Genomic DNA, 72,089 nt, shown 5'->3' on the forward strand with positions numbered 1-72,089 from the left:
GTATATAACACTGCAACCAAAAGGAAAAAGTTCAGTTTAGAAGACAAGACTACAGAAACCCATGCCAAAACATACATAAAATGTTCCCCCAGATCTGTTATTTAATAAAATCTCATGTGTCTATTAGCTGTCATAACTCGTCCTTCAGAATCTGTACAAACACATGTCAACATGTGCGCTCCCACTAGAAGTAACAAGGCTTTCCAAGGGCTGATCATGACCAACACCTGGACCTTCCCCATCCTTTTAACGTGCTGAGTAATTAGCTTCATTATGGGTCCTCTTCATAGATCTAAAAGTTCACCACCTTGTAAGCATTTTAAATATGGCAGTCAAGTCCTTATAAGACGGTCGCACAGGGATACGAGTCAAGTACTGCTGATAATCTCACCTGGTGGGCAGACTGGCCAGCATCGATGCAGAATACATTACTCTTTCTGCTAGACAACTGAAAACGTCCCCTTAAACTGCTGAAACGTTTTGACAGAAAATCACCTTATGCTTGTCTTGTTTCCCCAAGCCAATATGAGAGGAAATTGGGGGGGCACAAGCTGTGGGTGTAGCTCATTACTGCTGTTACAGCTTCAGGTATTCAAATAAGTGCCTGATCCAGCCTGAAAAGAAAGTTAGTCTCTGTATATGAATTGCTCCTCTTGCAATGCGCATAGTAATTCCAATATTCCCAAACCCTGAACAGTTCCTACAAGAAAAGGAAAGAAAAAAGAAAAGGCCTTTCACAAACACATTAGCCCCTACTGTGAAATTGGTCCACTCATCACTAACACGCAAAAATATCAGAGAAAGCTAAATAGAAAGGATCAGATGGAAAATTTGGCAGGTTTTTGGAAAATAAAATATGTAACAAAGATTGGGAAATGCCAGAGCAAGAACTAGGAGTGCTGACACCCAGTTTCAGCAAAGCTCAAGGAAGGAAAAATGTCTGTTATGAGTACTATGGTTGATTTTAACTAAAATAACTCACCCTCTCAAACTTGTCTGGGTCATTGCAGAAAACATATCCTTTGGGGGTGTTTGAGTCTGACAATGCTAATTCAAATAGATGACAGCACCTGCATTTGGGAAACATACACCATTGTAAGAAAATCAAGAGGAAGATCAACAGTACAGGCATTTTAGAAGATAGAAATTCTCTATCATACAATGGAAGGAATACCCCACACTTCACATGATTAGGATCTGTGTGAGTCAAGGTTTACAGTCTTGTGCCCAAGCCAGCCAAACATTAAAAGCCTGTGACTAAACAGAGGGGGGGGGAAAAAAAAAAAAGATAGCCCTTGCAAACTCAGTTTTCTTACTGTGAATGGCTCGTGTTGAATCATCCGCTTGGGCCAGATAATGCTTGCACAAGTTGTCAGATAATGAGTTAAGCGCCACAAATGGAAGGCGCAAACCTTTGCGATTAGTTGGGGAAAACAGTGGAAATGAATGAAAGCGAGGTTTGTTGCCTCCCACACCAACCACACAGAAGCTCGTCTGTTTTGCGGATTCGTGACATCTTTGAGTGCGGGGTGCTCTGCCCACAGCACTGGTCACCTGCTGAGAGCTCGCATTGAATTAGGTTACATTATAATTGGATTTTCCGAAGGCACCACATTAGCATTTTCCATGATCTCACCCTTATTAGCCAAATCACTACTCGGGAGTAGCGCAGTTATATTGTTTGCTGGTTAAACTATCTGCTGCTATAGTGTTTGTAAGCCAGCTCCAAATTAATGCAGAGATAAAAACTCCTCTCTCTCTAAAAGAGACTCGGGAGTTTATTCTGCAGCTAATTTTGCAGTCAAACTCTAATTTTCAATAGTTCTTGAAAAAGCAATTTCTCTCCAGAGGACGGTTCTCCCAGTGCTTTGCTCATGTGCTTCCTGAGTCCGTATCACAAGTTAGGAGTGCTGTTTCTTTGATCAGCGTAGGCAAAAGCAGCATCACTGTAAAACGTAACAGCAGAAAAATAATTTCCCATGGGCTGTTCCTCATTGTGTCCAAAATCAAATGCTGAACATGCTTAATCCTGTAAGGTTATTATTTTAATGCACAGGCCTTTGTATATTGATGGGAATAGAAATACCTGTTCTAAAAGCAGAAATGACACACACAGGCAATCTCATTAACTGATGACCCTGTCTTTGTACAGCTCAAAAAGTTGTTTGTGTGAGAACTTAAACTCATATTTACTACTTCTGCGCTATAAGGAAAGCACACAGGACATCTCATGCAGTCTTGTGGTGCTAAAAATCTCAGTTCCTTCTTTCAGGTGGGATCACAGAGGATTTGGATACCTGCCTGAAGGGAAGGGGCAATCTTGCAAGTAGATTATCAGGTAATGTTTGCTGAACATCCATTCACCACAATTTTCTGAAAAAAATTTCATGGTCTAAATGCAATTTCATTTAAAAAAACAGGTTTTATTCTTAGGTTAGAGGCTACACAATGATGTTCAGATTCATTACAAGAATCATTTGGAAATATAAAGCCATTTTCACCGAGAAGTTAGATCCATTAAATATTTCTACTAAAATTCTTCTGATACAATTAAATACACACAGAAAAAAAATGTGATTACATTTTTCCTGTAATTCTAGAGCCAAAACAAAACGAGAGCTGACCTTGACTCAAAAAGGGGAGTAGCCACCTTCTACCTGGCCTGGCATCGTCGGTACCCTGCTTACAATTACACAAATGCGTTAAAACAGCGAAGCAGATTTCCTTTTTACCAAACCACCAAGAAAAAGAGTACATAATTCAAGATGGTATATCAACAAATCATTCCCTGGAATCAAATGAAAAAAGACTATAATTCTCAAACAAAAAAAAAATCACAACACTATTGGGTTTATAAGCTCTTGAATTCAAACCAGATGTGGCTGTCGCTGAACCCCCAGCAATAGCTGCATCTTTTCTCGTAAGGCTTTTTAACAGATTCTCATAGCACAAACAGCATCTTCAGAACAAAGGGCAATAAAGCTTCCCAGCAGAGTTTAACTGGATCCTGAGGATCACTACTCTGTATGATCTGCTTTTCTATTGTCCTCGCAGGGATTTCACCAGGCATAAATAACATGCACTGAAGAGATAAGGAGCTAGGGGCAACCCCCCCCCCCCCCCAGAACAAAACAGCATAATGAAGTTGCAAGACTAGCTTGCAGCCTTTGGTCTACACTTCTCCAGGTCATAGGCTGTCAGCGACGGGCTCCCTTCTCCAAGGATGAGTCTGCAAAAGTAAATCAATACAAATTATTTTGACATTGAGAGATACAACTCACTTATGATTAATTTCCTTCTATTTTGTAACACATACACACACACACTCCCCCCCGGAGCCAATACTGTATGTTATTACAAGTCTGTAATCAATCCAATACAAATGGCAGTAAGTGTGAAAAAGCAAAAGAGGGTAGGGATATCATACTGTGCACTAGTCCGTCTCTCAACTGTCATCTAGTCCTGATATTTGATAGAGAGCAAACAGTAGGGTCCAGTAACCAAAAGCCCCCATGTAAAATCTTTCTAGACCTCTAAAGAGAACAGCTGACATTCAGCAGTGCTCATAGGTATACATTAGCGTTAGGTGCACCCAAGAGAGTAGGTAAGTATGACAGAGGGAAGAATTAGGTAGTAGTATCTACGGCTAAGTAGGTGTCTGTGGTTCAAAGATGTGTTTGATAGTAACTCACTCAAGCTAGGAAAACAAAATAAAATTGAAGAAAGGAAATATACTATTGCCAGTGTAACACATACTTCCTTCCTGAAATTTCAAAAGATTCTGGAAATGCTGTAACATGTCGCTAGTAGCACACACACAAGTGCACACAGTATTTCACTTACAAGAGAAACATTAAGAGTGAAATATTTCCAGCAGGGTTTTGAATTTGCCTAGGAGAATTGCTCTGCAGCTGCTACACAGTAACCCCATCAGTCACTTCCAAACCCCCAGTGCTGATGTTATCCAAATGTATATGAAAGAAAACTTGATCCAAAAGGTCCGCATTCATAGCAAGAGGCAGTTCCATGAATCATTGATTTTGGTGACACCTTTTCCTTGCAGGTAGTATCAGAGCTAAAATTCATGTTATTTTTTCACAAAAGGCAGGAAGAGCAACAAGTAGAAGACTGGTTCTTTGTGCAAGAAAGATGAATATAGGTATTTATGTGTTCATTTCATTTCACGTTAACAGACCCCTTTAACAGCAAAGGGGGTGGAACAAAACTTTTCTTCCAAGAAATGTGCTTCTAAGCATCACATCAAATGTCAGTATTCATATAACAAAATAATGTGGGCGTAAAAAAAGAGAGAGGACTTGGATATTCAAACACCTCAGACAGCTATACAGCAGGGATGTCCTTCAACTATTTTTTGTTCCTTCCCAGTCCCAAGTCCCACTGGGACAAACTGAGGAAAACCTGCTCTATGTCAAGATGCTTTTGGCTCCTGAAGTTCTTGCCCAGCTGGTGCAAACCAGCAGATACCAGACTGGCACAGTCTGCCAGAGAAGAAAGGCAAACATAATATAACATGTAGTTAGTAAAAACAGAGTGCATCTCACTTAGGATGGCCTTAACCATTCAGAAAACCTGGATATTTCAAGTATGAGCAGGCTTCAGAGTCCAGCGCAGAGTACTTTGGACTTAAAACACATAAAACTCGCAAAGGAAGGTTGACTCTGTATAACGAGGGTAGGTAGCACTTGGCTGCTACTTTAACAAGCAAATGGCACAGAATGAATTTTTACATCGCTTCCTTAGATGATCAGTGAGGAACTAAGGATATTTCCAGATAGCAGATGGATGCTTCATCAAGTCACCAGGAAAGAGAATGATTTAATGAAAACAGCCACCACATCACCTATCACCAGAAGACCACCATAGACAACCCCTTTCAGGCAAGTTCCCTTAAATGCCTTGATTCTTTCCTGTGTTTCATTCTCAACGGAAAAAAATGCCAGTGTGTGTGAAGCCATTTAAAATCAGGTACTGAATGATAAATCCTGATATGTTGTTTCATATAAATACAATATCAAATCATGAAGCTGTTTAAATTACATATCCTGTTCCTCTTCACATGAGACTTTTTTTGCCTGGTTCTCTGAAAAACTACAACACATCCTGTGATCTTTAGCTTAAGTTGACTTTTAAAAGCAATACCTTTCTAAAAAAGGCAACTTCTCATGTTCTGGAGTTAGAAATTAAAGGTGTGCTAATGGCCTTTTCATTACATTGCAGTAGCAGAAATCAAGTTGTATCAGTAAAAATCCTGAAAATAATGACATTTTCATTCCCAATGGGGATAGCAAGCTGCTAATTAAATGTCTTGACTAGTTGGGAGCACTGATAATTTCTAATGTAATGTATGCACTGAAGACAGGCTAATACCAAAAATGTTTAAGGTCTGGGATTTTTTCCAGGAAAATTAAGATGTCAGTTAATTGACTTTTTTCTATCTGGTTTTCATTGTCGACCTCCACAGATCCATTTTTTTCAGTTTTTCTCTCCCCCCCACCCCCAGTGTTGTTATTTTCAGTAGAAAACCCCACACTTCTCCCTCCTCTTCTTCCAATTAGCTATAATTATAACAACATTAGCAGCAAAGTAGGTACCTTGCGGGCAAAAATCTGGAAAGCAGCAGAGAGTGGAAGGGAACAAGAGATGGTATTATAATGAAAGTAAGTGGACACATCACGCTTCTTCATGTGCTTATGCAGGCATCCTTAGGGCTTTGCATGTTGATTTCTGCTTTCCCTAAGTGTGCCAAGATGAGGTGGTGACCAGCTGCTCTTGCCTCTCCCACAAGCCTCCAGAGCTACCCCTTGAACTGAGAGGTATGTGAAGGGCTATGTTTTGGCTTCTCCCTGTGCCTGGCATAACTGGATCCAAAATAAAAATGTACAGTTTAGGTCAAAGAAATCCGGTAGTTATATCTGATGTTCTGAAGGGGTAACAGGGGTTCTTAAATACATGTACCAGGAATCTTTCTGCCAAGAAAACAAATACAGCAAGATTAACTTTGGAAGTGAAAAAGGCAATACATGCCAGCAGTTGTGGCATGCAAAAGGGTTCTTGCTCTGAGTAGGCTTTGAGCAATAAACCTCTTTTCCAGAGAATTTTTCATTAAAAAAAAAAGGGTTCAGGGAAAATCTCCAAAATCAATCTTTTTTTCAACTGTCTTTTCAATTTTGCACAGTTGGATAAGGAAGGAAGTCAATGCTGCTTGCCAAATAAAGTGAGGTTAAATACACTTGCTGGAAATCTTTCTGCCTTGCTCCTTAAAAAGAAAAAAAAAACAACCCCACACAACAAAAGCCAAAAAAACCCACAACCAAGAACAAAAAGATCAAAAACCAGTTCCAGGAACGCTGAGTGACAGAGCACAGAGAGACTTAGGAGCTAATGTCCCTCCAAAGGCAGTGTCACTGGTCAAACAAGGCTAAGCTGGAAGAATTTAAGCACAGCTTAGGACCAAGCTTTCTGTATAGCAAAGTACCTGGGGAGGGACCAGCCCAGAAGCAGGCAGGAAAAGTTATTCTCTTGGAAATATATTTGCCGATGCAGTGAGACAACATCTCATCTCATCATCATCTTTAATCTCTACCTGCCTTCCATCACTTTACCTTTCCACATTGCCATTCTCTCTTTATTGTGACCTTCAAGGAAACACCTTCGCTTTTTTGAAAGCCTGCCGATTGCCCCTAATCCTGCTTTGCAGCTAGGCGGTTGCCCTGTGAGGACTACCTGAGTGGTCCTTCTCTGGCAGCCTGATCTCCACTGCAGCCCACCTATGGAGCATGGCTGGGCACAAAATGTTCCTATCCATCTCTTTGCGCTGCCTGCTTTCAGCTGGAGTATTTCGTGGTTGGGAAGATACAGAGAAGAAATACTTATGTTCACAGACAAGCTGAACTCTGGTATTTGTTATCTGAGTTTTTAGGCAGTTTAACAAGAGGTACAACATGAAACTTTCTGGAAGAAAATGCTAGTAAAATCAGACCAATAAACTTGAATACAGCCCACACCCTCCTATTTGCAAACCTCCTGTTGAATATTTCTGGATTCGGTTCAGATCCCAGTGGTGGTGTTGAAAACTGAACTTTTGAGGAGATTGCAACATGAAAGAGCAGGAGCAGAGGAACCAGGTTAAACCCTCACCTTCCTGTGGCCATGCAGACATACAGATGGAAGGTAACTGCATCCTGCAGTGCAGCCTGGCATGAAAGTCACCCCAAACCATGGGCCTGCCTTTAGTACCTGTTGGCACTACGAATGTGCAAGGGTGTAGAATACGTCGAATCACTAAACACATCATTAGGGACAGAATTATTTTCCCACCCTTTTTGGAAAATGGTATTTTACATGGTTAGTAATTCTTCACTGTCCCATGCAACCACTGGGAGGTCAAAGTTGTCTCCATGCTTACCAATGGAGAGGCTGTGTTTTTTAACCTAAGAAGCCTACTAAAACTATTTCTAGGGTCCCAAAGCCAGAGGAGCCTGAATGGTTCTTTGTCAACTTTTAAGTAAACTCCCTAAAGCCAGAGACATGTTTTCATAAACGAGTTGAGTGTCTTTATGCAGCCAGAGGGATCATCAACTTCTGGTTAAAGAAGGCAATTCAACAATAACTGTGGGCAACTGCAGACAAATTAAAAAGTAATCGATAAAATAATTTAACTCTTGATTACTGAATCAAAAATATAAAGAAAGGCCAAGTCTTACCCACAGAATCCCTTTCTGGATGCCAGAATGTGTACATACAGCCAGTAGTTTTTATTGTACTTATTTAGGCATACAGAGGAATAAGAATGTTAAGTAAATGTAATCAAACACACATACCAGGATTGCTAGTTGTGTTTGGTCACCTCCACTTATTCACACACACACACTCCTACCATCACATTTCCATGCCCTACATGAACCAAGGCAGGGATAAGATACTCAAGCATGCTGTTGCATCACACTCTGAACCCTGTGCTCAAGGGCATGCTGATGTGATTCAAGGCTGAGGACTGGTCTCTCAAGCCCCAGTAGCCAGCCTGTGGCAACTCTGGGAATAACTGTCTCCCCCTATAGCGCAACTTCAGCCTTACATACCACAAGGGCTACAAGACCCTTCTCTTCACCCAGATTCTTAACTGGTCCATAAATACTTAGCTGTAAAACAGAGAGGTAGATCACTAATACCAACTCCTCATGCTCTTTTCAGTAGGATTAAATCCTTAAATGGCCCATAGATACTCTAGCTGCAAAATAGAGAGACAGTGATTACTTCACCAACAAGTAGTGTAGGGTAGCTCTGGGGTGTTTTAGTCAAGGAACCGATGACTGCTGAGCACATCGCTGATCACTTAACTGACAAACTTCTTGGGAAAGCGGGAGCTGATGTGGCCCTGATGAAGTAAGCGATGTTCACTACTCCAAACTCTGCACAGACACATAAGGTTTTTGCATAAAGCCATACTTCATAGCTGTAATCTTAGCAGCTCCCTTTAGCTTCACTCTCTTAATAAAGCTAAACTGCAAGGATTTAATTTAGGTAAGTACCATTGTCTTGCTACCATGGAACATCTCTTGTTCATTCTCATTTTGGAAAGAAAGGCTTAATGGAAAAAAAAAACAGATTTCCCCCCCCCCCCCATTTTGCCCCCTTATTCCTCTCATCCTTCCTATATTCAGTTATTTCCAGGCTAACTAGAAAGGGCTCCAATCAAGAAGTGCCAGATCCAAACCATCACACTACCGCAAAAGTTCAGTGCTGGAGGCAACATTGGTCCTCAGAGTTGTGCATAAATGGTCCTCTGACAACTACCAAAAAACAGATCTGTGGGGGAAAATAACAGACTGGAGTAGTATTTGGAAAATAGGATCAAATAGGATTGATCAAATTTCTGTAGCAGATTTTGTTTAAATTTTTAAAATATTTCAGTGATTATCCTATTTCTGTAGATACAGGCAAAGAGGAGTTTCTTGCAGAAAATAGAAAGACAAACTAGGCTTCACAAAGGCAGAAGTCCTTTAAGATAGCCTTCTTCGAACATGGGAGCAGCTAAGAAAGCTGGTGCCAGTCAGAAGAAAAGTACAGATACGATTACACAATAAGCAGAGTACATGAGATTACAGCTGGTTACAGAAGGACCTGGAGAACTTAAGTCAAATGCCAAGGCACCTGGGTACAAATAACTTCCTCCCTCACAAAGGAGGGCAGAGAGGGAGGAAAACACAATCTAGGTACATCTATACAAAACTGCAGAAAAAATTCATAAATCCTCTCTGGTGACAATATGCCTTTTCAGTGCCAATGACATTATAGCAAACTAGTTAGCGTTGACATAGAGACTCTCATAGATCTCAGACATCTTTAAAACAGGCTTTTTTGATGGTATATCCTAAAAAATATCAGTTCCCCAATTAATTTCACTTGTGTTCAGCTCTACAGTTACCACCTGTGACCTGCATTTTGTAATTATTTCTTAAGAAAAAATACCCAGTGTCAAAGGAAAATTTGTTCAGATAAGGAAAACTTAAGGGTTTTCCCTAGAAACGTCAATCTACTGAAATAGCCTTCTTAAAGGAAACTGCCTCATGCTTAAAAGTTGCTGCACTGCTGTTTTGTTTTTCTACAATGAAGACCTATCTCAGAAGGGATAACATTTATCAGTCAGTTTATCACCTAATGAGGAAATGAAAGATGAGAGATGAGATTCAGGAATGCTGCTGTACATACTAGCTCGTTTAAACCCACCACTGTAATTAGCACTCATACAAAATAGAACAAAGAAATTGGAACATCAAGAACACTTTCATGACATATTCTTGGAGTTTCTATCTTTGAAACCTTTCTCAAAACATTTAAATGCAGATTTAATATAGGTGACTTTATATAACATATAAACCCAGGCTAGTGCCTTTTAATTGATAGTAGAAGTTGGACTTCTCTGTGATCAATGGCTAATAAAATAATCTTTGTTTTATCCGCAAAGATAAAAAGAATAAAAGCCCCAAAGATGTTAAACAGACATCCTACACAGTGCTATGATGGGGCTTGTTGAGAATTCCTCTTTATGGGGACTGAAGAAAAAAGGGAAAGGGAAAAAAATCTCCAAGTGTCCTACTCGCTGTCCCATTGAGAAGGAGGTATTTTGATGTTCTGGACAAGGAACAGTAATAGAAAGACAGAGTATGGATTTTTAAAAAAGTTTTTTCAGGGAGCCAGAAGTCAAGTCATATAATCAAGCAGGGTAAAAGAAGAACTCTCTTTCTTCAGATCCCCTAAGTGTACTGCCCTGGACCACAGCTGCAGTTGGTGGCTGGACTTGCTTCATTCACTGTTATAAACATCCTCCCTGTATTCTCTGGTGCAGTAAATCACTTTGAGTTTAAGTGGGAGGAACTATAAAATTAATCTCCTGTCCTCTCTTGCAGTCACAGCACTACTTTCCCTACAACCACATCAGAACCCTCCAAACAGTTACCATGTAATTATGGGAGGCTCGTCCTCCATTTCAGCGAGTGATGTTCCCACCCTACCCTCTCTTCTGTGCAAATGTGGACAACAATAAATAACAGAATAGTTCCTCTGTAGCCATCTTCTTCTTCTACATGTTACAAAACAGCTTTTGGTGAATAGTCCCTGCCACCCCATATGGTGCCCACTTGCACTGTGAAATGGCAGACACATGAAGCACACACACGCCTGCAGTACACACCAGCAAATTTTGCTGGTCCCCCTGCACCACAGGATGATGCATCGTTCATCTGAGATGGTATCTCTACAAAAGGGCCATGGGACATGAGAACAGAGCAAAACACAATACTTTAGGTGCCATAATTCTCAATCACTTTTGAGAGAAAAGGGCTGGTTTAGGGGAGTTTCTGAAGGAGAAGATCTGGAGGGGCAGATTCGCACCCAGAACAACATCCTCTCTTCTCCTTGTGCTCTCTGTCACTCATCTTTTGAGTGGTCTGAAACAAGTGCTTTGAAACACCCAGGAACTTGGCATGATTTCAAATCCAGGTACAAACATTAATCACTCCTCCCGCTTTCTGAAAGATAGTTTGCACCAACACTTGGCAACAAATTAACTTTGCCCATTTACATGGTTTTGTTTTCAGACCTGGCACCTTGAACTATCAGAGCAGATCAAGAATAGCAATGGGCATTTTGCCTGTAAGGTGAAACATCATCCTAAAGCCTGTACTTTGTTACAAAGGAGTTCTAAAATCTGCCCCATCTTGGCCCCCAGGTTTGGCACATCATTAAATTTAGTCTTAGCTTGAGCAACAGAAGCTCTAAGGACAACTCTGAGGATATCTTCTCTTTAGGACTATTACTAGGTGTTTAATGAGGCAAACGTGTGATCCTATAATGTGTAATAGAGACATTTTACAAATTGCAATGAAGCTGAAAGCCGTAATGTAGATGGTATTAAATTAGAAACCTCACCTGTGTTGCACATACACCAACCTCGGTTCTCTGAGCCAAAGCTGCCACTTACGCACTCAACAGATAAATAGGAAAGTTTACGCTACATCCCTCAAAGACCCCCATTTTAAAAAGTACATTTAAAATATGCTCTGTACAGCTGTTGTCTTACCATTTGCCTTGTGCTGCACATCTGGCGGAAACTGGTCAGGAACATACCACTGATAGTCTGGCTGCACAGAACAATAAAACATTATTACAGCAATATGGACTTCATAGACACTTCAAACAAAAGAATAGTGACATGATAAAAATATAATTATGCTGTGAAGTTTTTTACTAGTCATACAAAAGTAGTTTACCAAAAAAAAAATTCTCATCTTTAGCTTTATATTTCCACTGACTGGGTTTTTCAGCTTGCTTTCTTTTTTATGACATGTGGTTTAGATGCTACACTCATTAGAAATATTGGTGTAAACCTTTCTAGATCCCACAAATTAAAAGAAACATTAACAGAAACCAATCAGATTTTAAAAGGGCTAGGGAATAAAGTGCACCAGAAGATACCAGCAGACATCACGTTCTCTGTACTAAAGAACCCCAGAGAAACCTGGTACACATCGACCTGACAGGTGAAGCTGTTCCAGTTTGAATATATTTAAGATCTGTAACATGTTTCAGTGTGACAGGAATAACCTATTTAATAAAGTTCTCTCCCTTCCTCCCTTCTCCACAGGTTAGCATTAGTGCTAGCTATAACATTAGCTGTTATGAGATAACTTCTTGAAAATACTGTGGGATGGGAAAAAAATCCCATCTTTCTTATGAGAGGATGTATTAGGAAGGTTATGTTCATGCAAACATAGTTTTGTCCAGGGAAATCCTGGAAGAAAGAAATACTGCCATTATAGTTTATACCACACACTGTGGTAAATGAGTAGCAAATTACCACTAGAGAAAACAATTTTGGGACCAGACATTTCAGCTGAAGCTGTATTAAGCTGTTTATCTGGTTTAAGTAGTACATGCAAGCTTGTAAAATTGCAGGTAATTACTGCTTCAAATTAGTTAAACTGGGAAACTAATTCTTGTTTTGCAGAAATTACTCTGACAAAATCCCAAGTAGTCCCAAGGAGACTCACAGATTTGAACTTGTAGGGAAAAAACTTCATAGACTTCTAAAGAAGTTTCCCTAAATTAAGATGGCAGGATGAAGCTGTAGATACAGAAAACAGATTGAACATCTATGTATGCTGTCATTCATAGTCACATAGCGCTAATCCTTCTCATACACTGTCAGGAAAAAAGGACCTATCCTATTTTCACTTAAATTATAAGTGAATTTATAATCCACTTACGAATCATCCACAGGAATTATTAACTAATTCTGTGCCTGTGGGCAAACAAAATACACTTTGATACAAAGCAAGACTCTGTTTTGCTTTAAGCACAGGTAGCTTTTCCACCGATGGCTCAAAATACACTTATTTGCATTGCTTTTTTGAGTTTCTGTTGAATTTTCTGTTCTCTGATCTACTCTTCTATTTCATACGTACTTACACTATGGAAACTTCAATGAATTTCAGAAACGAGAGGTGTATTTCATGTGAGACTAAACAAAATGTTTCTACTAACAATGTAAAAAGGAATGAAAAGGTGCAAGATATAAAAAGAACGGAAAAGCAAAAGCACAGACTAAACACACAGGATTACGTACGTTAACTCAGGACACTCATTAAATTCTAACACCTTTCTTCATTGCTAAACAAATTGCTCAGGGAGGTATCAAAAGCTCAGAGCAGCAACGCTGCACTCACACAGACAAAGAATTTAAAAGAAAACTGAGAATGAAATTGGGAGTTACAAAGCAACCAGTCAAACTGACCCTAGTGCTCCGGCAGGAATGGCAAAGTTGTAAACCCAGTGATCCCTCGCAGAATTAGAAACCCAGATGATGAAAGTTCAGGGAGAAGAGCCAAAATAATCTAGGACAGTGTCCAAATTGCAGTGAAAAACATTCTGCAATACTTCTAACTCTGATAAATAGGCAGATAAGCACACTCCTGAAGCATAGAAATTACTTGTTTGACCACAGCTTTTCCGCTGGATTTCTACAGCCTGAAAGTCTTATATGCATTTTGCAAAAAATCAGCTATAATTTCTCAAATAATGAGCATCTTTCCATACATGACAGCTTTATAGCCAGAAACAGATATTGTGTATTTAAAATGACATTCACCGTGTCTAAATGCATTCTCACTAGATTTGAACAAGCACTTAGATAACCCAAAGCACTTCAAAAATATCATTCTCTGAAGCATTATTTTCCTTGAAACAGATAACTCCCCCTCACATAACCTGCCCTGGTGCAAAGCTATTCTCCTCCATGCTGAGGAAGACAGGACCCTGTTATGTACCAGGAAAAAAGGCAAATTTTCCATTGTGTCAGCCACACTCAGATATAACTTCCACTTCTGATGATTTTGGTTTTAATTTTTTTTTTTTTTTGGCAGGGGGGAGGGTGGGCCAACATACAGGCTTGCTTGGGAAAATTGCATTCCTAAAGCATTCGCAGCCCGAGCGTCTCACACTCAACAGAACCTTATTCCTCACTTAATCCTGTTTCACAGCAGCATACCAGAGGAAAGATACTACTGGGTACAAGAAACATCATCTGGGATTTTGCCCTTACACTTTAATAGCAGCATTGTGAAACCTGCCCATAGCTTGTCTGCCTGCCCCAGAAGGTGTAGAGGGAACCTGGGATTGCGCAGTCTGGCTGCAGCCTATTGCCTGATAGCAGGACAGTTATGTTACCTATGAATACAGAAGATGTAAGTAAAGAAGGAAAGTCATTTCTCCAAAGATGGGGACAGAGAAAGAAATACCCAGTGTAAGACATGGAAATAAGACATATTAGCCAACAACCTTTCTTAGACCAAATAGAGGGAAGAGACAGAATAAAGCTGACCACAGCTATATTCTCATTTTTGTCACTATCATTTATGCTAAAGTCTCAGAACTGGGCTCCAGAGAGCAGATCTGTATTTATGAATTTGGGTAACTGTATACCTAGAAAGGGCTCTGGATGTGTGGTGTGGCATTAAATTAATCGGAGAAATCAACAAGAAACCAATCAAACAACCTTATTTTTTTAATTAAGGAATGACCACCAGTATAATTGAAAACAAATGTATAATAATCCCCTTTTTCTTCCTAGTGGTATTATAGATAAATAGTATTTGCCAAAGTAAATTAAAAATATATAAGAATATATACTTGAAGTATAATTCATCGATCATATATTTAAATTGCTGCAATTTTTCCTCTTTGTGCACAGATTTCTGTTTGTTATGCTTTGATTTGCCCATGGCAGCACTCTGTGCAATTCAGTCCTGAAGACACTGGAACAGCAAGGAACAAAACTGCCAAGAGAAAATCAGCATTTTGGGGAAGATAGTAAGGGAAGAGAGACTGTATAGAGTGATTTCTGACCTAGGGCTAATTCTAAAACCAGTAGAAAATCTTTATCTGGAAGCAACAACAAACTGGGAAACAACAGATTTAGTTACTGGTGAGGATGGCACTGTGATAGCACCAGGTTATTCTCCTGTGGTCACCATGCTGTGAGAAAATCAGTGCCCTTGTGAAACGGGAGATGGTGGGAACCTTACTAAGTGCTGATGCTGCTCATGTGCCCTGCGAGACGTTGGATGTACTCGAGGATCTTGATAGTGAAGAACCAATCCACAACTCCCATAATTAACACACGGTGAGAGGAAGAGTGGAGGTGAGTAGCTGGGTCTCTCAGGCTGTACTTGGAGGTCTTTTGTCTGTCAAAAAATAAGAAAAGCAAGAAGAAATGCATCAGCAGCAGGATACAATGACCAACAGAACATTCATGTACAAATTTGTCAGTAAAAAGCAATGGGGAAGAAACCCTGCTCTCTCAACACGGGTTGCAATGCTGCTTTTTAGCTCCTTCAGACTGTCCATGATTTAAAAAATCATTTAAGAAAGCTGATTGTGCCACACCAGACTCTTGACACTTTTTATGTGAGAAAATACTGGTTTCAAGATATGGCAAGCACATTTCTGGGTGTTTTCTACATTCAAGAAACATTTTCATTACACACAGTAGCTTTCAATAGTTTGAAGAACTACATGAACAGGCACTTGCATAACAAGAAAAATAAATAAATTTGGTAAAGGACCAAAGTTGATGCCTCAAGATTTGGGTCTGCCTTTTCTTAGGGCCTGTGTCACAGCAGAGTTAACAGGAATTCGCCTAAGGACAGAGCAAGGAGGGGTGAAAGATAATTAACATTCTATGATTCTATTCTATGCTTCTGTGAGTGACGACTAAATATTTTGACTTAAGAAAAACAAACTAATAAATATTCTATGTGGTTCCTCTCACGTTTAAAATCCTTTGCAAGCTCTGTTTAATCAAATCCCAAGGCAGGAAGAGACAAACAAGATCTCTAATGTAAGCTGTCGATGCAATGCAGGGACAGTCAAGTGGTACATACACATTACACGGGACTTGTACAGCCCTTTGGGTATGTTGTACATGTGCAGTGCCACGGGTGTTTATCCTGGTCCAGAGCAGCTGGGAAGAGTGGGAAAGGCCTTGTAGCCCCATTCGTAGTCCCCCTCTTCACTGTCACTGCTGTGAGAGGTTCTCACAGCATCCATTGACCAGTTGGGGTTGTGCAAGAAAGTTAGTCTTTTACAGGCCCTGGACAATGCAAAAATATATAGAAAGAAGGTGTCTGAGTACTCTGTTGCCTACAAAAAAATTTCTTTACCTTATTGAACCACCCAGCAGTGGGGGGTGAGGGGGAGGGGGGCAGAATATACCTGAAAGTTACTGCATGCAGTGCTAATAGATTTGTCCAAGGTATTTCTATATGCCTGGGATGCCCTGAGTGGCAAAATCATGGCATTCCTTATACATATACATGCATACACTTGCATGAAATGCTCCCAAGTACCAGTAAAAGCACTGACAAGCCTGGGGCCTCACTGCAGCAGCGCCCAGCATCAGCCAGCTCTCCACTCCTGCTGAAGCCGATGGGAGTGAGGGTCGCCTGATGGCACCTTGCCTCTGATACCATTGCAAGACCCTACTTGTATTGATGCACGGGTTGGTTGAGGCCAAGCCAATCCTGAAGTTTCTGTTTCACAACAATGTTGGGGAGGACAATAAATCATCACTGAACATTTTGGTAATTGGCCATTCTTTTAAAGCATTGCACAATTTTGTCATGACAGGAAACCTCAAAATTTCATCATTTTAAATGGGGATTGAGAAAGCTCAGAGTTTGCATGCCATGATTTTACTATGGCTTCCTGCATGTCTGTGAACAGGATACTGACACTACTGTGAAGAGATAAAAAGGATGTTGCAGCAAAAAAATTATTGCAGCAGCTGCTCAGCTAATTTGGATGGAGACAATTTTTTTCCTCAGTGATACTAACATTACTCTCTAATTCCACTGCAGAGGTCAGGATTAATTACAGAAGCTTTTTATTTCAAAAGCTGGTTTGATGTTACAACTCTTATATCAAGTGCCAGTGAAACAATCAACAGTCCTCTGGATTTGTTTTTGGTTCCCCCCCTCCATTTTAAGATATGTTTTAAGAACTTTTGCAATAAATACTCCCTTCATCTACTTAATTTGGAAGCCATCTCAAATCGTTTCTCATCCTCTTACTGCATTACTTCAGAATGATTTCATCCCAGGTGGTGACCTCATATAAAATCCAATGTCAATTAATGGAAGCCAGAAAGCTTTGGGTTGTGTGGAAAGTGAGAAAATAAAAATAAAATACACATGTGCTGGCAATAGTAACTTTCTTTTGACTCATACCTGAGAGTTTAGTTTATTCAGTTGAGACTGTAATCTCTCGTTAATTTTCTGCAATGCTTCTTTCTCCTCATTAAGTCTTTCTCTGTCAGATCTCTCCTTTCTGAAGTCTTCTTCATATATTTGTACCTGCAATAATTATGACTGAGTATGTGAATTTCAGCAGAGCCACAATGGAATTTTTCATCCATTTGCTGTTTGGTTGCTTTTTAAACACTGGCCAAGCAGCAGGGTGCATTCCAAAGGGATCCTCCCTCTTTACAATCCTGCAACCAAAAGTTTCCCTTGTCTTTTTTATGACCAATACAGAATGACAAGCAAAAGCTATTCTCCAATGGCATCCATCAGTCGAAACCATCCACAGCTTCAGAATTCAGAGACCCTTGTAATTTAAAAGGCTGACAGCAGTTTAAAATATTATAAATAAGATAGCAAATACTAAAGATATCTGTGTTTTTAAGGGATGAACAGTAGCAGAACAAGCATTTTACCAATTTTTTTTTTCCAGTTTTCTCTTCAGTTATGAGCGCTTTTAACTCCCCCCTGCCTCTCAGATGTAAGCAGTTAGTGTCCTGGTGGAGGTGGGAGGTACTGGTACAACATGAAAAAATAACTTCTAGCAAGCAGTCTGACAGAACATTATCACCTTATCTAACCTAATGAGCCACTATCATCAAATTACATCCTGCCTTTTTATAGCCCACTGAATACCATTGGCCTGCTTTGCTTTACGTCTTTTCATAGTTGTCTGCAGCTTTACCTTACCTACTGCGCTAGCTGTCTAACCAAGGTGTGGCCCAAAGGACTAACCTGTGCAGAGCAAGGGACAGTATTTAGAGCTGTGGTCACATATTAACGACCAGAAGACTTGCACTAGTCTGAACTGTCAAAGAATTTAGAACTTGGCTGGAATAAATCAATCAATCAATCAATCAATCTGTAGGAGGCTATCGTGTCCCAGATGTTAGAAACATATGGAAGAATGTGGAAGAAATAATTAGTCCATGTACCTTTTGTCTGCAATACAGGACTTCTAATTCATCCTCTCAAACTGCAGCCCAAAGACCCTACCCATCCCAGTGTAGAAGCAGGGGGAACATTATATACACAATTCAGAACAGAAATACAGAGGTATGACCCTGTCACCTAGAAGATAAGCCGCCTTTCAAATACTGAAGGATGCAATGGCTTAGCTCTTTTTATGTCGCCAGGAATCGTAGCACTTCATCCCATTAAAAAAGGCTGGCCACCCCAGGCACGGGCAGCGAGCGCACAGATTCAGAAGTAAAACAAAAATCCCTGAATTAATTGGCGCTAAGCTGACTGGCTTAATTCTTCAGCTAACAGGCAGGCATCCACCTGGTAAGAAGCTGGAGATTTGTGGCACTTCTACTGAAAAATAACAGCAAAAGCACCTTGAGGTGGGAACCACCACCAGCACTTTCAGAAGACCTTTCATGTCCTCTTGGCCGGTCACTAAAGCCCAGTGACAGTCTATTTCCAAAGAACTTGCTTGCTGTGGCTCATGCCCTGCCTGTCATACAGATCCACTTTTCATTTTGCTGGCAGCAGCACTATGACTTTACAGCAGGACTAAAGAAATGCTAATACCTCAGGGGAAGAAAAAAGTCAACACAGGGCTCTATAAATTATTTTCACGATTTGCCTGTTATAGCTAATTTTTGCAAGGTTTTTTTCGGACCCGATGGTCCCCCACTAGATATAACCCCCTTCCTGAATAACACTGTGTAAAAGGAACAAAGGCTTTCTGTGTGGCCGTGTCGGGACTCAGTTCCACAGCCTGTGCCTGGAGGAGGATGTGTGCCTCTGACCCTCCGAAGCAGAGGCAAAGCTATCGCTTGCAGAAATCCAGGTCTCTTGTATCCCTGTCCATCTACACACTTCTCTGCTCAGTATTTCCTCATTTCTTCTCTCCCAATTCTCTCTCTGCTCTCCTACCTCCCTCCCACTCCCCAGCTGTACGACCTGCTGAAGCTGCAAGGGAACGACTTTGTCACAATTTGGCCATACATTCTGTTGCCCTGAGAAAGAGGGGGACACCTCCCAAGGAATGAATGCCTTCATTTCGTCTGTCATGGCCAGGGATGGACTGATGACAGCCAAGCTCTGGCGAGACTCTGTCACGTCGCTGTTTGTCCCAAGAGTCCCTCAGTACAGTTAGAGCCTTCTGCTCCATTTCGTGCAGAAGGAAGTCTGGGCTTACGGTACTGATTTATACAACTAAAAAAATACATTCATAAAATGGATACCCCATGAGAATTCTGGAAAAAAAAAAAAAAAGAAAAAAGGTTTAGTCTATTTTATTGTGTAGAATGAAATAACTCATTACTGTACAATCAAGTGCAGGATTTTATTCTCCAGCATGTGGCAAGCATTACATTAGAGAGCAAAATCTGGCTCTGCTGTCAAACGTGACAGAAACAAGTATTTTATTCCCATTGAATAAAATTCCCATTCTGATCACATCCATTTGTGTGTCAATAATGTTAACCCTAAAACTGTCCAGGATGACAGACCTAAATGTAAAATTATCTGAAAAGTATCATGTTTTTAAACAGATTCTTTCATATGGAAACAAAAAGAGTGGACAAAGCACCTGAATTGCTCAGAACAAAGATTAAAAAAAAAATACACTTTTCTATAGCGATTGGTATGCAGGGTATGGATGCAAATGTTTTGCCTCACACTTTGAAAAATTGCAGTGCCAGCACTCTGGTCTTCCAAGACTAGGATTCTTAGATAATTCACTAAACTTTCGACTTCTAAGAAAAAAGGTGCAGAAGACACAATCAGTAACTCATGAAGTTTGGCATTCCCTCTGGATGAAATTCAGCCCCCTAGAGCTGGCAGTATGTCTCCAAGAGTCAGGAGAGCCATTCTGCTGCTTTGAGTCCTACACAAGTCCTTGCTCCAGTCCTTTGCAAGGACTCAGTTTCAGTTCATGGACACTGCTGTGGTGACAGCATCTTAGAAAACACCATTTGAATGGGCTACGGCTAAACTGGTTCTTCCTTTCAAAAGCTCTACATCGTCAAGTCTGCCAGGTACAACTCTTGGGAGAGAAGGCAAAATTATGCTGCACGAAATGGATCCAGGCTTACTTCCAGCTGTTCTCACCTGCTGTCTGAGAACATCGAGTTGAGTTCTCATGTCCTCAAGGCTGTTCCTGTCACCCTTCTCTGAAGGAGTCCCAAGGACAGGTGCGTGCTGCTTTTTCAACACATCTAGAAGTGCCTGAAATGTCAAACAGCAAAATTACTAAACAGAGATTCACTACATTAAAAAAAAAAAAAATCCTTCTAAATTATTAGGTTTGCTCTTCTCTAAATAAACAGATTGGAGTGAGTCATAGACTTGTGGGTGTTTTCCCTTCACTTCCAGTTGCTTCAATTACATAGACTGGATATAAACCCCATGAATAACATATATGTATGACTAGGTCCAAATTTTCAATGTGCCCACACCACATCCATGAATTTGAGACGCTGTCACTTAGGGGACTGTGCTTTTACTTATAACTATCACCAACATTTACCTATGGAAATCACAGCTGCAAATCTCATTCATAAACACCACTTCGCTGTGCAAGTCAGAATTTGGGAAAACAAAGACAGGTGTCTAAACTCAGCTGAACAAGCAAACAAAAACCCTAAGAACATAAAAGTGATATTCAAAGATGGCCTCAAAATGTAACTACAGTAAAGTCTGACGAAACATTTTGTGTACTAAGAGTACAATTTTCTTCAACTGGAACTGAAGTAAAGCCTCTGTTGAGAGGAAGTTATGTAGTCTCTACAGCTTGTCACTAGAGGGAGTTATGAATACACACATGACATTGGTAATGCTCTTATTCTGTTTTTCAGCCAAATTCTGCCATAGTTCTCTGCAGATTTTGTTTATTTTTAACAATATTACACAGCTATCCCTTGGACTGGAATAATTTTTTAATCACTCTTATCTCTCTCAGTCACCCACAAATTACACTTTTATATACACTTTTTTTTTTTACTCTAGCACAAATACTCACCATTCAGTACTTTTCAATGTCTCTCACATAAGATATGGACTCAGTTAACTTCATCCATTTTAGAAAGCTCAATTCCTGCTAATGATCCCCAGGTCTCCCTTGCTGACCACACTCTATTCAGGCCGTAAGGGAAGGAGAGAAGATAATTTGGAGCGGGAAGAGGCAGAGGGGGAAGTGGCCAAGCAGGAGAACCAGTATCTAAAGTAACCCAACCATTAGTATTATCAAAAGGCCAACAAAAAAGAAAAAAAATAAAACAGCACTTTCCATGAAGAGCACAGAAGAGAAAAGGGAGGCTTTTTATTTGATAAGCTGCTGTCCTTAAGAACTGTGCAGAAGAGAAATTGGTATAATAGTGGCAAAGTTTGTGTGCCAGGTCAATACATAAATAAGGTTGAACGTGAACTTGGGAGGATGAAGATACAGATAGCTTACTGATTAATCCTCTTTTTGCCCCTTTGAGCCACTGCTAATCCCTTTTAGGCTATAACATTGCAGTGCTCTGCAAAAACAGTAAAAGGAATAGTAACAATGAGTTTCACATTGGCGTTTAGATTGGGCACGGATCACCAGCAGCAGCAAGAGTCAGTGAAGTTTGACAATATCACAGTAGGCATGACGTTCCCTGGCTGACTGCAGCCCAGATCCTTTCCCAGGTGTGTGGTTTGTTAAGCATACTGCTGAGGACAAAGGAAACGTGCTTTTCCTCTTCCTGCTGCCTATGTGCGATACGTCTTGATCTTGCTGACAACCACAGAATGACAAGACTCATTTGGGTGGCAGGGGACCTCTGGAGGTCCAAGCCCTTGCTCAGAGCTGGGCCAGGGAGGTCAGATTGCTCAGGGCCTGTCAACTGAGTATCGAGCACCTCCAAGGAGGGTGATTTCACAGCATCTCCAGGAAACCTCTTCTAATATTTGACACCCTTCAACAGAAAGTGCTTCAGATGCCCTAATTCAAAGACAATTGAGTGACCTGCTTCCTTCACAACATACTGTTTTCCCAGTCATTTGCTGTGCCTAGTTTTTATATATGGCTCTGTCTTCCTTTAAAACTCCTTCAGCAGGATGTATTTTACTGATCATGGCCATCCTGACGCTACCAAATGGTAACACAGCTTTACAACTGAAGTATGTATATTCATAAGCTGTTGATGGTTCTCCTAATTCTTCAACAAATGTAACTACATTGACTATTCTTCTTGCAGCTCACTTCCTAGAATCACATTGCGATATAGTCATATTAGGTATTTGGGCAATTCTTCAGTTTTTCTTTTTATTTGGGTTTTTTTTGTTTTTTGTTTTTTGTTTTTTTTTTGAGGAGGTTCTACATCTCAGAATTATGAAGGAAAAAAACCCAGAAAAATCCAGAAAATTCAATCTCCAAAAGGTTAACAGCAGAGAAAACAAGAAACTGCAGCATGAATAAAGTTGAATTGGTTTAGCATCATACTAAACCCAGATCAAAATCTTTGAGGAAAAATTGTAAGATACATTCTGAGAAGTGCTAGGTATGGGGGGGAAAAAAGTAAAATTTTGTAATGTTGCTATTACGTCAATAGCAAGTTATTGAGAATTATGTCATTATAGGAGATTTGGGTTCCCAAGTATAAAATGGAAACTTAACACTACTAAAGCTAATACTCAAAGATATAACTGGAATATTTTTCTTTCAAAATTCCCATCACACTGAACTGACAAAAGGTGGGGCTGTTTTAGAGAATTTTATGGAAGAAATAATGATATTACTGTTCCACTGGTTTTAAAAAACAGCTGTGAATAAAATGATCGTTAGACACTTGAAATTAAAAGTAAATAAGCTATTTTAAATATGTAACTAAGATTCGTAATTTCAAATCAGCAAATCTGAGAAATGACAAAGCACTTCTAGGCACCATCTATAATTGGTCGTGTATGCAATTTTTCCAGATCATTTAGCTCCTCCTACTTTACTAAAAGTCAAAGTACAAAAAAACCCAACCAACCAAACCACTCCCTACCCCCCAGAAAATCACATCTCAAGGAACCTGAAAAAAATTATATAGGAAAATGTTTGAGGGACAGCTAGATGAATAGTTTCAAGAAGAAAAATTAAAATGCCTGTAGGGACTTGAGAAAGGATTTCATCCCAACAGAAGCTACCACTTTTGGTGGTACTACTTTTTGTAGCTTTTAGATGAAAGTGCAGGGTAAGAGAGACAGTCACACTGAGCTGTATGTTACAAAAGAAATTAAACTATAAAATATATATAAAACACAAATTTTTTTTTTCACTATAAAAATGAGTGTAAGAAGGAAGGCATTACACGGGAAAGGAAGATTAAAGACAGTATTTCAATAAGAAGGATAACACAGAGCACTGTGGCAGTGGCAGGATGGCTAAGAGCAAGGAAGATGTACCAGCGAGAAAGAGCTCACAGCGTGCTGAGTGAGTTAAACTGAGCTTAACTTCATGTGGTGTTAAACAACATTGATTCAGAAGTACTGGGAACTGAAATCTGAAATTGCAAGACAAGCCACACAGAGGTTTTCTGAATTCTTCAGCCTCAGAAATGGAACTGTATGACTGAAACATGAACTACCTTGGTTTCCAAAGCTACAAAATGGATTAAGTGGTCCATGTACCTAGAAACCTCTTAGTCTAACCTCAAGAGTGTGTTAGGCTTGGGAGAAAATTTTGAAGAGAATTGCCTTATAGATATGAGAACGGGGATTAAGTAAAGCACTCTGTAACTTGATGACTTTCATAAAAAATATTTTCTTATTGGGGAAATACATTAGAGCTTATTAGTCTATGTTTTAATAACAATTGAGATGGTGCTGCAGCAAAGTTGTGAAATAAGTCAGAAATTTGGCTTTTACTTGAACTATATGAACAAGGAAACAGCCACAGGAAAGCCATGGGATATAGCATTGCAAACTGTTATGGCACTGCAACATCACTTTCATGATGCAGACATCGAAGTAGGATCAGATCGGACTCTATACTTTGGGTACTCCGGATGACCAGATCCAAGGTGGATGAAGCCAAAAGTAAAAAGGCCAATGTACTTAGAAACAAGGAGTAGTATTGTCCATAAACTGAGAATTAAGCAGTTTAAAATGACTGAGATGAAAAACCATGCATATTAGCAGGCATAGTTGTATTTTAAAAGACTTTCGTCTGGGTCGAGCTGGGTCAGTTTAGTGAAACTGTCCTCTAGTGGAAATACGATTGCTCTCTAAAGAGCAAGTGCCCCTGAGAGCAATCGTATTTCCACTAGAGAACATTTCTGCTTCACAGAGAGGACAGATCTGCTTCACTCCTTGTGTGAAGCAGATCTGTTCAACACTACTACCAGAAGAACAAATGAATATCATCTGGCCAGAATAAATTCAGCCCAATTGAAACAGACTAAAGCATTTAATGAAAGAAGCGTTACAGTTCCAGAACAGCCTTCCAACAGAAGCACAGTAGAAGGAGACTAAGTATTTTTAAGGAAAACGTTGCTTGATTTCAGAGAATTTGTAAGAACTTCAAGTCACTGAACCTGCAAAGGCAGGGGACTAGACTTAAAAGGGCACAGAGGGTCCCTTCCTGTCTTACATGCATTCATGACATGAGGTTTGAAGGATGCAAATACACAGAAAATCAGTAAATTACTTATGGGAAAGTGTGTTACATGAAATTGATGTTTCCTTTAAAAGAATGGTCCATTTACCCATCTATCTTAATTCCAACCACACTGTAAGATAAGACAGCAAAATAAAACCTTGAAATAAGTTGTTTTCCAAACAAGACTTTGAATGAAAGTTACATTAAGGCTTTGAGCCAGTGCTGTCAATGCATTTCAAAAAGAGCTAGAGATCATCCGTTCTGTCAGGTCTTTTAATATGGCAACATTACTTTTTTTGCCTTGATGTTTGCACATCAAGGCCCTTTAGCTTGTGTATCACTTAAAGTTACACAGCAATGGTTACTGCAGTGCATTTCCTCAGGAGGTGTTTGTGGTCCACCATGAAATACAAAATTGTTAGAAAACACCCATTGCTTTATGTGATCTTTTGATTAAACAAAGTTACATTTATTACTTTCCCTCAGTTAAAAAAAAATAAATCCCATATAGCTATTTTATGGCAATTTCCTCAATGAGACATATATACACATAATACTTACATGTATGAAAATATATAGATGTATGTATACAAAAAGACAGGAGCATGTCTTGTGAAGAGAAGCCATTATTCTCCAACACTGAATATATGTAAAACAACAGTTTTTAAACTGAGGCTTTTTTTCACCACAATGTTTCACGGGATGCATAGGAAAGCGTCTTTGTGCCATTTCCCTTTTGTTCTAAGGAGGGATAATGTAGAAAGAGCTTATATATGGCACTTAAAGAGGTTTCACAGGAGAAGCCAAAGATTCTCTTAACTTTCCTCTTTACAATGCAACCCTACGACCTGCCAAGAACAGTATGCACAGGTATTAGCTAAAGTAAGTTCTTGCTTGTTTCCCCAGCTCCAGAATGGTGATCATGAGTTTGCTACCATGAACAGGTTGTTCACCCAGGATTGAAAAGATGAGCATCTGGTAGTGTTACTGCTTGACAACAGAGACCCTAGAATTAAAGGAAGAGGTCCTGGTCAGTGGCTCACTCTTTTTCATACCTTATTGAGACGACTTATTTCACACTCGTAGTGTTCTTTTTTCCTGATCATTGAGGCATTCTTCTGCTTCAGGAGCTTGTTCTCTTCCTTCATTTCATGGAGAGCTTCACTAAGGCCCTTTGATTCTCTCTGGGATGCAAAAATACAGAGAGATGCTGCTGAAAGGCAGATGGAACCATTTTTCAAGAACAATTTTCAGAGTATCTGCTGTCTGTCAGATGTGCTGTATTTTTGTTGTCCCAAACACAGCTGGGAAGGGAGGCAACAGGAAGGCGGGTGGTTAGTAAAACCCAGATATGATAAAGTCTGTTGAAATTGTTTTGACCACTCACCATATGATGAGACAGAGACAACATACCAGACTAGACCCCTGCTCTCTACAGTCTGCAGTTGCACAAAGGCATGAGAAAGTTGTCAGGCCAAGCAGATCAGTACCGTACAGATGATTATCCCAAACCTGCATTACTCTTATGTACACATAGCATAAGGCCAGGGCTAAACACTGGTGGAGTCCCAGTCATTCCCAGTGTCATACAACATTAAAGACAAAACCAGATCTCAGTACCATATAGTCTGAGGGCTTTTTCCACTACACAAGAGACTGAGGCAGGTCTCAGCCTGCTCAAGAATTACCAAGCTACCAAACACTGCTTAAAAATCCACTTTTTTGACCCCATCACAGTTGTTGTTGACTTGAGCTTGACTCTTCCTAGTGCATGTGCCTACACTGTTGCCACCCCAGCAAACTACCAGGAAGATGTCCCTATTTGCAACAGGATTTACACACTAGTCTTTCAAGATGGTATTATAGGAATTATTAGGACAGATTTGCCAAATTTTAAGTTTGACCCTCTTCTCCTATTGCTTCCAGCATGGCTATTTTCAATTTACAGTGAAGAGAGACAAGATCCAAATCAGACCCTGAAGCAAATGGCATTGTGTACACTTCTCTCGCAGGGTAACGCTTTCCTCACTAGCCCACGTTTTCCAGACTGTCTTAGACCAAAGCTGTTTAGACATGAGAATCACCTGTTCTACAAAAAAAGAGAGTATTTCAAATATTCTTCTGCATCTGCTTTACGTGATTTTAAAAATGAGATCCAACACTCACATGCACAGGACACCATGTGAATGTTTTTTTTTCCCTGTGCAAAAGGCATATCTCTGTGCAGCCAGCTACCAAGCATTTACAGTTCGGGCTCATGCCATCATCACCATGTGCTGAACCACTGAAAAACACCCTTGAGAAACTGTTGCTTACACGTGAGGTAGCTTTATCTTCCTCTGTTCTAAGTTAGTTGGAAGATTTAATTTTCTCCAAAAACTGGGCAAGATTAGCAGGGTATCTCTGCATTAAGTATAGGAACTCACTCAGGAGCTAGCTCAAGCTGGCATGCACATATATGTTTTAAAGATAACTAAAAAAACCCACAAAACAAAACACTAAAATCCATATAGGCTTTTAGCTATGCTTTCTCTTCACCTTTGCCATCCTCTTTTCCTAGCACCTAGCTCACATTCTGCTTCTCCGAGGCTAACACCCTCCAGGAACATGGCCATTTATAACAAAAAATTGCCAGTTTGTTCAGGTTTTTGAACCATCTGATTTCTTATGTCTTACTGCTCTTTATTCAGCGATGAATCTTGGGTACCATGACACCTAGACTTTCCAGTGACTAGATTTGTCTTTGATTCCTGTCTATGAGTACATCAAAAATCAGGCACGTCCTTAGGTAAGACCATACCATAACTGATAAGCAAGTAAGATGAACGTTCTGCTTATGAAGATAAAAGCTAAGCTAAGGGCTTTGCATTTCTTTTCCTGCAGCAGCTAACTTAGATCTTATCTGCACCTGGAAGCGATGCAATTGCTGCTTGTTTTCAGGTTTGTTACATGTTATCAAGCAAATAGAGAAGCCCAACCTCATCCATCAGAGCACAATCCAGAAACTCTTACAAGAGGTTATGAAGTGTGTGATACCATGAAGCAAAATGAGAATAGGAAGCACTATTCTGTGGTGCTTGTAAAACGGGGCACGTAGTTTTGTGTATACGTTGGGCATATATATGCCGATTACTCAGGTTGGTGGTTTTACTGTGGTGGGAATTCAACTTCAGGATCTAACTTTAGATGTGAATGCCTACACAAAAGCCAGTGCCTAAGGAGTCCTGAGAAAGGTGCCCAACCACTCTCAGGGTGAGGTGAACACTGCTCTAGAGCAGCTGATCAGCCCAGGCACTTTCAGCTCTAACTGCACTGACTACATCGCTAATATTTATGGGGAGCTGAGACAGCTAGCAGACGTACAAAAGCCTATATTGTCAATACCAATATGTGAGTGTCTGGAGCCAAATTCATTCCTTCAAGTATTTATTGCCAAGCACTTCATGTAACATCATGTTCCTATTCCATTTGAAATCACCGTAGCATTTTCATTCACAAAGAAGTTCACCCCAAACTGAACAGTAAGGAAGGAAATCTCTGCAGTATTCATATAAATCTGCTCTTTACTCCCTCACACACACACTAATGCTGTGCTCTCTGACAATTTCTATTGAAATTACTCTGTCTATATATATAGTTCTCTGATCAGACAGAAGATCAGCCACTGCCTTGGGTACAATATTGAAGAGCATTCAACACCACAATCTCATCTCATGGCTGTACGACAAAGCCACACCTTGCTACTCGCAAGAAGAGAAAGAGGAAAAGCAAGACAGCGTTCAACACTGAGCACAAACGGGGTAATAGAGTGTACCCTCCTACCGTTTCCTGCAATGGCCTTTCTCTGCCCAGGGCTTGCAATCTCTCTTCTGGATGCTGTCGATGTCTCTCTTCCTCCAGCTCACGGAGTCTCATCTCTGACACATCCAGTTTTACTTTCATTTCTGCCAGCTGAAAAGCAAGTGACAGACCATGGTAGGCTGACTGGGGATCCTGAAAGGCACAGCACCTCGAAGGTGCCTTCAAATCCTTCCAGCTCTCAGCAGATCAGTGTAAAGGAGCGGACCTGGTTGCGTGTAAAGTCCACAGACATACACTTTCCCCATCCCACCTCCAAGCTCTGCTGCTCTCTCTGCAGTGGAGACTCTTAATGATCCTGGGCAAATTCTCTGTTGGTGCTAACCCAGCTGGATCTCGCACTGTTTTGCTGCCAAAGGACCAGTTACCATGGGTCTGTCTCTCCAAATAAATTTTCCATTTTGATGTTCTTTTTTTTTCCCCCCTTTTGCAGTTTGGACACCCTCTGCAGTGGTGCACATCCAAATGATCTAGCCAGAGGCATAAAATGGTCAAATATTAAAAAGCCATTTAAATTCCTCTTCTCTTTGGGGGGGAAACCCCCACCCCAAACCAAAAATAAATAGTCAAAGAAATGACCCAAATCTCAGTAAAGCTTACTGGAAAACATTAGAGAAAATTTTCCTGATAAGCACGAGGCAAGTCTGCAAACTTTCCTTTCACAGAGGGAAACAGGAGATGAGAAATGTCAGTCAATGAACTAACTTGGTTTTTGGAATACCAGGCAAAATTGTAAGCAGCCAGCTTCACTAGGCAGCTGATTATAATGTCTGCAGCAAAGATGCCACAGAGCCGCAAGCAAGGAATGAAAGCTATGCCAATGGGATCTTGACAAAAAAAAAAAAAGGAAATAAAAAGTATTTCTTTACTATTTATTTTTTTAAAGGAAGGGCTTTTGTACAGAGCAGTTTCTCAAAAGGAAAAAGGTCTCTCTGCTTATAGAAGGCAGCATTCATGGAGGATTTATCTGAGAGCTCCTCCATTACAGGGAGCCCCACTGACCTTCCAGGCTTCACAAGTCAGCCACAAGAGATGAGACAAGAACAGATATGTGATGATACAGATCAGTGGTGGGGCACACCAGGCACCGCAGGCTAATTTTCTCTTAACTGTGCTCTGAAGTATAACCAATTTTTCTTACCTTGTGGAAGGCATGAAAATCACTGCTGTCATGTCCACCCTGGTCCCTACTATTTTAGAGGTGCCCTGCTTCTCTGGCTATTTTGTTCTACTGAAGATTGTATACACATTAGCTTCATTTTTATGTGATGAAGCTTTCTTAATTTTCGAGCTAAAGACAAAGTAAACCTGATGCCTTTTCCCCCAAAGATATTTACTATAGCTATGGTTGGTTGGTATTTAAGCACAGACTTCACTATCAGCAGGTGGCTCACATATTCCAATAGAAATAGTCAACATTGTTACCTGTTTTTCATAAAGCTGTTTCATACTTCTAAATTGATGATCCCATTGCTTATTCACCTCCAGAAGCTGTAATTATCAGGAAGTCACAGTAAATAACCCTTATTTTAACATTGTCAATAAACAAAAAAATAAGACTGGCATTCTAATCCTCCAGCTATGAGTGTTCACAACCTCCTCATTATCTGGCCAGTCCATTTCAGAAAAAGTAAGTTTAAGGTTTGGCAAGCTTTACGGCCCATCTGCCAGTGCTTTGGTATTTCAGTTAAAGTACATGAACTTTCAGGAAGTAACATTCAGGAAACATGCAAATACACAATAAGCTACAGGTGAATCATTTGCAATGCTGTACAAATACCAAGCTGCAACTCCTAAATGGCCAAGGACTTTCTTGTTAGTTTGCCTTAAGGTCTATAAACATGTATTTCCAATTAGAAGGTCTCTGACTTAAAACAAGTGAACTGAAGACTCCTATTGATTGCAATTACTACTGGGTGCAAACTCTGCTTGCCTTTCTCAGTACGACTAAACCGAGCAAGTGTACACATGCAAGATGGGAAGGTCAGCTAACACCACGCATGTAAGTGGTAGGAGTGAAGTCAGCGTGCATGCATTTTTATTGGAGAAAGCCAAATAGGTCCCTCAGAAGCATTTTGCTCTGTAGGATATAAGGTCCCTCTTTAGGATGCTCAGCAAAAGAATGGCTTCCAGTTTGCTGCTACCTGTGACCAAGAAACCACTGGCTACTTCTCACAGTGGTTCCTTGGCCTTTACAATACTGATCATTAAGAAAATTTGCCCTTTGTACCATAGAAATCTCTGCTCTTCTAGATTCATAGCCGCACTACAGTAAGTCATTATTAGTCTGTAGGAACAGTTCTCCAAACATAACTCTGCCTAGCTTGGTACAGAGAAGTAGGACTATAGGAACTAGTTTAAACATAATTTTAAGTGCTTGTACACTTCAGGCTGTGAAGAAATGCAAAGCAGAAAATCTCCACATAGAAACTGTCTCACAAGAGCGCAGGATGATTCCCACAGGAAAAACATAGGTCTTGCTGGACTGGTGGGCAAAACGAAATGTAACATAAACACAGTGTAAGTAACAGTTATAACACATTCAGTGATTTCCTGCCCCGGGCATATTACTGATACTGTCATGTCTGTCTTAGAGGTTATATATGTAAAGGTTAAGGGTAAACTTAAGAGTACCTCTCGTCTCTGTCTTTCCAGTGAGAGGATCTGTTGTTGCAGAGAGTTGGCTGAAACAGTCTTGTTTTTGGTCAGTAGTATGTGCCTTGGCTGGAGAAAATAAATGTTCAAAAAATCAATGCTTTCAGCACCCTCTCTTCCAGTCAAGTTTATCACATAAAGCTCCCATCCACCCTGATGTGTGCATGTAAAGAAACTGAAACAGCATCGTTTTCTTACATTGCATTTGTATTTCAGTACCTTTACACCTGCCGACAGCAGATTCTGAAGTGTGTATCTGCTTTAACCCTGCTTAGTTTGTGATTTAATTGAAGCATTATGCAAATGGACACTGAAATAAAATTATGTCTATTTGTACCATCTGAGACATAGAAGACAAAATAGGATTTTAATTTTCTTACAGATGGTAATACAAACCAGTAGTACAAGCCACAAAAGTTGAGCATAAGTTGAAGTGGGCGTAAGTAATTCCCTTCATTTAGAAGAACTAGAATAATTAGTAGTATTGTCCCTCGTAAGTGCTTGCAGGCCCAAGGCAATAAACTTTAGCACAATAGGTTCAAAACAAGCAATACAGAAAACACATAGGTCATTTGGAGAAATCAGGGCATCAGTTTGCAATTTTTCCATTTTTTAAAGTGTGGAGCTTTGCCCATGCTGGACAACAGCAGCTAAGCCCTCATTTTTAAAATGCCAATGTCCTATATCATAATTTTTAAGACATTTCTATTGATTGTCATGAAAACAAATATATGATCTATTATATATATGGATAGATAGAAATAGATTTATATCAAGAGAACTGTACTGGAAAAAAGATACATGCTCATAAAAATAAAACATACTAAGGTCAGATATCTGTTCAGGGATTTTTTTTTCCTCCCTAAATTTTTAACCAATATATAAGAAACTAGGATAAATGTGTGAGCATTTCTGAAGTCTTACATCTCCTGAAATAAATTTATTTTCTTCAGCTAGAGAACTGAATGCCAAATACCAATGAAAAAGATCAAAGAATAGTTTTGTTGTGTCTTTTCACAGGCAAAAACCCTGACCACATATTTGCCCCATGGCCAGTCCTGCTGAGCTCTAATGGGGAGCACTTGACTTCTATGCCACAAAACACTGGTCAAACATTGGAACAGGCTGTGCAGGGAAGTGGTGGAGCCACCATCACTGGAGGTGTTCAAAAGATGTGTAGACATGACATGTCAGGACATGGTTTAGTGGACATGGTGGTGTTGGGTTGATGGTTGGACTTGATGGTCTTAAAGGTCTTTTATAACCTTAATGAGTCTGTGATTCTAAGTATCTGAAGCAATTACCTGGCAGTCAATGGAGTTATTCATGTGTTGAATTGTTTTCAGAATCTGGGCCTTAGGAATGTATTTAAGTGCATATCTAAGAGTCCTATTAAAGTGAACAGGACAACTTAGAAATCTAACAGCTATATGTACACTTGGCACCAGCTGGCCTGAATACTGCTCACAGAAGTTGTTGGGTCACTAAAATGAGCCACTTTCTACCCTTTGTATAACAACAAATTAAAAATGACCAGATACTTTTAGGGGGAAAAAAACCACCCCACTAGTGAAGGTTTTCTTTCTAAGAATGCCATATCCAAAAACATTTGTAACATTTCCTTCTACTCTTAAACAGCATAAATCATTCAGACAAATCTACTGGAACACAAAAATGAGCCCATAATTGTCAATCTACAAAGTGACATGCCTGATACGTGCACCAGTTCAAGCCATTCCTGTTAACCAGACAGCTCGTCAGAGGACAGCCAAAACAGTCACTTACTTCTAGTGGGTCTGCTGGGGCTTCCATGTCACTCACACCTGCCCACGTGCATCCAAGACAGCCTTGAGCATTTGCTTCACTATGGGTCTTTGGAAGAAGAAGAGCAATGAAACAGATATTTTACATTGGCTAAAGGAGTGGGAGAATTGCATTAAGACCCAGAAGATCCGCGAGTACTGCCGGTGGAAGCAGCCGAGGTTCAGAAATAAGTGGCGGAATTTTGATTTTAACCTTTTCCTCCTTCCTGGCTGGGGCTTCCCAGAAGGGTTGAAGCACACTGCCTATGACTAATATGCTGGGCAAGGCAGTGCTCTGTTTAGCGTGCATCTAAATCGCAATCCACCGGCAATTCACCCCAAGAGAGGAAGTTGCATGTATAAGGGAAGGAAGAGTATGGTTTTTTCAGTAAATAAGAGGACAGGGTTTTCTATCCCTGCTTCCAGTTGTAAAAAAGGACTTACGTAAGTATGACAAGTGTTAAGCGACACTAAGACAGCGTGAACTATCATGACAGAAAAATCAGTGAGTCATGCTTATAAAGGAGTAATAGTGAAGTCTGTTAACAGCTATGAGGAAGAGCACACCCATACAAACCCCACCATGTTTAGGGGAAAACCAGAATTGGAAAATTCATTTACTTTCCCTGAAGAAAAGCTGCACAAAGATGAAGAATGACAGTTGTTGTTTTTCTTCTGCTAACGACATCGTATTTGCAGTTCTAGTATTTACCTTATCCAAGCATGAATCTACCTTCAAGCTATTCAAGTCTTCACTTGAGTACTCAAGGTACTGAATAATGATGTATTTGAAAAGGAAGTGTGAAAGAAAAATAATTTCCCTTATTGTGGAAAGATCCCTGGGTCTGACGCTTTTTCAGTGGGGGCAGAGGTTGCTTATTTCCTTTGCAAGGAATGGAATGAAAGCTAGCATGTGAAATTTGACATAAAATAATATAAATCTGTGGGAGTTCTTTCAATTTCCAAAAAAGGATTTAGACAAAGTAAAGTAATCCTGTGAAATGCTGGAATTTAACAGCCACATTCCAGATCTCTGGCTTGTACCATGCGACTAAGCAACTCCTCTTTTGCAAGATACAAAACCCAATTTGCAAGAAAGCTACTACTTCATAATATTTGCATATGAAATATATCCTCCCTACCCTGATGTTCTTTTTATATTTTCCTGGTTTATGGAGTGGATGGAAAACTCACGGGGTGTAAAGAGAGAGAAAAAAAAGTTATTTTAATAAAGACATTTTAGATTCTACATAGGAGTCATCCTACCCACCAAAAAATAAAATAATTTCATCTGTACCTACACCAAAACTAGACTTTGAGCATATCCCTACCAGGTATAGCACTGCTTTAAAGAAAGAAGAGCTACTGCCTGATAACACAACAGCAATTTCCACAGTTGTATTGCTTGACATTTCTGTAGTGATTAATATATTGTAAGAAATATGAGCCAGTAACTGTCACGCAATGAAACAAAATAAACCTTCTGTACCACCAAAGCAAGGTTGAGTGAAACAGGAAGGCTATCCTCTGGGAAACAGACATGCAAGAAGGCCAACTTCTAAAATTGAATAAACATATTGTGCTACCTGAGAGAAAGTAGTAATAGTTAAACCGTAAAATCCCCATAGTGGAGAAGGAAGAGGAAGCACTACGCATTTTAAAAATTAGTCCAAGTATTAGAATATTATTAAAAGTTGATGTCAAATCAAAATTTACACCTAATGACTTCAAAGCTCTTTGCAGAAGTAGGTAATAACCTTATACACATAGGAAAACAGACCAACTGAATGCTAAAGTCATCCAGATGTTAGTGTCAGATCAGAGAATGCTGATGTCTCCTTTCACCTGTCCATCTGTCACAGCTGTATCTGCAGCATCCATTAGCAGGCTGTCACTGCATAATTTTGTGTTCTGAGTGTACTAAAGTTAGGACACATGAAGAGTGGGCTGCTGAAGGAGAAGGTACTGTAACTAGACACAAATGACACGAACAGCAATTATCTATCATCTTCTCACAATGTCCCACTACTTTACGCTGGCTGCTACGGTCCTATAGATTATAAACTCATGGAAACAGAGTCTGTTTCTCTCAATAAAGTACCAACACTGAGCATCTGATTCATAAAAATACAATTGGAAAACTTCCATGTTGCACGTCTGCTCTCCAGGGCAATGATTCTCAGGCACAGATACCTTCCCTTTCCCTGGCTCCCAAGCTCAGCAGTCCCATCCCCATTCTAGCAGCAGCTAAGCTTTAGGAGAAAGCTTAGGTTGAACAGCTGCATTTTACGGTCTGGCCTGCTAAGGTAAACCAGCCCCAGTTTCCGATTTCCTCACAACAGTGCGTTGCGATGTGCTGCGTGAGGTGCTGAGTGGTCCCTGCAGCGGGGACAGAAGAGCAAACCCAGGGCACAGCCCTACTCGTGAATCACAGCTCCCACTTGAAAGATATTAGTGCTCAAATTACTTTGAAGAGAGGATGAGGCTAAGACCCTGGAGTGCACACAGTTGTTACCGTTTAGTTCAAAACTATTTTCTGGAAAGCTGAGTAGTTTCCTGGAAAGCTAGGTGGACATTAGGACACGAAGTCCTTTGTTGTTGATATCTTAATGACTGTATTAATGACTACTGAAAGTGAATGATTCTCTCTTGGATGGGAGGATTTGAAGGTGCCTTTTTTAGGGATTTTAAGTGTTCCTTAAAGTTAAGTGTTTTTTAGGGATTTTTAGTGTTCCTTTCCACTCTCCCCCTGCCTCCATGACCCTTTGAGAGAGCTGGGGAGACCTGGGGTAAACGGTGAAGCTCCTGCAAGAGTAGAGGCTAGAACAGCAACAGCATCTCCATGTCTCACCCTTTCCATGCCAAAACGACCTACACAAAATGTCCATTTTCACTCTCTGTGAGCCTGCCATAGTGACTGAGCAGCAACAGCCACCTTCCTTTCCCACACTAAGGTTATGCATAAGAGTTTTGAGTCAAGTTTTGCTGTTTGCTGAAATACCTGTTGTTTGCATTCAGTTTGGCACTGTCAGTGAGTGCAATTTATACTGGCCTCATTTATTGGGCAAATCTTTCACCTAACGTTACTGTCTTGTTTGAAATATGTATTGCTGCCTGCTAACAGTCAATAAGCTCTGAGCTAGGCATGCCTGCGTGGAAGCTCTTAGCTTTGTTATTTGGCCTTCCACACTATATATACACACACTAAAAACTGCCAAATTTTCATGCGCCATCTTAGCTATTGCTCTTTACAACAAGTATTTTATACAAAATATGACAAAATAGAAATTACATTAAGCACTCTCAGTGCCTAGCTAGGCAAGCTTAGCATTCATACAGATAACACTGATGCCCCTTTGCACAGTGCCTGAAGACATGTCTTTTAAGAGACTTAATAGGAAATACATCTCAAGGGCAACAATGTGCTGTTCAAGAGCAACGGTGCTGTTCAGTTGTGTGAGCAACTCAGTGGGAGAAAGGTACCTTGTTCCCTTCCTCACAAACGCTTTTCTGTACTGATTGCCACGAAAGAACAGCACAGGGTATTGGGAAGAGAAGAGTATGTCTAAAATCTATACAAATACAAGAAATGCCAATGAGGGGGAAACAAAATCTCAAGCTCTTCAGAGGTGATAGTATTCTTCCAGCAAAAACTGGGAGAGGTTGAAGCAAAATTTTTGTCTCTCTCTGTGAAAACAGTTAATAGCACTGAAAAGAAAGACAAGGAGGTGACAATTTTCTTTGGTATTGCAGAGAGAAAGACACTACATTTGTTTATCAGTCTACTGCTACACAAACGAAGAACAACTTAGTTGTACAACAGCACTTCAGAAATCTGAGATATATAAAAATCCTTGAAAGAAGGACTCTTTTTGACAACTATCAGACTTCAGAGGAAAAAAAAAAAATTTTTTTTAAGGCATTTACACTTCATTTGAAGCTATTGAATGAAATATGCAGTTTTAAATTGCTTGGAGAATGCTAGCTGAAAACCAGACTGTAAATGCAGTCACAAATCTAAACAACTGTTTGCAGACTCAAGCAAACTTTCAAAAAGCTGTTAAAATTTTCAAGCCTGCAAAACATAACCAGATCAGTTAAAGATTTTGGAGAAAAATTCATCCTAGTGCTACACAGTCACAGGAAGCTCATGAAGCTTCACAGGAAGCAAAACTGACAGCTGAAGAGGGTGTCTGCAAATTGTGAACAGGTCTGCACAGAACACAGGAAAGTAAATTTTGGCGTAAAACACAGACTTAGCAGTGTTGTCCAAAGGCAAGGCGGTTTATGTTTGCTAGGTGTTGCACTGTTTGGAAAATATCTACAGAAAAGCAGAGGAGATATCTGAGGAGAAACCAAGTGTGCCTGTTCTGCACAGTGGGAACGATGTCAGCCGTGCGCTGTGCTGAGGACGTCCATCGGTGATAACGAAGGCGAGTGCTCCCCAGGAGCTGCCTGAGCTACTTTTGCAGCCATGGGCTGAAATGGCACCTCAGACACGGGCAGCATACATACACGCTGGACACTGCCATGAAAATTAGAACCATCTCTAACACTGCAGTAAAGGGCTTTTGGGGAAAATCTAGTCACTCCCTTTTCACAGACAACTAAAAACCAGATTTTACTGTGGTGAAATCATAGCTATTTTAGCCGCTAACATGCAAAATCAAGACTTGCTAAACGTGATGAAACAGCAGTAACATACTGGTCAGAAAGCTTTCTAAATCCCAATCTAATGCTTGCATGAACCTTAATTTCCCTGCTTATTTCATCTCTTCCTCTTTAAATCAGAAAGTCAGTCTGTGTCATAGCATTTACTGGTTACACTAAAAAAAAAAAAAACCACACAAGAAAACAGACTACAGGGAATAGTCTCTGAGTGGAGAAATATAAAGTCAGCAACCTCTTACAGTATAGCTGCCTCTGACATCTGCATAAACACGTGTAAAACCACATCATAGTCTGCAGTGGACAGAGTTGAGTTACTTTTTGTAGCCTCCCTAAAATACTGACATACAGGCCTTTACCTAGCTGGGGTCAATCACACGTTTTAGAGCAAGAGCATAGCTAACTTACATTCTCTTTTAATCCGTTTCTCTTCCCTTACTTCTCCTTCCACTCTCTCCCCAGAAAGTCACTTCCTCCACACATTCCTTCTATCCATATGAAAGGAGAAAACAAAACATCATTATTCCTGCTGCTGGGCTGTGATGTGTAATTGTAACATCAACCACCACTGAATATACATTTGAGCATAGTTTGAAAACAAAGGAGGCAAACAGCAGAGTCTGCTCTCTCCAGATGAGCAAGTGAAGTTTGGTAGCTTAAGAAAATGAAGTTAATACAACAAGAATGATCGCTTTCTGTCTTTGAAAAGCTGGTCAGATCTGGCTCCTCCTAGAAGAGCGTTTGATAATTTCTCTTCTACATGTGTTATAAAAAAGTTTCCTTAACTTTTCCACGAGATCCTTTCTGTTCCTTGGCTCCCCCTGCTCTATCTCTATTACAGTGACTGATCAAAACATGATTAAATGTATTAAAAATATATTATAGTGAGCAAACCTGCACCTCCAAGTTTGACTAATAGCCTGAAGCCTTCTGTAATGTCTGTGAATCATAATATAAAACATTTAAATTCTCTTAACCATGAATGCTTAGTAAGACCTTTAAAAAACTTTTTCCTACTCTTCACGCTCCTTTCTTTCTCCCCATTCATAGTCACATACTTAGCCTATGAACCACTACCCTTCGCATTCATGGGTTTTATGCATGCTACAGGTAATGGCGACAGAAGAGAATTGGACATGTATTTTTCAAAACTCATGAGGTGACTCTGATTATTATGACAGATGGTACCTGTTTTATTTTTCATTTTTGTTCACAGCTGTCTTGTATTACTTAAAAGACTGGAGTGAAAGGGGAAACATCCTCTTTTATGGCAATCAGTCTGAGCATACTCAGGGAAGAAAGTTTCAGATACTTTGGAGTGTGGCTGCCAGGAATGCCTGGCAGGGAGCTGGGAGCCAGAAGCTCCTGTAGACAGACTGCTGTGAGGAGCAGGAATAAGCCAGTCAGCTACCAGGTATGGAAAAAGCTTCCCAGGAAGCAAATGAGACCAGGCAGGATTTGCTGCCCCTCAGAAGCTCACCAAATTAACTTACAAGTGGCAACATACAACCCTGGCTGCAAGGGCAAAGCGGGCTGAATTGCTTAGAAACCTTTATTAATTTGTATTCTATTTCTATGATATTCTGTAATTTTTATTAGTAGCAGCTTTGAGGTTGTTTTTTTCCCCCTATTTAAAAATGAGAATTATTTTAGTTTGTATTCTAGGAAGACTTGACCTTTCTGAGTGTAAAAACCTTTTACTCATCTTTGGGAAGCTTGCAATGGGAGAAAAATCAAATCCTTGGAGCTGTGGCCAACACTGAATCCTCTCACAAGCATCAGCACCACAAGAAGATAAAAGTTCTCATTTTCAGAGTGCTGGATCTTTATTCTGTGAAAGGCTTCTGTTACGGTATTACAAAATAAGCACTCAAAAATTAATCAAAGCCACTTGTCACTTCTGAAAATTCCATCTGTTCAGTAACTGCAGTGAAACCAAGAACCATTAAAGCACTTGATTCAAGTAAAAGCGAATCTTTCCTTGATGATGACAAAATGGTAAAATCATCCTCTTTTTTTTTTTTTTCCCCCAATTCCTAGTCAATCACATATCTGCTGTGAGGTTTGTTGGGGGTTTTGTTTGGGTTTTTATTTATTGTACTGTTCAGTTGCAAAATTGTAGAAGCTAGATATACTCTGAGATCACTTGGGTTAAAATTTGGTGGCTCCTGGGTAGCCTTCTGTTTGCTTGCATTTTGCTTGAGGTTTGCTTTTGACTTTATTTCTGAAAACGTTATTATGCCATCAGTGCTTGCTACAATACTCACTGGAACCCCTTTTCTCATTCTGGTGCACATGGTGAAATGGTAAAAATTGAGAGATTTTAGTTGAAGGATAAAATCAGCGCTTAAATCAGAAAAAGAATCTACCTCTTCCTGTCTAAATGTGGTCCACGTGCTTCACGCAGAGAAGTGTGCTAGAAAGGGATTTTCCCTTAAGTATGTCAGCCTCAACCTTTTGTGCTGTTCAATTAGGTAGTCACTCTGACAGAAAAATATGTGCAGATGCAAATGCGTGCCTTAATACGTGCGGACCAGATAAAATTAGAGCAAAATATGGTTTCAGAGCTATTAAAACATAGCACAGGCTTCTGTTTCAGGATTCTCTTTATCCACTGTTTTCCATCATCACCAATGAGACTAACCATAAGGGCATGGCTACTCAAGTACCTAAGCATTTGCAAACTCAGGCCTGATGATGAAAATCCCAGCTTCATGGAACAGTAATTGAATGACAATTTGCAACTGTAGCAAACAGACTATTTTAAGTTTTACAACATAGTGGTTGCAAGTACAGATAGCCCTTAAATGATTTTTTTTTCTTTCTCACTTCACACCCAAAACAGTTTAGGTGCTTGAAAGTTTATTGGGGTTTTTTGTACCTATTGATCCCATAAAATATATTACCTCTGTCAACTTTACTTTATGTTGACACACTGCTAATTATTTTAGTTGCTATTCTTCACTTCCTATTTGACACTTTTATGCACCCTCATCTCCTCCAGAAAACATCCTTCTTGTGTGTAAAATCTTGATGAAGCCCTAAATATGCTGAAAACACTCTGCAGGAGTACTTTTTAATAATATTTGCATTTTGATGCATAATTTTTAGTCTAGCTTATTCCAGTTGAATGTAACCAGCTTTATGCTTAAATTTGAAAAAGAAGCTGCTTTTTTGTGGTAAGAAATTTGTTTCTTTGATTTCTTATATTAAAATAGCAAATTGCTTGATCCTTTTGGCCTTCAGTTTCCCTCTCTATAGAAGCCAGAATAAAGAACACTTTCCTTCCTGAGGCATGTTTTGAGAGCAGGCATTTTCACATGCTATGGCCTCTGCAGTACTGGAACTTGCAATCCTCCTCGCTCACATCCACTCCTGCATGTCGCAGCAGTAAGTGATGTTACAGAAGACAGGGGGAATAGATAAGTAGATGTGAATTAGAAATTATCAACTGTTCTAATCAGTAAAAGATTTCATCATGTGTTTCCCTTTTTTGGTCAAGGGCTCTAGCAAAAGTAAACACATTTCATTAAACTGAAAAGAGCTTAAATCAGTGTAAAATAATGATGCCACACTAAGGTCTCACCTCTCATTTCAGCTTAACAATTAAAAAAATCCCAGACAGTTTGCTCGCCTAGACAAACTACACAGTCTCTCAAGTCCCTTATATTAGACCAATGAACCATATGGGAGTGTCAGGGACCCGAGTACACCAACAGGCTCCAATTGCTGTGACCTGCTTGTAAGGATGTTTCTCTAATCTCCTCCCTCTTTTCACTCTCCCCGGGGTGGGGGACATAGCATCATGACAAGCTGCAATTAAAGTACTACAGATAAAGGAATCGTAGGCTGAAGGATGTGCTGAGAATCAGTTCATTCTGCAGACTTACATTTTCTCTCTCAAAAATACTTGCCTTTACAACCACGATAATATTATATATTTTTATGGAAAAAAATCCTGGTAAAAAAGCAAATTTGTTTACAAACATTTCCAGATAACAGTCTCAAAAGCAATTTAAGCTCAGAAGGAAATGTCGTTTTGCAGCGTGCAATTTATACTCTTCACTCCAGAAAAAAAAAATTACAGAATAAAAATGACGTGCTGGCTCTGCCAAATAATTTCTTGATGAATGACCAACACTATGGGGAAGGGTATATTTTTGTTTCATTAACTTTTTCCTAATTCCTAAATATAGAATTTTCCCCTCATTTTAAGTCTAAATCAGCATTTCATTCCACAAACTGACATTTTCTGCAGTTTTCTTAATACCGTTTTATAACCTTCATAATGGAAAGTATACTAGGTTTGTTAAAAATACTACCCCCTTTTCCAAAACACACAATCTGATACATGTACTCCTAACATCTTACACTGAGGGTGTTATAACTTATCATCACAACTGTCAAGATGTCACTCACTTGAAGTCCAAGACAATAACCAGCCAAGCGAGAAGCTGTTTGATTTAGAAGTATAAATAAGTCAGTATATTTCTACTGCAGAAATATCATAAACCCTCCTCCTTTAACCTATGAAAAACACAAACACTCATCTTTCATAGGCAAACAAGTGCTATAAATGCAAAAAGCTTAAAAAGACCACAGATGAAATACTGCCATAGTATTCTCTGTGAAGTGCCGAAGCACTCCACAGAAACCGTTGAGGTGAAAATATCCTTTCTTTCTCCTCCCCACACCCCCCAAATCCTTTCCTACATCTCCTTCTGTTGGAGGGAGGCTAATATGGGGGACCAGGTGTTTCCACAGACCAGTTGTGGCTTGCTGTTTTGCCCTGTAATTTCGTAGCTCAATGCTACTTGATTCTGCACTGACTTCTGTTTCACCATGCTTATTGCTCCCCTGGGGCCGGAAATCCCCATTCCTCCCTGTGGCTTCTATCTCACCATTTCTAATCCCACTAGTCTGACTCTGTGGCGTCTCTTTAGGCTCAGCTCAGCTTCATGCCCCAAGGTCATGAGTCATTTTGGAGATGGCGGTTTACATGTGAAAGGAGCTATGTGTAATTTCAGATTTCATAGAAGAGAGTCATCTCTCCTTTACCTCCGCATCAATTTCCTGCATCACGCCTTGGGGCGCAGCCTTCAGAGGTTTCCCTCCCCTCCCGCCCTGTAGAGGAGTCACACAGGCAGGTAAGTGTGTCATCCCTGCATCCATGCAGGTGGATGGCATTCATGGCTTAATCACTCCTCTCCACACCTCTCACTCCTCCCTTTCACAGTTTCCAGAAAGCAGGAATTTCTTTTTATCCTACTACTGCACAATAAAAAGCAGCTTGCTATTTCAGGGGAGAGGAGGGAAACCGAAAGGGAAACCTAGAACAAGTTTCTGTCATGCTTGTTAACTGCTGCTTCACTGCAAGCAAAGACAACCACCTTAACAGGTGACTTAGAGTTTTCTGTTTGTAATACCACAGAAGCGTGGGTTTGAATAATTGGTTTTCCTCTTATTTCTTCCTATTTATCTAAAAGCCTTTCTGACACTCCCAAAGATCTGTCTCCCACACCTCTGCTCATCCTCAGTTAAATCGGAACTACCAAACGCAACAACCTAAAGAAATACCAGTGCTCTTGGGGTATACAGTTTTGTGGATCTGTGTTATCCAAAAGGCACAGCTGGCTACGAAGGCTGGCACTTTGGATAATCAGTGGCTTTAGCTGACCTTTTAAAGCACTATAAAACATATCTTCTCACTCATTCTTCCTCATAACAGAAAGTAGCTGTGTCAGGAAAAAAAAAAGTGTAGCAAGTTCATTGCATCATTTCAGAAATCAAAAAATTTCATGCATAATCAAGTAACCCACGGAACGACCCCTGAATGTTCTTTCCCGGCAGATAAACATTGCAAAAGCAGACTGCATTTACCTTAAGGGAACACGAAGTTCTCTGAGGGTTCAGACTCTCTTGGGCAATAGGTTTGGGATCCTCGCACAACTGGTAAGTGTTATTCTTCTCTATCAGGTTCCTTATTTCAACATCAAGCTCTTTACTTTCACACCTGCTTAGAAAAAAAAATAGCAGTGTTAAACTTTACACCAAAACTTGAAGCACAGAGAAAGTAAATTTGTCAGCTGTCTTCTGAATGTGACAACGCAGACAGCAGAGCCAGCCCTGCACCAAGATCCTGCTACCTTCCATCATGGTACACAGTCAGAGCACACTAAAGCAGTGTCACACAGGCAATCTCCAAGTGCTTTGTGGCAGAAACTTGTTTAAAAATCTTTAAACAAGCAGTCTTTATGAATTTTACTACCTTGTGTCTACAAAAGTCAAATCAGCCCTCCTGGGGATTATATGAAAACTGTCATGTGCCCTCAAACCCACCCATCCGCAGTTTCAAGAATTTTATGTTCAACTTTAACAAAATGCAATCAAAATAGTTAAACTGGGTTTGAACTCAAAAACTAGGTGCTCAGTTCACGAAGTTTTTTTGATGGCACATTTCGATTTCTGTAACACTTCATAATAGCTACCTGACATGCATTTTCAATTTTTTTTTCCTGAAAGTTCCTTTTAAAAAGATTCATAGCTTGTAAAAATTCCTCTGTTGTGAACACTAAAGTGATACTTGTTTGGTGGGAAAATTCTTTTCTTTCAGTATCTCTGCTAAGGACACACAGGACTTAAGTGCACTTAAGGGCTTGCCACAACTTCAGAGAACTAACTAGCAATTCAGACTGATTCACCGGATACACCGTAACAGTGGAATGTGACTTCCAGAGAACGGACCAAGGCATAATTAAAACAAACTCCTAAAAGCCCTAGACCCAACCCAAGTTCTCAAGAAATACTCATGTCTTTTGCAAGCTCAGACCTTCATTTCCTAATCAGCTTAAACCAACTCTAAATATAAGTAATGCATGACCAGAAAGCAAACTGTAAGGCTCAAAGGTATTGCCAACCTGTTATAGCAAGATTATGTCTTGATTTAGACAGAAAATACTAAATTCTTCATTTGAACTACCAGAAAAACTGAAAGCAGTAAGAATTTATCAGTTATATTTTTTGCAGTTTAGACAGGCAATCAGCAGGGATCACACTGCAGGTTCTGAGGATACGCTTGAAAGGCAATTGATAAAATTATCCAACAAACCAACCCATCTATCCTAATCATAAGAGTAAATAAGTGTGGCGAATTTCATGCTGATAACATAAAATGATTCACTTTATTCTCGATATTTACAACACAGAGACTATAATAGAAATGTATTTTCATTAAGTATGAATGCAAAATCTTTTGCAGAGATACTACAATAAAACACCACCAGCAGCAAATAAGGACAAGTAAAACTCAAGAGCTTTACTTTGACTTGCTGCCTAGTAGTTGAACAAGCTGGAATTTCATGGCAGTTTCAGAGCTTCATGGTAGGAACAAGAGATTTGGATGTGTTTTGAGAGCTAGACCTATGGCATAGGAATATAGGACTTTTACACAAAGAATCAAGACCAGGGGTTTTCAGCGCTGGAAGGTCCTGAAGTATTAGAACACATCACATGATTTTTCTTCTCTGCAGAAAGATACTTCTTCATACTAACCTTTTGCTTTTTTTTTCTTAAACCAAACCAATATAGCAGCTACTGTAAGTTCAAAGAAACAGAGTACCCAACTGAAGAGAGCATTGTCTTTTGTTAGACCACTTTAACTGGCCATAACTCCCTTTCAAAGCCATGACGATTAAGAGAAAGACCTTCTCAATGCATATTTAATGCACCTCGCCGTGGTGCAGCAGGCTGCAGCTGCACTGAACGCTCATGGCAGTTTTCAAAGCCTCAGCTGTGCATGAGTGGCAGGTAAGCCCCAGCAGCACGGGTGCCACGTGGCAGCTCATGAAGAAAACTACAGAAGGAAAACAGCAAACCTTGTGAAAGAAATCCAGCCCTTTGCTGTCTCGCTAAATATTGTGAAATCCTGGATAGACCGGTGTGAATGGCACTTTCTCTTTTTAAGCAATTCTGCGCTAAGGTTCCCAGACAATAAACGCTCAGGCAGCAGCATGACCAAGCACTCTGCTTATAGCCTTCATTTTTAATCAGCCACATAATGCAAACTCTGAAGCATAAGTAGCAACACTCCTTTTCTCTCAAATGCACTTCCCTGGAAAACAGCATCTTGAGCTTATTTGGACTCCCATACCTGACCCAGCCTGAGATTGCTTTGTGTAACAGAATTGGATATACGCTGTGCAGAGCAGTTGGTGCTTTTGAGGATGCTCAGAAGAATCGAAAAGCCACAGCACAGCAGCAGTCGCTCATAGTGCAGTTTTAGGAAAAGTGCGTGAAATTCTATTTACATAGTAAGGGAGAAATTATTGCTCCAGCCTCCTTAGGGCCCCTAGAAATATGGCAAAAGGAAGGGAGAGGTTAAGTAAAGCGAGGTGAAACATTACTGAGCAGTATTGAGGGATTTCGGACAGAGCTGCTAAAACCACAGGCCAGCATTTTCAGACTGAGCTTTCAAAACTTCAGTTTTTTATATCTGTGCTTAGGCAACCAACCAAAGGCAGGCTAGTTGCTCTCCTCTTTCCTTGCTCCACATGCCTCCTGTGTGAAATTAGTAGAGCAACCAGCTTACCACTTAGCCAAAAGAAAAAACTCTGGCCTACAAGTGGCTTCTGGTAAAGGGTGTTTTGCTCATTGCCCGGAGTTGCAGTCACACATCCTGCACCAGCTGCAGCAAAGCCAGATAGAGTTTAACTCCTCTACAGCCCCTGCCACCTTCCACCTTCACTACCCCTCTACTGCAAATTACCATCCTCAACTGGCAGCACAACCCACTCACCTGGCTTAGTCAAAGAAGTCAGGGTTTCTTAAACTCTTTTAAGTCAAATAAAGCAGCTTAGACTAAAACAACAGTTCAAAATAAAGGAGCAATGTCTAGGTGCAGTCCTGGGGACAGTAAAAGATGCACAGCAATCTCTGGCAGGAGTGCAGCAGCAAGTATTTAAGCAGGCTGCACTCGTCTCTGCTGCTTTCAGCCACAGTGAGATGAGATGTGTGACCACAGCCTCCTGAGATCAGAGCGTGAATCAAACTGGGAAATACCCCATAAAGATGGTGCGTTGGCTTTAAATATTTATTTTCAGCCAGGAAGTGTTCATTCCTCTGCTCTGCTCCCCACAGTTTGTCTGACACTGTGGCTATAAATGATGTTCACCTCTAGCTGCTCCCACCCTGTGTCTCTGCATTCTCCTTTCTGGGCTTAGGAATACCTGGGCACGAGCAGGAACCAGCAGTGTCTGAGTAAAAGAAAGGGAACCGCAAAAGACTCAAATCCCTACAAGTTGATTGCTGCTCTGTAATGTCCATGTGTTTCAACATCATCACGAAAGTCAGAAAATTACTCCATTGACTGGATTTCTCAGTGCATTTGGTTTTTCCTCGGTTTTTAGACTAAGGTCTTCTGATCAGAAACTATTAGTCTGCTTATCTGTATTTTAATACTAGCCACTTTGATAATTGAAAGGATATATTTATTGTGATGTAAAATGCTAATCATATCTGGTGTCTAGATCCATTTTACAGTCCAGACATTCAGAGTACACAGATGATCTGAGTGCCTGAATATATCTTCAAGATATTGCTTGGTGATTAGGAGCTACGCCAGAACAAGAAAGTTCTTGATGATGACCTGAGATTCCCCTGGTGAGCTCTAGAGGGTACACAGCATTTAGCTTCTGCAGAAAGCAATTTTTTCAAGACTACTTTTGGTTTTGTGAAGTTCACAGGTACGTTTCTGCACCATTCGTACCCTTCTGTTCTATGCTGTTGCCAACATTGTCGAAAATTAGGTATTTCACATGGAAGCAGAACCTACAGATGTAATGAAGGAAGCTGGTCTCCCAGCATAAGTTTTAACCGGTTGCAGGTAAAGGAGAGCACCCAACCTTACTCATAATTTCCATGTCATATCTGAAACATAATAGTCAAAATCCTTCTAGCCATGTCCTCCAAGAATAAGAAATTAGGTCTGTTCTCCCTGGTTTGCAAGTTGCCATATCCACGCCAGATTCTCCTAACTGCCTTTTAGACGGTACATCTTTGCGCTATTTCAATCAACTTGTTGTAATTATTTATAAATGGTTGCATACTTTGTACAGCAATTCAGTTTTTCAGCTGGGAGCCAGAACAAAAACTGTGCCCAGCACATGCTTTGTAAGTGAATGGGATTGAAATTCCTATGCAGATTGATGCCATCCAGCTAAATAAACCATGTTGGTCTGTATGTCCTCACAGGGTTAGTCAATGAAGTTGCACATGCATAGGCACTTATTTTTATTAAATTATGCATGTAACTGAGCCAGAGTAAAACCTATATTTGGCCCAAAATATCCCTAAAGCCAAAATATGATGGCACCAGAAAGGAAGTGTGAGGTGTGGGCACCAGTGGCTTCTAATAGCATCAAGGGCACTCCTTGCAGTCCATCCTTTCCCGGTCAGGAGAAGAAGCAGGAGACAGAACAACTCCCATTAATACATGCTTTCATAATGGAGCAGCAACCAGTTCAGCTCCTGATGGCTTGCCCCATGTTCCTTCGATAAGCCATGTGCTTTGGGCTTGTAGCAGCATAGATTGATGGCCAAGAAATACATGTTTATGAAATAACCGCGTACAAGCCCCATGGTGAGTTGCAGCTCTGCAGCTGGTACTCTTTTGTGAGCTCTTGAGTCTCCCTGGTTTTCACTGGAAACTGGCATTATTACTTACTAACAGCAGTTATGTGGCAACAACGGACATACCTACAACAAGTCCCAAGGCATTTATTGTAAAATATTAATACCGAAGGCATATAACTCTATTTGAAATAATAATTTCAAGGCTGATGTGCTGGGGTCATTCTCCTGTGATTGGTGAAAGCACAAATACACACCATAATTGTGAAAAAAGGTTTTAAGCCAGGATTTATAGCCAGACGCCAACACCGCGGAGTCATATTTTGACGGGAAATGAATTCCAGAGTCTAGAGGTTAAACACATGCTTCGTCCCCTTGGGTGGGCATTTGGGACATAGGATTCTTGCTTGGCTAAGCCTAAGGAGCAAATCCATGGAAAGAAATAAATTTCTGCATTTGAATTATGGAGGATGAACTGGAATTAAAAAACATGGCCAATTTCAAAGCAAACCATTTCAGCTAATATTTCCCCTATTTATGATAACGCACTTCATTTCAGAAAAAGGCCTTTAGAATATGGGAGAGAATGAGACCTCAATTACAGAATATTTAATCTAATTTGTACTAGAAATAGACTTAAAATAGAAATAAAATTAGGCATATAATTCTTTAAAATGACAGTTTATCTGTAGAACTGGCCTATCCTTTTATATTCCATATGATTTTACAGGATTTTTTCTCTCAGTTCAGTTTTTTAGAATTCTTAAGATTTTTTTCATATAAATACATTGGGATTTTCATACTAAAATCTTATCGAGTCAAGACTAAATGACAAAGAATTTCTGGTCCAACAAGCAATGGGGAGAACAAAATTTTGCCAAGAAAACAAAAAGACTTTTGTTACAGAAAAAAACATTTGCAGCCTCATGAGCTCTTATAAGTTTAGTAGATTCTGAGCTGATAGAGAATAGTTACAATGTGGTGCAGTTCCCTAAGGATCAGTGGTGATATTCCAGTACTCAACACCCAAAAAGCAGATCTCCGCTCAGAGTTTAGGCTTGGGGATTTGAGCCAGATCTCTTGAAATTGAGTTCCACTAGCTCTACATTCAACCTCACACGTACCACTATAAAAAACAATTTATTGGGCATAAAGCATACTGCACTGGTACAAACACAAAAAGAACATCTGCCTTTGATGATTATGAGGATATACTTAAAAAGAAAGTTTTTCACGTAAAATGCAACACATTATTTCTAATTATTTCCAATTTAATTTTTTAACTCAAGTGTCACAAAAAAAAAATTCACCCGGTATTTCAAAAGCGTAGCTGGAAAGCCAACCACCAGCAGCAATTGAGATCCACCTAGCAGAACTGCATTGTCTTCAGAGTGAGATGTCCCAGATGTTGTGAAAAAGGTTGCTCGGAAGGTATGTGTGAGATCTGAAGTAATCTCACTCCAGCCCCAAGAAGACAGTTCCATAAGGCAAGGTATATGATAGGGGTTAAAACATGTACGTACGGCAACTATAGCAGAGAAACCGCTTAAACTTTCGCTCAAATCTAATGTAGCCAAAACATCTGCCTATCACCCCATAAACGTCCCTACACTTCTGTTCCCTTTACAACGAAGGAATGGAGCTTTTAAGGCACTTTTAATAGCCAGCAGCTGTTTGGCTGTCAAATGCCACATCTGGAGAAGCTGTGTGCTGTTAATGTGAACAGAAACAATTATTCTTTAATAGTTTTGCTTAATTTTCAGAATTACACAAATCACAGCAACAGAAGAGGTACATGTTCTTAATGGAAACACATCTGGTTTCTCTCAAAATAAGCTAAAAAAAAAAAAAAAGGCCCAGTGATTAATTGAAGCTACACCTAGAATCTGACCCGTCTCAGTAAAGAGAGAAGTAAAGCTACTGATGTACAGGCACTTAGTGTCTCCCAGATTTTGACTATTCCCCTCAACAAATATGCAACATGCAAGAAGATGACAACTAGCTGATTTGCGTTAAATGGCATGTTACTTATCACACAGTGCAGCTCCCCTCTGTGCCTGGAGCTTCCTGTCCTTTGGGACTGAGTTTCAATGCTGCCACCTCAATTCTGTACATACAGCCTGTTCGTCAGGAAAATAACATCATTCCCCTTTCACTTGGATCTTCTGCTTAATTATACTACCAAGACCATCATTGAATTTCTTCCTGATGGACAGCATTTGGGCTGAGTTCAAGCCTCAGGAAAGCCAATTAAATTATTTTCACCAACTTTCAGGGGCTTTAAATGAGCCATGAGCGAGTTACAGATGACTGTCTGGAGAAGCAGTAAATGGAGCACTGTCACCCAGACTCATCATCCAGGACTCATGTAGCTCCATGTGGATCACTAGTGAAAAGGGAATTGAAGTTTTGCCATGAAAATCAATCAAATGGAAAGCTCGGCCAAGCAGAGACACTATTAGTGTGTGCTTTCTGAGCAGATGAATTCCCCCACTGAAATGCACACATGCAGAAAGCTGGTGGGAGATGGCAGGAAAGCGTTGAAAGAACTGAAAACTAAGAGTTAAAAATCAAGAAAGGAGACAAATCTAGAAGTTTTCAAGTGCTTGCTCTTTTCCTATGAAGACCAAAGATCAATAGCTAGAACACCTTGAACCCCCTTTTAGAACACTCTCCTAGCCTCAGTAGGTGCCTTTTTGAAATGGTTCCCCTCCCACAGCCCTTTCTGGACTGGCTGCTTGCCCCACAGATACAGCTTGATGGGCTGCTCACTCCACAGACATAGTTTCAACACCACAAGTCTATTCAGATCTCACATGTACTCATTTCTGTGGAAAGCTGTGATTCTGATGCAATTACATGGTTGACATTTTTAACTTTTATGTTACACCCCTATTCTTTCTTTTCTCAAATCAGGCATCACCACAAACAGAACAAGACCTATGCTCAGCCCATCTTGCCGCCTAGTTCGGCCTTGGCCAGGATGTGGATACATCACCAACACCTTATTGACCTGGGCTCACAGCTGGGCTGCACCCTTGGAAGAAAGCAAGTCCATGATTCATTTGGGTCAGTGTCTCCCACACAGACCTGAGATATTTTCAGTGAACAGCGCAAGCAGAATAAACAGATGAACACCATTTGGAAATGCAGCCAGGAAATTTAACATACAGTAGCTGAGGACAACCAGCTCTGTTAAGTCAAGCCAGCTTCCTGCCTGTGGTAGCTGTTAGGCAGCCAAGCTGAAAGGCAGAGGAAGCTCACTGCATGGCTGTCTGTATCGCAGGTCCAGGGCTTGAACTGCCAGCGACTGGCATACGGCTTCACCAAGGATGCCATTGCCAGACGGGAACCTGGTGCCTCCCTTCATAGAGATAGGCTGGAGTCAAAATACACTGGCAGCAGCTCACAATTTCTTAAATAAATGGTAAATGCTAGTCCGGAAAGGGATTTCAAATCCAGTTATTTTACAACAAAATAACCTGGGAAAAAATGCGAAGAAAAAAAATTGGAAGGAAAGGAAAAAACGGGAAGAAGGAAGGGTAGGGTATTATTCCCTAAGCTTCCCCAAACAACCTACAGTTACCTTAAAACAATCTTTCTTTTTATCTTTCCCTCAAATCTACACACTATACTTAATACTTTTTAAAGCTACCTTTTAATCATTCTCAGATATCTCAAATTTATTCTTTGCTAGAGGTTGTCTTGCTGAATACAGCAGTATTCACTGAAGTACTCAGCACTGTTAATTTTCTTAAAGCTCCTTATTACTCACTGACAGTCTTAGAAAGGTGTTGCCATCACAGCCCCATTAGAGGCTATAACAACAATGTGTCCTCTTTATCTCTATATTCTACAGTACAACTGCCATTATCAGTAGAACTAACATTAGTTCATGAAGAAGCAGGTGCCCAAAGAGGCTGTGAAATCTCAATACTCGGATATATTTGAAACTCACCTAGACAGGTCCTCAGTCACCTGACCTAACTAGCCCTGTTTTCAGCAGGAGGTCAGTCCAGGTGACCTCCAGAGGTCCCTTCTAACCTACACTATTCTCTATCATTTAGCTCTTCTCAGTACAGAAAATTTCCATATTTCATTTATTTAAACAGAACAGATACAGATCTCCGCAAGACAGATTAAAGCAGAAAAAAGAAAGTATTACCCTGAGAAGATAAATTGATTGACATATGCAGGAAACACCCAACTATATATTTCCAATAATGTAATGTAAATTAATTTGAAAAAAATAAAAATAAAGTAAGTTTCTCCATGTAAAATTAAGAGAGTTAATACCTTTCCATCTCAACACACTGATGGGCACACAATTCTAGATGATCCTCTGCATCTTTATTCTTCCTTTTGAGCTGCTCACAGTGAATCTATTAGAAACAGGGAGGGAAAAAAGCAGACTTTAAGGGGAAATAAAAAGATGAACAATCTAGGAAGAAGAATGTACATACACAATTACAACGAGAAGAGATAACCGTGTCTTGCCTGCACTTCTGTCTTCCTCTTCATATACCATAAATGGCTGGCAGGCAAGCAAGCCAGGAACTTACTTCCTCCTTCCCAGCATCATTCTCTCAAGTCCACCACTCTGTCAGGGACAGTTTTGCAAGGGCAGGAGCAGTAACAGTCTCTGGCTGTGGTGGCAAGAACCTACCCAAGGAGCAAAGCTGTCAGCAGTCACAGGAACATTGGAAGTGTTGCAAAAAAAGCTTTTATTATTCATCCTAAAAGAATCAGTTATCTTAAATACTCTAGAGTTCAAGTATGTCCTCATATTGACCAGAAAATTCATACACATCATGGAAGTATCCAGTAAACCTACTCCTCCAAATTTAAGAGAATTTGAGTAATGAGTCTGATCTAGATCACTTGGAGAAGGAAGAAAAGGAGCCCTGTGCGTTATTGTGCGCAAGTACGCTGCTCAAGAACTATACAAGCTCCTAACAAGCTTCCCTCTGGTCACAGCCAGCTACTTTCCAGCACTGCATTTCCAATCAGAAAGGAGAGAAGAAAAAAGTCACCCCTCCCAGAGAAAAGGACATGCATCACACTAACAGTAAGCAGCCCACATTTAGATATTCCCTTTCACTCCAAACAGGGGAAAAAAGCAAGCTTTTTTCATTTTATGATGTACCACTACCCTCTCTATCACAAGTGGGAGAACAGATGGTACAAAGAGTGAGCCAACGCCACCTCACCCAAAGAAGTCATTCTGCTCCTGTGCTGCAGGCTGGTAACAGCCCTGGGTATGTTTCTTCAGGCTATGCGGGACATCTCTAGTTCATCAGAAAAGGAGCCCAGAAGTCTTATTCTTCTCTTTAGATCAAAAGGAGAAACGATAGCATCATAGTTGCTGGAATTGGAAGACTGGCAGGTTTCCTAACACCTATTATAAGGACAACAATGTGACTGACCACTGAAATAAAGTGGGGAGCTATTGAGAGCAAAACCCGCTATTTATAAGCAAGTAAGTTTTCAATTACAAGTGACTCTCTTTATTGGTAACATCAACTTAATGTGAAACCACAGCTGAACATTTTATAGGAACCATGCTGCTTCATCTATGTGCAGAGCAGAAATTTAAAATGAAAGGTTGCCAGAAGAAGATCTGAGGTGTTTGGCATCCCTCCCCCCTCTTAATTCCCATTCCTACAGGCATTTCACACATTTTAAACGCATCTGGTAATCACTAATTACAAGGATCCTATTAAGAAAAAAATGTCAATTCAGTTTCATGTGAAACTTGATTCCAGCTTGTCTGAGTTTTATGAGTGTCTGTTTAATCATAACAAAAACATGTTGAAGTATGGAAAGCTGTATTTGCTTGATTTCAATCGGAGCTGCAGACACTGGGTACTAACGAGAATTAAGCCTTATTTTGGAGTGCCTAAGCTTGGCTTTTAGGTGTCTAACTTAAAAATACAAAATTTGAAAAATGTTGACTTAGAATGTACTGCCACTGAAACAACAACAAAAACCTAAAATGGCTAAATTAAATCTGACCATACTTGTCTGAATTTAAAAAAAACCCACAGAATTCAGATTGCTACACCATCCCTAATTCATCCCACTGGGTTTAGACATTTCAGCAGTCTCAGATGCATTTGCCAAGTTACACAAAGTATTGCAGCCCATCTGCTGAAAAACAGGCCACGTTAAAGGGATATAGGTTAGATGTTACCAAAAAGAACACACCTATGTTGGTAAAATTCAGGCAAGAAACAAAGTTCTGAAAAACTGAAAAGAAAAAAAAGCAGTGAAGAACACAGAAAAAATTATTTATTTATCACTTCCTGGTTCTGCAGTGACAGCATGGTGAGCCAGATTCGGGGGCCCACAGGGAAGGGGTGCTCCACACTCCCTGCTGGGGAGTGCTCTGGAATCGCATCTTGGGCACTCCCGGTTTTCCGTGGCCCTGCTCTGCCAAGCTGGGGAAATGCATGTGAAGTTGCTGCTAAAGCCAACAATTCCTAAATCACTGCGTGGCCCAGGGGCATGCCCAGCCAGCATAGTTCTCCAGAAGTCCTACTGCTAACATCTGCTCGGGTGGGGGTGTCCCCTCCTCTCTGCCTCAACAAGGTCTGTTGTAACATATCTCCTGACTCTTAGTCATATGCAGATTTTGCAGTGTGTCCCTCAGAGCTGGGCATCTTAATTTAATGCATGCCTGTATAAGCCAGCCCAGCTATCAGTAGCCATTTTGTTATCATAGCATGGGAGCACATCCACCATTTTCTGTCCAGTCCAAGATACGGGAAAAAGCAGTACAAAGTTATCTGCAGTGATAGCTGGCATGATCCACCCAGCTGAGCATGGTCAGGCTAGTGCCAGCTGAGCAGCATTGCCACTTGCTTTGATTTGCCTCCACTGTTTCCCAAACTATTGATGCACAAAGGACTGTTGATGCCAAGTAATGGCTTCGCCTTTGATTTCTTACGGGTTTTTTGGTAAAGTGTATCAGTTCTGAAAGGCTTTTTTCATTATTTTTTTTAATCATTTTTTATTCTTAAAAAATTTACTGCAACGAGTCTGACCTGCGTTGGAAGCACAAGTTGTGCTAAATCTAAATCTACTGTTATGAATCTGAACAAAAGACATGAAACTAGGTTGTACCACATGCAAGTGTTTGTTATTAAAACAACCATAAGTTTTAACAACAAATATGGAATGTAATGCTGTAGGTTTTTATTAGATCAGACAAATTGAAGCCAAGATGGATAAAATTCAGCTACTTCAAAGAATTAAGGCTCTGTAGAAAATAGGTAATTATAATAGTCATGCAAAGGATTGCTCAGAATTACATAAGTTTTCTGCTTTCTGTCAAGGCTTTTAAGAACAGGAACACCCTGAAGTAAAACAGGATCAGTTTTGCTCACAGATTTATGTGGTCTTGCAATAATTGAAAATGTTTGGTAAAAAGCATGCAAAATTTCCTCGCCCACCAAATTTATCAATGCTCCAAGCCCTAAGTGCTTCCTAGATATACCTAAATAGGCAAAAAAAGCACTTTTTGGTTGGACTATTAATTTGTACTTAAAAAAATATTTTTTTTTAGAAACTTCTCCAGAACTCATCACACTGGCTTTCCAAAATGTTATCCAAAATGCATTTCACAAACATTTGTATTGGAAATGTTAAATCCTGCACTGCTCTTGCCCCATTCTCTTCTTCTCCAAGTCTAGTTCTAGCTTAAGAGCATCCTATTTTCCCAAACCTTTGCTCATTTTCCCCAAACCTGCTCCGTAATTCACCTGTTCTTCAGTTTCACCAAAGCAGTATTTTATGGGAATGCAATGTGATATGAATGTCAGAAATGAGCCAGAGAAGGGAATGGAGATTTTTGTTTTGTTTTTCCTGCCTAGATCAGCTCAATGATTCAATTTTACAGACCACTACCATAAACGGACATATTGTCACACTGGAGGGAGCAGAAAACAGAGAGTACGCCAAATAAATGGAAGTACATACTAGCAAATTATACATAAGGAATAAACATATTAAAAAGTTACCCTTTCAGTGATAATCCATTTTTGTATCGCAAAAGATCCAGGGCCTGTCACAGCCAGGCCAAGTAAACTTACCTCATTTAAGTATTACCCATATTGCAAAATAGCTCTGAAACAAAGTGGAACATATATAATCATAAATGCTGTTGATAAACAAGCCAGCAAGGTTATGCATTATCTGTGTGTGGCTGTTGTGTAGGAGGAGTGGGAGGGAGAAATGGATTATTACTGTAAATGTGATCAAAATGGAAGAACAACTGAAGAAATAAAAAAGCATTTGATGAAAGACATCCCAACCAACACTCACTAAAACTGATCTGAAACAAGACTAAAGCCTTCAAGATTTTTTTTTTTCTCTGAAAAAGTCAAACATACGACATTTCTGTGATCTCCTCCTACCTAGATATTCCCAGGTTTGCTACTCATAATAGCACTACTGTGCAGTGCAGCCAGCCTTGAACCAGCCATTGCGGTACAGGTCTTTCTTCTTTTGCATCCAATGCTCTTCACCGAAAATGCAGCTTCAGTCATGTAAATGCAGCACAAGAAAAAGCCACAGACGAACACAGCAAGATCTGGCAGTTCTCTCCTCCTCCTATTATTTCCTGATAAAGTGCTGAAACTTCAATATTAGACAGTTTCTAATCAAAATTTAAAATCTAAAGCTTGATTTTTGCCAAAAGCAAAGAGTAGTTAGGTTCCTCATTTCTGTCTTGCCCAATTTGGTTCAGATAAAATGAAACTGGTACCTGTTCTGTGTAATGCAGGAAGATTTAATGTCAAATACTTAAAACTGATCTCACTATTAAGTACAATTCTCCTTGATTAGGGTAATAGTAGATTTAGGACAGCAATCACCCCAAAGAACTTAATTCACAAATGCCCTCCCGCAGAGCTGTGATATCCTCAACTTGAAAAGCAGTCTATTTACATTTCTCGAGATCATCTCAAACTATGCAGCAACTGAAGCAAATTAAAACCCAAAACAACAGAAACCCCTTGAAGTGGACCAGACCGAGGAATGAGCCAATTAAAGACTGAACACACTATTTCTACCCAGAACCGAATGCCTGGCTTTCGACATAGAGCAGACGGGACTCTGGAGAGGTTCTCTACTGTGGGCTCTTTGGCTGTGGTCCAGGAAAGGAGAACGTGCAGTGTAATCTCTGCATTTGCTTTGTTGTACGAGATGTAGCAGGGTCACTTTGCACAGACAGACAGTGCCTGCTGTACAGCTCTTTGGTCCTACAAGTGCTGGTCCTCCACCACTGGGTGTGTGAAAATGTTTCCATTGACACAGACAAACTAGTTTAAGTGGTGAGTACAAAACGCAGTTTCACACTACGTGACCTTGTTAAAAATATCACTTCTTTCTTAAATTAAAACAGAGAGAAAACCAATTTTCAGGTATATTTCCCTCTTTGGAAATCGGTCCATTTGACGATTTCTAACTATCTTTGGATTGAAGATCAAGATAGATCTAGAAGTGAGAAAATTATTCCACAATGAGTGAGAATCCCTTCTTCAAGTAGAAATCAGTGGCACAAATGTTACCAAAAAGCAACCACATTCATGCCCAGGGCTCAGGTGATAGACTTCAGCATTTGAGCTTACAATGTCAGTCACTCCCCACACTGGCATTTGCACAGATGAGTTTAAAGCATATAAGCTAGTTGCAAAGGCTAGAAAACATAAGTTCAGTGCCAAAAAATATCATGACTACACTTCCAACGTGCAAGAGAGTCATATAAGAAGTGACTAGAGGAAGCTGTAAATATTATCAACCATCAAAGCCACACACAGCATACCTCAAAACACCCTCAGTACTTCTCTGGATTCCTGTAGTCACCCTCTCCTATCACCGAGGCCATTAAAAAAATGAAAATACTAACCTCTAATTACTATAAGGTTATGAGTTCAGGAATTGGGAGCTTTTCTGTTTTGGGGAGGTTTACAACATATTAAGAAATTGCCAGAAGACATATGATGACAACCAAAGATGTCACATACAGAAAATACCAACACTTTTCTGTGTTTTGAAAAAACCTCTAATTTTCAAGTTATTTGAGCCCCTCTGATATTTAAATGCAGCCTGTCACTGATTTTCAGATACTGTACATAGACTCCTCATCTTTTATATGTTTAGAAGAGATCTTTTCTTCACTGGAAAATGTTAGGTTCAACTGAAGCCAGTTAGTGTACATAGCTCTGGGGGCAGAGTCAATGATACTTTGAACATACCTATTGTACAAAATTTCTGTGAGAGCAAATCATTGTCAATAAAAATTAGTTCAAAAAATGTATAAAATATGTTGATAAAATACAACCCACAACAATAAATATTTTTGTTTAAAATTCATTTATCAAGCAATCACAGATCTGTCAAATATACAGAAATCTGCCAAGTATACAGATCTTCAGAAAAACACTTGCAAACTATGCATATTTCATGAAATGGCACTGCATGAGACTTTCCAATGGTATTTTCTCATGATTTGTACCCAACTTTAATTAGCACGACAAATTATTTGGAGGTGGGAAAGATAGGAAGGAAGTACTTAGGTATTTGTTAAATGTCAGCTTTAAATTATACAGTTAAAAAACCTGTTCTTTATTATTATTCCCTGCCAAAGACATGAACAGGAAACTTTCGAAGAGATAAAACACAGAAGTGGAAAAGAAAAATGCTGCAAGATAAAAGCAAGATTAATAATTATGATATTCATTGATAGTGCCCAAGATGGTTTTTCAGCACAATTTTTAATGGAGATCCCACTACACTGAAACTGTGATGCTGTGATAGGAAAGAGAAATAATGGAACTTTCTTGTGCGATCCAAGTCAAGAGAAAAAAGATTTGGAATCTATCAACTCCAATGGCATTGGAATCGAGTCTCTAACAGAAAGGAGATCACTCCAAGTACGGGGCCCACATGGCTGGGAAGGAAGCGAGGCTGTGAGAAAAGAATTCAAAATATAGGCAGACCTACCTACAAAAAGTTGTGCAACTACAAGAGCAGAAGTTTAACAGTGAGAAGGTAAGAAGGATCTGATTTAGATGAGCAATGCAGCTCTGTTTTATTTAAATTTCATGCTCTCCAGCCAAGCTTCAAAATCCCAGGAAAAAAAGAAAAAAAAAAAGAGGAAGAAGAGCTCATAGAAAGGTAGGAACAATCTAACAAGCCAGTTGCAAAAAATGCTTGGCATTGCTTGGCTGGCAGGAGCACCAGTCCTAAGCAACTCAGAAATGCATGCTGCTTTCCATATGTTCTAGCGTGCCCGCACTTCTGGAAACATGGTACTTGTGTAACTAGCTGCTGCTAGAAGTTAGAACTTTGTTGGCAGCATATCATGATGTACTAAGGGTCCAGAAGCAAGTCAAGGGAAGATGACCCTTTAAGAAGCACTCTTTCTTTAGGCTTCCAAATGGTTTGCTGTGAGCATTTTGTAATCCTCACAGGTGTACTAACAATTTTTGCTTCATTTTGAGAGTGGGCAGGTAGAACGGTCCGGAGTTCCTACAGCTGCCCTAGAACAACAGCTATGCATGCCCTCTGGCAGCAAACACCACTGGTTCTGAAAACAGAAGGGTTGCTTCTCACAACAACGGATAGAAGTACTGCAGCTTTGCGATATTATGAAAGAAGTAATCAAAACAAGAAAGGAGAAAAAGCACACGCATGTTTTTTTTCTTGTCCCTCTACACAAACCTCATCTCACTAGTCCTCATGGCTCACCTCATTTATACTTATTAATCTGAAACATATCACTTGAAATTTAGAATACTGTGCCTTCACGTATTCCTTATTCAGTGTTGGAATGCATCAAAATTTTTTCTGAGACACAGCATTAATGCCAATTTACAGCAAGAAGGCAAGCAAAATACCACCTAGCCCAGAGTTCTAGCCCACTCTCAGATGCTATGTGGATTATAGAAAATAATTTGTAGAAGATGTGGATAAAGGGCTCGTCTCCTAATGACAGACCCAGCTAAGGGAATCCTGTGCCTGCTCCAGTCAGAATCAGTAGCACAAGGAACATCCTAAACTCTACAGAACAGGTAGAACTTCCAAAGCCCTCAGCAGAAGCGTTATCCAAGGAAGGAATGTGGGTCAAACCCAGTACAGGTGCACTGAATCTTTGTATCACTAGCTTTACCCCAAAATAGCTGACATAGCCTTCATGCTCTATATGACAATAATCCTTCACTATTCCTGTACCTTTCATTGTCCAGCTTTGTGCAAGAAAAGAAAGTTAAAAGAACTCTGCTATAGCTATGCTATATAAAAATGATGAAGAAATTAAAATGTCACTTAGGAAAAATAAAACTTTTATAATATCAGGTTTTAGATTTGAGGTCTCTTTTGTAGATGACAAAGGAAAAGAAGCACATGACTTCATTCTGAGGCTAGGCAGAGACCCACCAATATGAGCTTCAAATTAATGCAGAAGTTACTCACCATATTTAGGGAAGGTGTTTGTCTCCGTGCTGCTAGGTTAGGACCTACTAGTCTCAATAAAGGCACTCTGAATCAAATAAGAACTAAGTGGTTTGGAGGCAAAAATATATATCTATCAAGGTTTAACCTACACCCCAGGCTTAGGGAAACCCCTTTCTTAAAGTCATTCTAACGTTGAGAGCATATTCATATGTCTCAAACAAACACAGCCCACGCAGATCTACTTGAAAGCACTGCTTGTAAGAGACCACAGAGGATTCCCTCTCATTCTTCAGATTACCATGGAACAGTGACACAATGGTACGCCCACGCTCCAGCAAAAGCTGCTCTGTGGGAAAAGCAGCAGTCTAGCACGGTGGAAAAGTTGCATCAACTCAAAAGGTATAGAACACAAATATTAATCTAGAGGTAGAATAATTTACTGTAAGGAGCAGATAAGTCAGGGACCCATTTCTAGGAATGCATTTTAATTAGAATTTATTCTAAAGGTTTCCCTACAGAATCTGCGCTCAGTTCAAGCAGCTACAGTCTCCTCATCGGAAGTGACATTCAGCTCTGCCCCCAGGCAGAAACACTACATTATCATACCTCATTTTCTGAGGAAGAGGGTGTATAGAGGTAGAGACTGCAGAAACGTCTTCCCTTCACCCGGACCAGAAGCGATGCAGCATTTTCAAGAATATACTATTGATTTCAGGCTATAGTCCACTGCACACAGGAGCTGATTAGTCAAGTTTCACAGATGATAAAAATTAACATTGTCACACTGTTACATAGAAGTGAAAGATGCATGATAGGTATGTTCAGAAAAAGGTTCATCTTTAAGTCTGATTCTTGTATCAGTTTCAGTTTTGATGACAACAAAACCTGTGCAGTTTTGCACCAAGGACTAGAACCATTCTGACATTTTTAGGAGACTCCTGTTGTCTTCTGAGTTGGAAATACTAGCAATTTAACTGCCCTGAGAGCATTTTGATCCTCCTAGCAGAAATATCACAGCTGCTCAGTAGAGCAGGGTAGATCTTTTTCTGTCAAACCATTTACACTCTGCTTATCACATGCACACAGACAGTAACCATTTGCAAATTCATGTTCAGTTCACTGCAGTTTTGTTGAAACAAAACTATTCTGGAGGCATTTGCAACTATAGCAGAGGAAACAACAGGCCAGGGTCAGAATGTGGGAGACCAAGATTCAATTCTTTCCCCTGCCTTTCCCTGAAGGGAGTTTAACTGTGTTTGTACCTCCTGGATAAATGTTTTAACTGCTGGAGTTGCAGGGTGATTTCTCCAGTCTGTCGCAATAATAGTCTTCCACTACATGTGAAGTATTTGCTGTTACTTTGTTGGACAAAATGTTAATGACCTTACTTTGATGGCTCAGACATTTACCAACAGACTTCAAATTTACTGTCTGCCTAGTTAAGATAAAAAAACAAAAACAAAAAAAAAAACCAACAGCACCAACATCTTCCACTTCTCAGAACAGTGTCCTATGCACTCAGCTCCACATCAGTCACTTTTTCTTACTCTAGTCTCTAGTTTATATAAGCATTTATAAAAAGCAGGACAGTCTCCACAGGGGAGGTTTGAAAGCAACCCACCAGCAAAAGCTCAGTAGCAAACTGCTAGAGCACTGTCTCGGGAGACAAGTGGCATGTACTCAATGTCAACTCAAAATCCTTCCAAGCAGCAGAAGAAATCAAAGCCAAGAGATACACCTCTGAGGGTAAATGCTTTTTCCACTGAATGACTCAGTAACAAGGGAATTGCATTACTTCTTCCTCAGCAATGCATTCACACAGAGTAGGGTGAATTTAGCCTTCTATGTTTTTGGCTTTCACTGCACTCAAACACAACTTTTGACTTTGGACTGACCAACATGCTTAATTTCTATGGGACTGGAAATAGTCTGGGGAGTTGTTGTCATTTTGTCATCATCTGTCAGCTCGGCAACAATGACGGGGCTAAATTAAAACTTCCCATGTGTACTATTCCTGGGTTTAATATCTGTCACCTGTTCAACTGCACCACTGTGGTTTCTGCCAGGGAGGCCAGGAAAAAAAAATCAGTTTTCTCCTCATCCAGGACCAGGTAAAGCCAGGACTGTCAAGCCTTTAAGCTCAGGTGCTTTATCTGAAAGGCTGCATGCTATCCCATGAGTTAAGAGAAGTGACCAAAGATGCCAATTTATTCTGGGAAGCATTCCCTGAATAAAACACAAAATGCTTACAAACATTTTAACTGGAGTCATTCTGAGCCGCACACGTTTACTGTCGTGCTGGGCTACTTCTAGCACCTCTCAACGTCCATGCCCAAAGCACGCATGGGGAGGGATGCGCTGTTCTGTCCGCTGCAGCAACAGCTGCCTTCTACAGATACTAATAGGGAACAGCATCCTTGCTGCTTCCAGAGAAGAGATAAAAATGTGGGCTCTTCCTTTCCTGTTTACACCAGCTTAACAGCCATTTTGATTCAAACAATTACATTGTTTCGGTTTTTAACTCCTGTAAATGTTAGTGATATGAAAGCAATGACATTTTCATCACAGCAAAGCAGGCACACCAAAGTGTTTTGTGGAGGCAGAGAAAAGTAGTCAATGGAAAAATTGAAGGGGGAACCTTTTCTCTTAATCTCCAGTGGAAAATTGTGGGGGTACAGCAGAAATCACATATGCATCTTTTTACCTGACCTCCCCAGTCCCCCCATTCATAAGAGGAAAACCCCTTTGGCTACACCATACATAACTAAATAATAAAAATTTCATTGCTTCTTATGCATACCCAAGCCACTTATCTAGAGAGAGTCCAGGTTGGGTGGCTGCCATGCAAATTATTTTATTGTCCACTGAAGAACTGTTTGTTTAGGGGCTTTCCATAGGGGAAAAATAAGGAAATGAGTTAGAGAAAATTTAATATAATGCAAAGACAGCAGCTTAAAGTACCGGATCCTAAGTGACTTGTAAAGGGTTTAATTGCCATGCAAGCATTATTCAGGAGAGAAAAGACCACTACGAGGACGAAAGGAGACTGGAAAAAAGCAATTTTGAAAGTTCCTAAAACAGTTTGGGACCCTAGTATTCTGAGGAGGAAGCTGAAGACAGATTTGCTGTCCAGGAATTTTCTGAGACTTAGTTTGCTACTACTCTTAGGGCATTAGGAATTTATTCTGCTGGAGCAAGGCAGCCTGCTGTTCTCAACATGAGTGTTACTCACTGGCTGTCTACAGCTACCCTCCTCTCTTTCTGGTGCATGAAAGAGAACTGCTCCCACGCACTTACATTTTTATCATGCTAAAATACTCTCTTCTGTTTGACTCAGAAATAGGTTGGCCACTATCCTCTTTTTTTATTTATATATTTCTTAAACAGGTGCACATGCCCCAGACCAAGAAGCAGCAGTATGAGACAGTCCCAGCTGCCATGTTTTTGAAGTAAACTAAACAGTTAATGGTGAGGGTACCTCTTATCCACACTTCAGACAGAATTGAAATACATTATTGTGCTAACAGAAGTGACTTTCCCAGGGAGGAAGATACTGCTACCCAGTTCTACCCTAAATTTTAGTGAACCGCTTTGATTTTAGTTTGGGCTTAAACAGTTTTTGCCTGAGACATACTAAAAGTCAAGGTACTTCCCACCCATTTTGTTCCTGCTCCCTGTGTGGCTTACTGCTTGGCCACAAATGAAAGACCACCCAAAATTCTCCCTTCATTATGGAAAAATCGGAAATGCCACAGCTCCTTTATGAGGTTATCAATGGCAATTCAATCAATTCTTTATTATTACTCAAATATATTCTTATGTTATTTCACTGGATTTTCTTGAAGATGTTCATGAAGTTGATACGATAGCACGATAGCAAGTATGAAAACAGGCTTTACAGCAGGCCAGCAGCGGGTTCCAGCAGAACATCACTTCCACCGTATTTGTCAATTCCACAAACTTTAAGCACACAGCTTAGCATCAAGGAAGTTTGACTATAAACCTTTTTTATAGCCTATAAGGCCACCTTGTTCTCCAGCTGATTGCCCACCCATTGTTTTCTACCACTACTTTTTTACTGAAATATTGCAGTGTTTAAATTCTGGTCCAAACTGGAATTAAATCTAGTTTTAGGCAAAGTCTGAATCCTCCATGAAAGTGATTTCTCTTTCTGCATAAGCTTCAGAAAGATTTCTTTTCTATCCATACATAGTTTAACCTGCTTGCCAATTAACAAGAGAGAAAACTCAATTCTGATTTTCAATTCAGAAGTTTCCTACTCTATACGTCAGTGAAATTTTAAAGCAACATCTAGTGGTTTGACAGAAACGTGACCTTTATCTCATGGAGACAGAGGTTTTTTGGATGAAGCAAAGCATTTCCACCCAGATTCAGGGACTGCTGAAAACTGCAAGTTGCAGACACTTCTCTGCCTTTGCTATTTCTTGTCTAAGCTACAACAATAAGACCAGGCACAGAGTCTGGATGACTTGCAAGCCTTATACTACCACAAAATAGTACAGAGAATTTTCTCAACCAGATGATCTACCACAAAATTAAGTTCCTGGTCTCTGATATTCTTCTCAGCAGCAAGGGATTGCAGTGAGTCACTATGGTTACCTGGAACAGTGGATATCTCCACAGAAAGGGGCAAGGATAGACTGCAAGCTTAAGTTCAAGATCACAGAAAGAACAAAGGATTATCACAAACGCCATTGCTGCCCACTCTGAGTGTATTGCACACACTGTCTTTCGAAGTCAAAAAACTTTACAAAAACTAGCCACTCTTCACCACGTTTTCTTGTCGCCCTGTATAGAGTTTGAGCAGAGGTTTCAAGCACAGCAGATGTTTTGGTCACATTAACTAAAAGCACCATTGGAAGTTGATGATCCTAGTAAGGAAACACTAGAATGATGCTGAATAAGGTAACACAATATGAAACAGTATTGTGCGGAAAAGCCACTCCCTTGAACAGTAAGCTTAGCTAGCCTTTGTCAGCTACCACCACTGTTACAGGTTGTAAATTGTCAACTGAGCACAGGAGCTACAAGAATCTGGGTTAAAAACGAAAGAAAAAGAAAGCAAGGCCTCATGTACCCAATGAGAGCTAGTACTGGCCATCAGCACAGGTAGCTGAATAGAGGAAGATGGGTTTGCAGCTGGCCAAGGGCAAACAGGGCAAGTGAAGGCATCTCATAGGAGGTATCCTGGTTGTTGGTGGACAGAAAGAAAGGCATTTTGGAGGAAAGGAAGGTGGTGAGGGGTAACATATCTGCTACATTTCAGATGAGAATTGTACTCTATCTCAGCTTCTCTGGAGGATCTGATGGCTTTTTCACAACCACCAATATTTATCATAACACTGAAGCAGAAGTTCCGCCCCCCCATAAAGTACATGAATCTAATTTTCCCTTTTTGTGAAATCAAGAATAGTATCTGCTTACACTTTGCTATATAGTCATGCAAGACATACAAGTGTGTGGTAAAGCTAATAACCACATTAGAGAGAGTCTCTTGTTGGTAGAAGCCAGATCCAAATATTTCTAGTGCAGCTCTCCCTCACATAAGCAGACACACACCCAGACACACACAAAATCTATAAAGGCAAACATTCCTATATATCGTCCTACAAGAAAACTGCCTTAGAGCTGTTTCCTGTTACCAAAAGAAAGGACTATAAAAATGAAGGAACTCCTGATCTTAGGCTGCTATTTCCACCTCATATGACCTTAATTTTATGGAAACTATACCCTTGTGTTATTCAGATTTTACTCATAAAACAGACAGAGGCAGTATCTAGGCATTGGGGAACAATCAAGAAAAATGTTAAAATTCTTTGAACAGTAAAGAAAAATGTTGTTAAAATGATTAATTTTTATAAATGGTGTAAGGAAAAGCCATTTGCTGCAGTGGAGATAAGGTCTTTTTTTCCCTTTCTTTTCTTTTTCCCCTTAAAAAGAAAAAAAAAGAAAAAAAAAGGGCAAGTGCTTGGAGTGCTAGGATGCTGTAGCAAACAATTTTACTTCCCTTATGTACTTTCCCGGCAATTAGAACCTAGAAAAAAGATTAAGTACTGAAGATTATTTTACAAAGTAGAGATATATATCTACCTATTAATTATAACCTTATTCTAAACTTTTGTAGTACTTCTCTTTCCATCCTACTTTTAAGGAAGCCTTAAAACACAGCAGAGAGCCAGTGAGCCTGGTAACTATCCCATTACTATCTGTAAGTCTTTCAAATATTTGTAAGCATTCAAGTTTAGTTCAACCTAATTTCCTAAAAAAGCATATTCAGCATTTGCAAAGCAAAGATTGATGTTGAAAAGCAATTGAATACATAGGAGAGGATTATTCAGACAAGACATTCTACCACAGGAGAAAAATAGTAACGGTCATAGAAGTGAAAAGAAAATATTTGACTATTAGCAGTTCACAGCTTAATCAAAGTGTCTCCACAGGAACCCACGTGAGTGCCTCCCCACCACACTGCCCTGGTTCACAGTATTTGTGGGGCAGCCCAGCTCCTTCCGTCCTGCTACCCTAAAAGGATGGCAGCTAAGCAAATTAAGCAATTTAGAGCATTGGTATAAGATTCTGAGTCTTCAGCACTTAAATGCCTTTGAAGAGAGGGAAATCCAAAGGCATTTTGGGGGTTGAGGGATGGAGCTGTCTGTGTCCTCCCATTCATCAGCACAGACACTTCTCACGCAGTTAGGAAACAACTGCCTCCTGAGGTCACTGGTTCAGAGCAAGGCCCCTTAAAAGCATTCTTCCTAAGGAAATCCCCTCACCTTCAGTTAAGAGTATTTTTTTAAATGTTCTTTCTCTTAAAGCATTAGTCAAAAGCTATGGGAAATTGTACATCTTTGTGGCTTTTATTAACTTATTTCCTTTACAGCTATATGCTGTAAAACAAGTAGCCAGACTTTTTAAAAGCAAGTGTTACTGTGGAGCCTCCAGCAACCTCATGGTCCTTTTCAATGCTCAATAACCACCATATCTCAATATATAACCACCACCTTCCGTATCTTAATATTGAAGACATTGATACAATTTGCTTTTAAATGGTGCCTTTTGTGGTGGTTTGCATTCCTAGACAGTCTAGAGTACAATTGTAATTGCTGAGTTCTGTTTAAATGACAGATAAAACTAGAAACGGACATAGAAAAAAAAAAATGCCAGGAGGACTTTCAGGGTCCAAAAGCAGCAGAGAACAAGTTGTCTCACCTAGTGCTGAGTGCAGAGGTAGCTGTCACCGGCAGAATGTGAGAGTCTGGATTACAGCCTGTAGAAGCTCTCCGGTAAACTCTGAAAATAAGGAAGGAAATCCAGAGCTGAAAGCGGGAGCAAAATAAGTGTTCAGAAAATATACCTGGAATGTCTGAGTATCTCTACAGGCATCAGAAGGCAGGACCAAAGGCTACTGCAGATTGAAATATCTATCTCCTGTGTGCACACACAGAGATTTGAAATGTGATCAAAACTCCAGCATGACAGAGTTGCAGCAGTTACTCCAGATAAAAGAAAGATACAGACTATGGTTTTAGAAGACTGCAACTTAAAGCAACAGGGGCTAAACCAACAGTAATATAGATAGGAGGATAGTCAGATTTATAATGAAAGAAGGAAATTCAAAGCCAATCTTCCATGGCCAAAAAAATACATTTTTAAAGCAATTCAATTTTGAATCCCAAATGAACATACACACACAAAAAAAGACCAAACCAAACTGTGCTTCTTGCTGAACAAATCTTAATATTTATTACTGGGAACACACAAACTATTATGGTTTGGGGTTGTTTTTTTAGGGTTTTTTTTTGTACAGAACCTCAGAGATACATAAGTGCTGAATAATATTTTCAGTTTGAGATTGGTTTTCATCTCTTAAACTTCTAAGCTGCTTGCTTCTTACTGGAATTGCCATTAATCCCCAATTTAATAAAAAAAACTAGCAACATCGCTTGCTTACCCTACAACTCCCCCAAACCTTTCTCTGTTTTAAACTATAACCTGTGCAATGGAACAGGATTATATTTTAGCAATAATACAATTTTATAGTTGGAATCCCCTTCAGTTTGAAGCAAATAGCAGCAGTGACTCATTACAAGGCATTTAAAAGAGGGGATTTCCTACTGAAGTAAAACATCAATGAACATTACAGAAAACAAAAATCAGCTAAGATGACAGCAAAGAAGGAGACCAAGGTTCCACTAGGGAGGTAATACGATTACAGAATAAAAGTAATGGCTTTTATTTCAGCTAGAAGGGCATGATCAAAACTGGATTTGTTATTCTAAAACCAAAACTAGAAGACATGCTAAAATGTGAGCCTTCGCTCTGAAACCCAGCTGAGTCAATGCAAAGATGCTTTCAGTCAGCAGGGGTTTTGTAGTTTTTGCTTCATCCTAGATTCTGGCAGAGACAGAACTGTCATACATATCACCTACAGTCTTGTATCTGACACAGAACTAGGCTTCAGTTTAACTATTGCACAAGACAATAGAAAAACTTGTTATCAAGCAGCCAGCCATTACCCAATACCTGGGCTCATTCCATGAGTCAGAGCAGAGCAATCTACTGCTTTCAGTAAGTACGAATGTCATTTTTGCAATTACTGTTTCTAGTAAAGATAAACTCCCACACACAGTGAAAGCAGGAGGATGGTTACAAACTACGTGGGATGTTTCGTATGTAGGCTGTACAAATAGGGGACGCCTTCTGCCTTGAATACAAATGCCAGCAACTAGGATTTTCAGTAACTGGGTGACTGGCCAGTGCTTGAGGTTCTCACAGAGCACTGGTGTACCAGTATGTTGGCAGTGGCAACATGTTACTGGGGGGAAGATCAGCAGGCAGAGGATAAAACTGGGAGTTGCTCTACCTCTGAACCACAGCACCACCTCACCAAGTCACACCAGCTGTCTACTTCCGTCCAGGAGGTGTAAGAAAATTGCACAGCTTAATGCTCTTACTGCACTAGGTCCTCCAACAAAAGACATTACTGCTAAGTATAGTTATATTCGGGTATCACCTTTGTACTGAGTTTAGCTATGTAAGTCCTACTTCTTCACTACAGAGAGATGGGAACAGGAGGCAAAAACAGAAAGTCTGTGCCTTCTGCCTCTGCCATCTACCTGTGTTTTAGCACAAAACCAAAACGTTTCATGCTTAACCATAAAATTGAGCAACAATTTAAATACCTCACTTTCAAACACCAGGCATAGAAAGCGAGAGGTAAGCAGGCAGTGCGAATATATGTTAATTAAAAGGAAAGCAATATGATGGGTATCAAACAGCTTCATTTCTCCACAGCAGCTGGTAGGAGAAGTGGCCAACAATTCCACCAACTTGTTTGTGAAATCTTCATGACCATATAGATTAGGTCAGACTCACCCCTTTGTAAAACTGTTATTCTTTCACAGCAGAGTTTGTGGATGGCTTTTTAATTGAACAGGTCCTCTGGATTGACTTCTAGATTCAGGTATTAGAGACCCCTTTTTACTTTTCTCAGTCTCAGACAGCCCAATGCTTGCATCTAGAGAAAAGACATAGAAACAAAGAAAATTATCAATGGAATCAAAGGCATTAATTAAAGGATTAATCACACAACCCCACAGAGGCAAAGAGGCCTGGGATGAATAAGGAGGGGAGGGGGAGAATGCCAGAGGCACAAGGCATGCCAGGGAAGGAAAGGCTGTGTCTGTAGACAAAGCAAAAAAAAAAAAAAAAAAAAAAAAAATCAGTACAGCTTTGCTATGCTGAAAGAGAATCCACAGCATTTTCTTGAAGCCTCAGATTCCTCCTTCTCAGTCAGTAAATCATAGAATAGTTTGGGTTGGAAGTGACCTCTAAAGGTCATCTAGTCCAACCTCCCTGCAGTGAGCAGGGACATCTTCACCTAGATCAGGTTGCTCAGAGCCCCGTCCAACCTGACCTGGAATGTTTCCAGGGATGGGGCATCGGCCACCTCTCTGGGCAACCTGGGCCAGGGTTTCATCGCTCTCATTGTGAAAAATTTCTTCCCTAGATCTAGTTGAACTCTGCCCTCTTTTAGCTTAAAACCATTACCCCTTCTCCTATCACTACAGGCCCTGCTAAAAAGTTTGTCCCCATCTTTCTTTTAAGTCCCCCCTTTAAGTACTGGCAGGCTGCAATAAGGTCTCCCTGGAGGCTTCTCTTCTCCAGGCTCAAGAACCCCAACTCTCTCAGCCTGTCCTCATAGGAGAGGGGTTCCATTCCTCTGATCATTTTTGTGGCCTCCTCTGGACCCTTTCCAACAGGACTGTGTCTTTCCTGTGCTAAGGGCTCCAAAGCTGGACGCAGGACTCCAGGTGGGGTCTCACCAGGGAAGAGGGGCAGAATCACTCCCCTCGACCTGCTGGCCACACTTCTTTGGATGCAGCCCAGGAGACAGTTCGCCTTCTGGCCTTTGGGCACACATTGCCGGCTCACGTCCAGCTTTTCATCCACCAGTACCCCATGGCCTTTCTCAGCAGGTCTGCTCTCAATCCCTTCACCTCCCAGCCTGTATTGATACTGGGGGTTGCCCTGACCTAGGTGGAGAACCCTGCACTAGGCCTTCTTGAACCTCATGAGGTTCACACAGGCCCATTCCTCAAGCTTGTCCAGGTCCCTCTGGATGGCATCCCGTCCCTCAAGTGTGCCAACTGCACCTCGGCTTGGTGTCATCTGCAAACTTGCTGAGGGTGCACTTGATCCCACTATGTCATTGATGAAGATATTAAAAAATACTGGTCCCAATACAGACCCCTGAGGAACTCCGCTCATCACCAATCTCCATCTGGACATTGAGCCATTGACCACTATCCTATGGATGCGACCATCCAACCAATTCCTCATTCACCCAGCAGTCCATCCATCAAATCCATCCCTCCCCAATTTAGAGAGAGAGATGTTGTGGGGGACTCTGTCAAAAGCCTTACAGAAGTCCCGATAGAAGACATCAGTAGCTCTACCCTTGTCCACTGATGTAGTCACTCCATCACGGAAGGCCACTAGGTTGGTCAGGCAGGACTTGCCCTTGGTGAAGCCATGCTGGCTGTCTCAAATCACCTC

General features: G+C 40.2%; 1 protein-coding gene across 1 annotated transcript; it reads right to left on the reverse strand.

Moving 5' to 3' along the window:
- Positions 1–5,723: 5,723 nt before the first annotated feature.
- TNIP3 (TNFAIP3 interacting protein 3) lies at positions 5,724–53,337 on the reverse strand (the record flags this gene model as incomplete). Its single annotated transcript, XM_081999601.1, is given in 14 exon segments — positions 5,724–5,789; positions 5,791–5,879; positions 11,600–11,660; positions 15,102–15,260; positions 17,304–17,429; positions 20,439–20,555; positions 25,998–26,126; positions 28,765–28,893; positions 30,226–30,291; positions 31,435–31,524; positions 33,241–33,327; positions 43,806–43,941; positions 52,848–52,933; positions 53,218–53,337. Coding segments are annotated over 14 exon segments (1,461 nt in total).
- Between the last annotated feature and the right edge of the window lie 18,752 nt (positions 53,338–72,089).

This window comes from Phaethon aethereus (genome assembly GCF_964289735.1).
Source record: "Phaethon aethereus genome assembly, chromosome: 4".
Lineage (NCBI taxonomy): Eukaryota > Metazoa > Chordata > Aves > Phaethontiformes > Phaethontidae > Phaethon > Phaethon aethereus.